The sequence below is a fragment of the Silurus meridionalis genome, chromosome 19, assembly GCF_014805685.1.
Source record: "Silurus meridionalis isolate SWU-2019-XX chromosome 19, ASM1480568v1, whole genome shotgun sequence".
Lineage (NCBI taxonomy): Eukaryota > Metazoa > Chordata > Actinopteri > Siluriformes > Siluridae > Silurus > Silurus meridionalis.
Window position 1 is genome coordinate 1113856 of NC_060902.1, and position 59579 is coordinate 1173434.

The window sequence follows — 59579 nt, forward strand, 5'->3', positions numbered from 1 at the left end:
ATTCTTCACATTGAACTGCAGAAAAGGGCGGAGCCATTCGACAGCAACAAAATATCATCGCCATAACTTATAATATTCCTGTGAATCCACGCGACGTGGTGTACAACACGATATTGAGCTTCTCCGCAAGTAAAGAATAAACAAATTAAGAATTTAATCAGTAAAACAGGATTTCATTCTGAAAACATGGGAAAAGTGACATTGTGTGCAAAATGTTTTCCTTTCGTTCGAAATTAAGTACATTATTTTTAACGCCGTTTTCAGAACATCGCGCCGAGATTCTAATAAACCCGCAGGTGAGGTTACTCATTTACAGCTGTTTCGCACATCTGCAGCTGAATTCCTCGTAAAATCGATCCGTATTTTTTTACCCACCGGTATTTTTCGCTCAGCCTTCGCTGGAACTACTTCTGACAATGATGATGATGATGATGATGATGATTTATGATGCCCCCACCCCCAAAACCCCCCCTTAATAAACATATATTTATGTTTTTCAAAATAGGAATTAATAATACATTCATGTGTTCATTTGCATAATTAGCAACATTTTAGTTTTTCTTTCTGGATTTTCCTTTTATTTCTTTTGAAAATCGTGTATTAAATTTGTAATTTATTATTTAAATTATGCACCGGAACTTTTTTCCTTCAACCGGCTACTGAGAAAAACTACTGAATGATGTAGAAATTATTATTATTATTATTTTTTATTGTTTTATTTGAGCTGAAGCCATAAACACTGCTGGTATTTTTTTTTTTTTTTGTACATAAAATAATTTTTTATCCGTGTTTCCGAGCGGTTTGTGATCTTCTGTAAAATATAATTTGCGAGCAAACAAAAAAAAAAGTTTGTAATTATTATTATGATGATGATCAGATGTTTTAATTCTGTTTGACTGCAAATCTTTTTGGTTTGTTTGTTTTAATTGTGATTAAGAAATGTTTTATATGAAATATAACCGGTGGGACGTTTGGTATAAAAAATAAAGAACTCGTACTGAAGAAGTAGTTTAGGACTCTGCATGTTCTCCAGTGTCGTGATGAAGGTGTTCCACACACCTGCTACATTTCATCATCTTCATCCTGCAACAATAAACACACGGAGCGATGCCACGGCAACATTATTACCCTGAGAAAATTACACCTTTTTTTTGCCTGTTGTTGTATTTTCCATCCCTAAGTGACACTCTGATGATGATGATGATGATGATGATGATGATGATGGTGGTTTTAAATTTTCAAGTCGAATACATTTTTTATAATGAGATTTTTTTTCCCTGCAAAATAAAGAAATGAAAACAGATTTCAGCAGCTTTGTTTGTTTTCTTCTATTTCTAGATTTTAAGCAGCTAAAAAACAGGTGAAATTAAAGAAATTTGGGAAGAGTAAATAATAATAATAATAATAAAAATACACATTTTAGGTTTTTATGAGAAAAAGTAAACTTTTTTTCTGCCTGAAAAATGATTTAATAAAATAATTCAGATTTAAAATTTGATATTACTAAGATACTAGACTTAGTTTTATTGTAGTTTTTATATTTGATATGTATTTGGTTATTAGGGATTCAAGCATAAAATGCTGAAATCTTATTGTAGAAATTGTTATTATTATTAGTTATTTTAATTTTTCCTCCCTAAAACTGATCGTGCAGACTAAACCGAATGGCCTATAGAGGTCAAACTTGGCCAGATAGTAGAACTCAATTTGGGGAGAGGTTGACAAAGTATCAACCCAGTTGGCCAAATGGGGGCGCTACAGTCCAAAAAACGTAATTTCACACATTTTTGGTCATAGCTTGTACAAGATTTATTGTAGATTTAAAACTTTCAGATGCTTGGAATCGTTGGGTCAAAACAAAGAAAATGCCTATTGATGTATTCGCTCTACAAAGTTAGCTTTTTGTAAAATTTACATGTTTAAAACATACTTTTGCTAATAATTATCAAAATGTATGAAGTAGGCTTTTACGAAAACGGTTATAAACTCATGAACGGAATGAGATCTCTTCACGAAACACGGTATATGTTTCTATGTGCGTAACCTTTGTTAAAAGAAAAAAGATTGCGTAGCTTTGCCATTTGGTGGCGCTAAACTAGGGAAAAAAAGGAAAATGGCTATAACTACATAGCTGTACTTCTGATTGACCTGAAACTTGGCATGTTGTGTCTCTGTCCAATCTGGGTTTATGAGGACATTTGCGTATCTCAAAAAGCACGGTCATCATCTGCCAATGACTTTTGAGCACCTGTTAGACGCCGTTACCAGAGGCGTATTACAGTGAAACTCGGTGGACGTCTTCCTGATGTCTTTTTCCTTATGGCCTTAAGGACCTCAGTTTCCTCGAATCCTGCAAATCACAGCTATATTTTATTATTGTTATTGCAGGTGGAACACAAGTAGTTGAGATCACTTTTTGGCAGGGAGTGAAATAAACCTATAAATTAATAAATAAATAAACACACACACACACACACACACACACACACACACACACACACACACACACATATATATAATATATTTGTGTGTATATATATATATATATATATATATATATATATATATATATATATATATATATATTTTAGGGAAATTATATTCATAACAAAAAATATTCTTAGGTTCCTTTACTTTAACGCAACAGTGGAAACGCCACGCTGGAGATTTGCCGAGTACGTGCGCGCTCCCGGCGCTGCTTCACGCACGCACACGCGCAGCACGCACGCACGTACGTTTGTTAAATGCGACGTGCGCGCAACCGCTCCTAAGCGACAAGATGGCGGCGTCCGCCGGATCAGGTAAATCGTTTTTTTCTGGTTTTGTTTCGTTAAAATTCTTACGAGGATTCGTTTTCTTACTTGTATCTCCAGTTCGAATTAATAAACAAGTAACGGATTGCAAACTTTGTGGATGAATCTATATCGCTACTGTTTTTAAAAATAAAATGAATGGACTTCAAGGTTGGCTAGCTTGTTAGCATTTCCGGTTCGTCTTTTTTTTCTCACCGCTATTCCGGGGAACTAAGTCCCGCCTTTTGCACCGGATTAGTCAACAAAGTTAGAGATTGTGTTCTGTGATTGGTCGGCTGTATTAGGGCTGATGCGTTGTGATTGGTTATTAGGATTTCTTGACGATGAATGTATCGCATCTGACTATTTTAACCAAATTAAATGTTTATTTAATTTTATAAAAACAAAGTCTTTTTTATTACACATTTAATGTTCATCCATATTCGAATTATACCCTTATTCTACTACGAGGGTCTAACCAATCATACAGCAGGGGCGGGGTTTTGTCGGAATATGGGTGGGGAGGAACTTGTGCGGTGTATTTATTTATTATAATGTAATTTATTTACACTTCTATTATATTTCTATAATTTTTAGATTCGCGATCAACGATGAAAGTATATTTCTTTGTAGCAATTTAGCATGTTGTGAGCTAAAGGACTCTAAAGGATTAATCTGTAATGCTAAATAATTAGCTCGCTAAGTTAGTTGGTGATTGCAGCGTCATGACACGTGACAGAACCTGCAGAACGAGCTGCATGAGTTCCGGTACACTGCACACGCTGCATTGTGGGAAATAACATAAATTTGCACTGGGAACAAAAGTTTTTGCTGCATCGTGTTCTGGGAGAAATGCTGCACCCCACATGCCTTCTGAGAAACTGCTGCATCTGAGTGTTCATGCACGCAGGAGATGCAGGATCTCATGATCTCAAACTCATGCATTCTGTTCGAACATCTGTCTGCTCTCACACAGTCTTTAAATACTTCATATGCACTTCACACGCATGAGCTCACAACGTTTAAAGTTCACACTCATCCTCTCTGTTCCTCTGTTCCAGGCATCAAAGTTCCTCGTAACTTCCGGCTGTTGGAGGAGCTGGAGGAGGGGCAGAAGGGTGTGGGAGACGGCACTGTCAGCTGGGGTTTAGAGGACGATGATGACATGACGCTTACGCGCTGGAGAGGAATGATCATCGGCCCGCCCCGGGTAGGAATCACCTCCAACATCTCAACATCTCAGTCAGCTTACACATCTCAATCACCTCCTCCCACATCTCTAACTTCATCTCCATCAGCTCCTCACACATCTCTAACATCAGCTCCTCCCACTCCCTATCACCTTCTCCATCAGCTCCTCCCACATCTCTAACATCAGCTCCTCCCACTCCCTATCACCTCCATCAGCTCCTGACACATCTCTAACAGCATCTCCTCGCACAGTATCATCTCTATCAGCTCCTCACACAGCTCCTCACACAGAATCATCTCCATCAGCTCCTCACACAGCTCCTCACACAGAATCATCTCCATCAGCTCCTCACACAGCTCCTCACACAGCATCATCTCTATCAGCTCCTCACACAGCATCATCTCTATCAGCTCCTCATACAGCATCATCTCTATCAGCTCCTCACACAGCTCCTCACGCAGCATCTCACACAGCATCATCTCTATCAGCTCCTCACACAGCTCCTCACGCAGCATCTCGCACAGCAGCATCTCGCACAGCAGCATCTCGCACAGCAGCATCTCGCACAGCAGCATCTCGCACAGCAGCATCTCGCACAGCAGCATCTCACACAGCATCCGCTCCTCACAAAGCTCCTCCCACTGCTCCTCCCACAGCATCCGCTCCTCCACAGCATCCGCTCTCGCACAGCTCCTCACACAGCTCCTCACACAGCATCATCCCTATCAGCTCCTTACACAGCATGAGCTCCTCACACAGCTCCTCACACAGCATCATCGCTATCAGCTCCTCACACAGCATCTCCTCACACAGCATCATCGCTATCAGCTCCTCACACAGCATCTCCTCACAGCATCATCTCTCAGCTCCTCACAGCTCCTCACGCAGCATCTCACACAGCATCATCTCAGCTCCTCACAGCTCCTCACACAGCATCATCCCTATCAGCTCCTCACACAGCATCATCCCTATCAGCTCCTCACACAGCATCATCCCTATCAGCTCCTCACACAGCATCATCCCTGTCAGCTCCTCACACAGCATCATCTCTGTCAGCTCCTCACACAGCATCATCTCTATCAGCTCCTCACACAGCATCATCTCTATCAGCTCCTCACACAGCTCCTCACACAGCATCATCTCTATCAGCTCCTCACACAGCATCATCTCTATCAGCTCCTCATACAGCATCATCTCTATCAGCTCCTCACAGCTCCTCACGCAGCATCTCACACAGCATCATCTCTATCAGCTCCTCACACAGCTCCTCACGCAGCTCCTCACAGCAGCATCTCGCACAGCAGCATCTCACACAGCATCTCCTCACAGCATCATCTCAGCTCCTCACACAGCATCATCTCACACAGCATCATCTCTATCAGCTCCTCCACAGCTCCTCACAGCAGCTCCTCACACAGCATCTCCTCGCACAGTATCATCTCTATCAGCTCCTCACAGCAGCATCTCGCACAGCAGCATCTCGCACAGCAGCATCTCACACAGCATCATCTCAGCTCCTCACAGCTCCTCACAGCATCAGCTCCTCACAGCTCCTCCCACAGCATCCGCTCCTCGCACAGCTCCTCCCACAGCATCATCCTATCAGCTCCTCACAGCTCCTCCCACAGCATCCGCTCCTCGCACAGCTCCTCCCACAGCATCCGCTCCTCGCACAGCTCCTCCCACAGCATCCGCTCCTCGCACAGCTCCTCCCACAGCATCCGCTCCTCCACAGCATCATCCTATCAGCTCCTCACACAGCATCCGCTCCTCACACAGCTCCTCCCACAGCATCCGCTCCTCACAGCTCCTCCCACAGCATCCGCTCCTCACAGCTCCTCACAGCTCCTCCCACAGCATCCGCTCCTCCCACAGCTCCTACCACAGCATCCGCTCCTCACAGCTCCTCACACAGCATCATCTCTCAGCTCCTCACACAGCATCATCCCTATCAGCTCCTCACACAGCATCATCTCTCAGCTCCTCACAGCTCCTCACACAGCATCATCTCTCAGCTCCTCACAGCATCTCCTCACACAGCATCTCCTCACAGCAGCTCCTCACACAGCATCATCTCTCAGCTCCTCACAGCAGCTCCTCACACAGCATCATCTCACACAGCATCTCCTCACACAGCATCATCTCACACAGCTCCTCACACAGCTCCTCACACAGCTCCTCACAGCTCCTCACACAGCATCATCCCTATCAGCTCCTCACAGCATCATCTCTATCAGCTCCTCATACAGCTCCTCACACAGCATCATCCCTATCAGCTCCTCACACAGCATCATCTCTATCAGCTCCTCACACAGCTCCTCACACAGCTCCTCACACAGCTCCTCACACAGCTCCATCCCTATCAGCTCCTCACAGCTCCTCACACAGCTCCATCCCTATCAGCTCCTCACAGCATGAGCTCCTCACACAGCTCCTCACACAGCTCCATCCCTATCAGCTCCTCACACAGCTCCTCACACAGCTCCTCACACAGCTCCTCACACAGCTCCTCACACAGCTCCTCACACAGCTCCTCACACAGCATCATCCCTATCAGCTCCTTACACAGCATCTCCTCACACAGCATCATCGCTATCAGCTCCTCACGCAGCATCTCACACAGCATCATCTCTATCAGCTTCTCACGCAGCTCCTCACACAGCATCATCTCTTTCAGCTCCTCACACAGCTCCTCACACAGCATCATCCCTATCAGCTCCTCACAGCATCATCTCTATCAGCTCCTCATACAGCTCCTCACACAGCATCATCTCTATCAGCTCCTCATACAGCTCCTCACACAGCATCATCTCTATCAGCTCCTCACACAGCTCCTCACACAGCTCCTCACACAGCTCCTCACACAGCTCCTCACACAGCTCCTCACACAGCTCCTCACACAGCTCCTCACACAGCTCCTCACACAGCTCCTCACACAGCTCCTCACACAGCATCATCTCTATCAGCTCCTCACACAGCATCATCTCTATCAGCTCCTCACACAGCATCATCCCTATCAGCTCACCAGATAATAAAAACTACTGCTAATAATAATATTAATGTTGATGAAAAGAAAAATATAAATGTAAAATTATCAATAAAAAGTCATAATGTGCAAGTAAAATAACTACATTACTAAAAATAAATTATCTTAAAATTCATCTTATTTTTGTGTAAAACATTAACAAAAAAACTATTGTTTTTAAAGCCCTATAATTAAAGATATATAAAATAATAATGATTTTAAATATGGCAATTAGAATAAAGAAATGAAAGGATGCATATTATAGAATAGAAAGAAAATCAGTATTTAAAAAATAATCAAATAAATTGAGAATTATTAATAAGTAATAAACATTTATAAATGTACATATATAAATAAATAAGTGCCATTTCAGTGCCAAATATTGTGTATAAATAAAAAAAAAGGAAATAATTAAAATGTAATAGTTATGGGGACATGTGATGTTTCTGAACGTTTGCTCTCATTTTCAGACGATCTATGAGAACAGGATATACAGTCTGAGGGTGGAGTGTGGGCCCCGGTACCCAGAAACGCCGCCGCTCGTCCGATTCGTCACTAAAATCAACCTGAGTGGCGTCCACAACTCCAACGGCATGGTGAGTGCCGGACTTAGACGAGTCCTGCCGCTCTGTATTTGGTTTTTAAATAAAGCTGTTTTGTGACGTGTTCCAGGTGGACATGCGAGCCGTGTCATCCCTGGCCAAGTGGCAGAACTCTTACAGCATCCGTGTGGTTCTGCAGGAGCTTCGCAGGCTCATGATGTGCAAAGAGAACATGAAGCTGCCGCAGCCACCCGAGGGCCAAAGTTACAACGTCTAAACCACACAAAGACACACACACACACACACGCAGACACACACACACACACACACACGCAGACACACACATTTTACATTCCTGCTCCTTTCCAAGACTCTCGTCACTCCCTTCATTCCCTTATTTTATATCATGAGGCCCCACCCCTTCACCAGAGCAGCCAATCAGCAGCTCTCATCAGACGACAGATGCTTGTGAGGACGCATCATGGTTTATTGTTTTTAATCTTTTTTGTTATACATGCAAATTGTAAAATAACATAAATTATCTTATCGAATGTACAAGTGTGTGTGTGTGGGTGTGGTGTTATTTAAATGCTTCCTATTAAAGGATTTTTTTTTTATTTAGTCCAAAAATAAAACTTAAAAGCTGATTCAACTGATAAAACATCCAATTAAAGCGGTAAAGGTATTTTCAAAAATGTCATCATACTTTTTATTTTAGAAAAGCTCATTTCGTTGCATATACACTAGATGTGTAAAAGTATGTGCCCCCCACCTGTTCCTAATGACTGATTTAAAATCAAACAATTATAGGCCAAATTTATATATTTTATCAGTACAATGCTTGTAAGAATATCAAAAATCAAGTGAGGGAAAATAAAATCCTATAAACGCAACTTATCCGACACGGTGCTTTTCTTACGCTCTCTTTCGGGCATTTGACTCACGCATGCGCGTTGCTTTTCTCACGTTCTCTTTCGGGCATTTGACTCGCGCATGCGCAGTACGGTGACCTCCATGGAGTGATGCGCATGCGCAGTGCAGAGCGCCGCTTAGCGCTCTGTGTGCCATAGTATATGACTGAGACAGCAAAAAAGAATATTTTAAAAAATCGTACCTCAGAAAAAAAGATTAAATAAAAATAATAAAATAATTCGTCATCATCGGAAAGATCTCATCCCAGAGGTAAATCTTATTATAAATTAATTTTATATATTTAATAAAAAACTTTAAAACAGGAGCCGGGTGTTGTGGCTATGCTAAGCTAAGCTAAGCGGTAACTAGGAAGCCGGTTAAACTAATCGTCATTAGCTAGCTACCTATTTGCGCGTGTTAGCATGTCAACTGTGCTAATGCTAAATCGGCTAATAAGTTTATATTAAGTCTATTAGGGCGCTAATGCTAACCAATTAATATAATAGGCAAAGATTAGCATAGTTACATAGACTACTGTTTATTATACTGTAACATCAGCATCATCTCTTTAATAATTATTTTTGGTTGTTATTGGTGGATATTTTTATGTTAATGTATAAAAATTGTGTGTATGTATATGTGTGTGTGTGTGTGTGTGTGTGTGTGTGTGTGTGTATATATATATATATATATATATATATATATATATATATATATATATATATAAAAAGGTTTCTTTCTAATTGAATTGTGGTTTGTGTTTTTTATATAAATAAATTACATAATCTAAGAGAAACATAAATTATTTTCTATATCCAGACTTTAGTTCCTGAATCAAAATTCGATCACACAAGTCAAAATCGTGTTTTTCTGTAGAATTTCCCTTTGTTTATGTAATACCCGGCCAGGCCTCGTCCCCACACGCCTCCTGAAATGCCTCAGTTCTGGTTGTTTAATAGTAAACTGTGGGATTGGTGATGGTGTGTTATTTGTAATTTAGGTGTTCAGGGCGTTCCTCACCCCAACACGTTCCTGTCACGTCCCTGTCTCTCTCTGAACTCATCTCCCGCTGTGCCAAACTGTCAGACATGTCGGGTCCAGTGCCAAGCCGAGCGCGGGTTTACGCCGAGGTGAACACACACCGGCCCCGGGAGTACTGGGATTACGAGTCCCATGTGGTGGAGTGGGGGTACGGAACACACACATACACACACACACACACACAATGGTGTAAATCTGTATTTAATTGCATAATGGTGTGCTCCCTATTCTGTCTGTTTTTGTCTCTTTGCATCTCCATCCTGTCTTTCTGTCTGTCTCTGTGCCTTCGTCCTGTCTGTCTGTCTGCTCCTTAGTCCTGTCTGCCTCTCCGTCCTGTCTGTCTGTCTGCCCCTAGTCCTGTCTGCCTCTTGGTCATGTCTGTCTCTCTGCCTCTCAGTCCTGTCTGTCTGCCTCTGAGTCCTGTCTGCCTCTTAGTCCTGTCTGTCTGTCTGTCTATCTCACTGCCTTTCCGTCCTGTCTGCCTCTCAGTCCTGTCTCTGTCTCTCATTCCTGTCTATTTCTCAGTCCTGTCTGTCTCTTGGTCCTGTCTCTCTGTCTCTCGGTCCTGTCTCTCTGCCTCTCGGTCCTGTCTGTCTCTCAGTCCTGTCTGTCTCTCTGATTCTCGGGCCTGCCTGTCTCTCAGTCTTTTCTGCCTTTTAATCCTGTCTGTCTGCCTCTTTGTCCTGTTTGTCTCTCTGATTCTTGGTCCTGTCTGTTTCTCAGTCCTGTCAGTCTTTTCTGTGTTTGTCCTACTGCCTCTTGGTTCTGTTTCCCTGCTTCCTCACCTGTCTGTCCTGGGTCTCTCTGTCCCTTGGTCTCTCTCTGTCCCCACTTTCTCTGTCCCCTGGTCTCAGCATGTTTATGGAGTGAGCTGTGATTTGATGTAAAATGTCTGTTTTTCTCTCAGTAGTTTTGTTATTGATTAACCTCAATCATGTCTCTGATCAAAAGAATGATGTTTTACAGAAATCAGGACGATTTCCAGCTGGTGCGGAAACTCGGACGTGGAAAATACAGCGAAGTGTTTGAGGCAGTGAACATCACCAACAACGAGAAGGTGGTGGTAAAAATCCTGAAGGTAAACACTCAGCATTACTAAACTGTGTGTGTGTGTGTGTGTGTGTGTGTGTGTGTGTGTGTGTGTGTGTGTGCGTGCACATTGAGTGATCAGTGTGAATTATGTCTCTCAGCCTGTGAAGAAGAAGAAAATAAAGCGTGAGATAAAGATTCTGGAGAACCTGCGTGGAGGTCCAAACATCATCTCTCTCGTAGACATCGTCAAAGATCCAGTGGTGAGTGTGAAAAATAATGATTCTTTATTTTTTATTAGTAATTAATATTAGTTCATTTATTAATATTTAGTATTATCAGTATCGTGTGTGTGTGTGTGTGTGTGTGTGTGTGTGTGTGAGTGACACTGGGGTGTGATTGAGTCACTGTTCCCACCTGTAACCTCCTGAAGTATTTTATTCATCATACACCACAGCATCTTCACTTCATCTTCATTTCTTAATTCTATTATAGCAGCTACAAACTACTGATGTTTCCTCACCAGACTCTAGTTTTTTAAGTTCCTATACAAGAAGCGCAGCTTGTTTGGTTCTTGACTTTACACTGAAGACTCTTTCTCCTTCCGTTACACAAAAAAAATTTCACCATGGCAACCAACCGTGCTTCTTCTTCCCAAACCTTTACATTTTCTTATAAAATGAGGAACACATTCGTATCGGACGTCTTTGGATGTGGTAGAATAAAATTTCCCTTCACTTGAATTAGGAAACCCAAAACTGTTCCAGCATGATGATATCCTTTTGCACAAAGCCTGCTCTATGAAGATCTTCTGTACAAGTGTTGAAGTGGAAGATCTACAATAAATGTGAATGTTGACTGCACCCCAGGCCTCCTCACCTCACCTACAACAGTACCTGACTTACTAACACCCTTATAGCTCAATGAATCTCCACAAAATCTAGTGGAACGTCTTTCCAGAAGAGTGGAGATACGGCACACGGAGACTAAATGTGGAATGGGATGTTAAAAAAACACACAGCAATCTCGTGTTAAAAGATTTTTTTTTTACATTTTAAGTGTATTATTAGCACTGTCGCTGTGAAGGAGCGGTCGCTATAGAAACGGTCTGAATAACCGATGTTCTCGTTTTCTTCTTTTACAGTCCCGAACTCCTGCATTGGTGTTTGAACACGTGAACAACACAGACTTTAAGGTAATTAATAAAAAATTAATTAATTAATACATACGCAATCATCGCTTCGTTTTAGCTAACAAATATGTTGCAGAATCCTGTAACTGCTTCATTTACTCTTTCTTTCATTTATTCTTTCTTTCTGGTAACATCCATGATCTATCTTTCTTTATTCCTTCCTTCCTTCATTTTTTTTCTCACTTCATTTGTTTCTTTCATTCTTGCTGATAATCACTGTGCCACATACACTGAAAGATCATGATTCTTTGTTCGTGTGTGCAAACCCGTTACATGCAGCTGTTTGGATGATGTTTAGTACCTATAGGTACCTAAGGAGAATAGAAGAATTTACTTTATTTGTCACACATTATAGCGCAGTGAAATTCTTTCATCACATATTGAAGGCAGCAGGGTCTGGAGCACAGTGGGTTAAGGGCCTTGCTCAAGGGCCCAAGACCGGCAGCTTGGCAATACCGGGGCCTAAACCCCTGACCTTCCTATCAGTATCCCAGTGCCATAAACACTGAACTCTCACCCCCCATGTGTGATGATATCTATATCTAGACCATGGTATAATTATATCCTAAACAAGCAGCTGGCTATTTTTTATTGTTATTGTGTAACGTGTTTACGACGTTCAACCTTTTTTCTCAATACATGTTATTTCTTCTTTTGCAATCCTCAGCAATTATATCAGACGTTAACAGACTACGACATTCGATTCTACATGTACGAAATTCTGAAGGTAAACCACATTCTGCCCAACAAACTCTCTACGATTATTTCTGATTGTATTAAATGTGTGTGTTTCGTTTTGTTTTGTTTTGTTTTGTCAGGCTCTGGATTACTGCCACAGTATGGGGATTATGCACCGAGACGTCAAACCACACAACGTCATGATCGACCACGAACACAGGAAGGTACAGAGTCAACACCAGCTCAAATACGGTCTTACTACATTCTTTATGGCATTAAACAATTGCTTTGTCTTTTTGTTTGTTTTTGTTGTTTTTTCCCCGCCCAGTTGCGTCTTATCGATTGGGGTCTTGCGGAGTTTTACCACCCGGGGCAGGAGTACAACGTCCGAGTCGCCTCACGCTACTTCAAAGGACCAGAGCTTCTTATTGACTTTCAGGTCAAAAACAATTATTTTTATAATAAGTACATTCATTGTTTACATCTTTACACTGACACTGCGCTCCAAAGTGCGAGGCGGAGACTAAACCAAATTGCAGTCCGCTACTTAATACGTGCCGCACGTAGAAAGGATTGGATTCAGTTCACGTGTACTGAAGCGATAGCCTGGTACAGGAAAAGTTATACGTGTACTGTTACACCCCTAGTTACAGCACATTCGTTTAGATCGCCTATTAAACTGACCTGCTGGTTTATCGCTCTGAACTCGCACCTGAAATCCTTCCAGCCAATCACAGTGCAGTATTTACACTGAATAAAGTATAATCTATTATATACAGTTAGATCGTCATGTAGAATTAAATGCATACTATTTTTGGTATGGCATGATCATTTTTATTATTTAATTGAATAATTAATTAATGTGTAAGGGGTTTAACGAGGTCCAGCTCATGTTCTAATTAACATATATAGTCATTTCGTACCTGTTATAGATGTACGATTACAGTCTGGACATGTGGAGTCTTGGCTGCATGTTGGCAAGCATGATCTTCAGGAAGGAGCCTTTCTTCCACGGCCACGACAACTATGACCAGGTAAATAACGACTACGGGCTTTAACACCTGGCAGCCGGATCGTCCGCAGAGACACCGCTTTTCCTCTTGTGAAATGGATGCTCGTGTAATAAGGTGATGGTGTTTCTGATCTGTGTGTAGCTGGTGAGAATAGCCAAAGTGCTCGGAACTGAAGACCTGTACGATTACATCGACAAGTACAACATCGAGCTGGAACCTCGCTTTAACGACATCCTGGGAAGGTGTTTAACTAATACATCACTACTAGATAAAAAAAAATCCTAAAGTTTATTAGCAGAAACGTATGTGTTGGGGAAAAAGATAACTCTCTCTCTCTCTCTCTCTCTCTCTTTCTCTGCAGACATTCACGAAAACGATGGGAGCGCTTCGTACACAGTGAGAATCAGCACCTGGTGAGTCCAGAGGCTTTGGACTTCCTGGATAAACTGCTGCGATACGACCATCAGGCTCGACTGACAGCACGGGAGGCCATGGAGCATCCTTACTTCTGTACAGCCTCTCTCCTCTCTCCACTCATTTATTCTATTCATCTGTTTACATGCTTTATATCTAATCTCTCTCTCTCTCTCTCTCTCTCTCTCTCATTCAGACCCTGTAGTAAAGGATCAGTCTCGCATGGTGGGTTCCTCTAACGTTCCAGTCCTCAACACTGCAGTGAGCACCGCCAGCCTGATCACAGGTAAGAACAGGAAGTGATGTCATGCGTTAAAACCAGACAGGTGATGTTTTCATTTCATCACACACACACTCACACTCATATGACTGGAAAAATCAGTTGTCTCACTACCCTTTCTCTGTTTGTTTATTTCTCTTCTTCCCCCTGAACAGGAATCGCTGCGCTTCCTGCCTCCACAGCTCTGGGTCCTCTGACCGGCTCTCCCGTCCTCTCAGCTGCCACTAACCTCAGCGCTTCCGCCATCGTGCCTGCCACTGCCGGAGCCACTCAGTGATGCCCTCTGACCTCACGCTTCATCCTGCAGGGGACGATGGGAAAAGAGAGTCGCTCCATCCAACCCTGCCCCTTTACCCCTCCCTCCCTTTACCCCCGTCCTACACCACAGTCGTAAAAAACTCCCTCACCTTTACCTGAAAACCACACAGACTAGAGTGTGTGTGTGTGTGTGTGTGTGTGTGTGTGTGTGTGTGTGTGTGTAACATTGTATGATCATGTTAAGCACATTTAGAAAGGTTATAGGTGTGTGTGTGTGTGTGTGTGTGTGTGAGACTCTAAAAACTCGAACACGGCTTATATTATTATAAATCAGATCAAATTTTTTCCACTGACACGGAGACAAAGTTCCTACAAAAGTTTCTCGTAGAGATTCTGTTGAGCGAAGTTAAGAGAAGCTCCTCTCACACACACACACACACACTCACACACACACACACACACACACACACACACACACACACACACACACACTCGGCGTCTTAACATCTTTTGATCCAATTTTTTTTTTATGTAAAGAATAAAGATGTTGATCGAAATAAATATAATTAGGGTGAAGTAAACGCACACATTTAACTAATAAATTCTTCTTATTTTTTATTCGTTTCTTGTACATTTTCTTTTTCTCCTCCGCTCCTCACTGGCTCAGCGTCAGAAACGTGTAAATGCGTAACGAGATCGTAAATGGATTCTTTAAAGTCTCCTCTTTCCTCCACAATAAACAGCGATTATGCAAAAATCTCCTCCGTGTCGGTGTAAAAACTTTCCTCAACTCCACTCCTCCTTTATCTCCTCCTTACTCTCTCACCCCATTCCTCCTCCTCTTCTTCTCTTCTCCTGTTGCTGCTTCTCGCTTTCCTCCTTCATCTTTCTTCTCCTTTTTTTTCACCCCAATTACTTTCTTCTTCACTCCTTTTTTTATTTTTATTCTCCTTTTCTTTTAATTGTGCTTCCCTTTTCCTCTTACTCCTCTTTTTCCTCCATCTCTTTCTTCTTCATTTCTTTCTCCGCCCATTCTTTCTCGTTCTTCTCCTCTTTCTTCTTCTCGTTCTTCCTTCTCCTGGTTTCTAAGTGGAGTTCTGATTGTATTGGTGCTGTTCCGACTCTCTTCTCGTCCTGGTGCGTAACCCCACCATGTTCTAAACCCCGGTTTACATCCCGCCCAAAACCAGCAGGGGAACTGAATCAGCATGGAGTGTTTACTGTGTACACTTCACACAGCAATATCACTTTTTTATGCTCCAGAACTTGCTGCTATCCTCCTCACATCAGCCCTCACTCCATCCAGACCTTCACTTCCTTTTTTTATAAAAAAACAAAACAACACTCAACCCAACAGTTTTCCTTTCATTAACCTGCTTTTACACTCGTCTCAGGCAGGAAAGAACCGCTTCACTCTGATTGGTCGACAGACTACACTGGAGAACCAATCAGAGTTTCAATACGAGTTGAAAATCCAAACAGGAAAAATTGGTGAAATATTGTCATTAATTACAGTAAAAAAAAACTGCAGAAGGTCACGTACGACAAATTGTGACGATCGAATCACTCGGGCCGTTCAGAGACGTTCACACGGATCACGTCTAAATTATTACTGTTTTGTGTTTTATGGGATTTTTGAGTGCAGAGTTCTGGGTTTTTTGGTTTGACTTTTTTTATTGTTTCATTTGGGTTTTTTTCTTCTTCCCTTTCAGCAATTTCTTTTTTAGCTTTTCTATACAATAAAATCCAATACACACACACACACACACGCTTGTACAGAGCGTCTCTGTCCTCATGCAGAGCAGTAATGTTTCAGGATATTTGTGTAAATAAACAAGTTTTATTTAGCGCACGTGTGCAGTTTCTATTCAACGTCTTTTCATTTCTTTATTATTTATTTATTCTCGGCTCAAAAATCTGTTTTTTCCTTCACTTTTTCACCTCTGATTTTACAGTTCGGTTTTATTTATGTTTGTTTTATTAAGTTGTTTTTAATTGTAACATTTCGTTTTGAAGGACAAAATATTTCAACATTTTATCTAAAAATATGAATCAAATTTTTAAAGGATGTTTCATTTTAGCATAATTTGCTTTTTATATATTTATATTTGTGATAAATTGTTTAAATTTGTTTTTACTTTTGAAGCATCTTTAATTTTTTATTTTAATCTCAAAGCCTGTTAAATGTTAAAAATGTTTCATTTCGTTTTCAAATGTTTTAATTTTTACATTAAATTTTTATTGATTATTGATTTATATAGTATATTAGGGTTTTAATATCGAAGCAGGTTTAATTGTAATCAAACATGTTTAATTTTAAAATTAAAAACTACTTTACATTTCAGATAAAACAAGATTTTAAAGAAAATGTATAAAAATCAAAGGTTTAAAAAAAAAAAGCAGCCTAAAAATGTTCACTTCGTTTTTATTTATTCATCAGTAAATAATTTAACAAAAAAGGAGAAGAAGAACTGAAACCCAAAGACAATAAACTGCACTGCTGGTGAACTTTATAACACCGAACTGGTCCAGGAGACTCTCTGATATCGAGGTGAAAACTGTCTTCTCTGGAAAACACTGCAGAATTCTTCTCTCGGAGGAAATCTGTACGGAAAAAGTGTTAACTACAAAGTGTGTCCAAAATCTGCTTCCATGGGTTGGATTTGGTGGAAGATCTCCTGATATGATCCCTATTGAACGTGGATGAATGTAAACACTGACTGCACCTCAGGCCTCCTCACCTTCTCACCTACATCAGTACCTGACTTCATTTACACCCTTGTAGCTGAATGAGTCTTCATAAATTTCTACAACATTTGGTGGAACATCTTCCCAGAAGAGTGGAGGTTACTATAAGAGCAAATGAGGACTAAATGTGGAATGAGATGTTCAAACAGATTCACATCTTCAAGTCGGATATCCGCAAATGTTTGGCCCGATAGAGTATTTGTGTAGCTTCACAAATTTTACTTAAAAAATTTAATCTTGTCGTATTTATAAAAAAAATTACATCATCGCTATCAGATCTCTAAATAAAAAAAATCATGAAAGGTAGCGTCAGGGAAGCTAATTGATAAGCTAGTTTAATGTTTTGCTAAGTGTGCTAACGTACAATCCTCCAAGCTAACAAGTTAAATGCAGGTTTGTTGTGATGTCATGTGACCCTGCTATAATTGGTTGAAGAAGTTATTTGTTTTCCTGTTATGAAACAGCATTCTGAGATCTGAGATAATTGGTACCAAAAATGATGAAACAATTAAATAGTTAGCATGTTAGCATGATCTGACCGTCTCTCGCGCAGCTCCCTGTCGATGTCCTGCAGCGCTTTGCCTTTTGTCTCCGGTAGAAGGAGGTACATAAACACGACGGATGTGATCGAGATCACGGCGTACGCTAAGAAAGTTCCGGTAACACCAATCACATCTGAGAGGAAGGGAAAGAGAAGCATTAGCATAAAAGTGGAGCTGGATTAGCACCAGGCGTGTTTGTGTTAACGCCAGACGCATGTACGCACCGATGACGTTGAGGAAAGAGAAGGTGACAATCAGGTTGGCCGTCCAGTTAAAGCAGCTGCTGAATGCAAACGCTCGTCCTCGCACATCTGGCGGGAAAATTTCACTCAGCACCACCCACGTCACTGGAACAAGAAAAAAAGGTTTATTCCTCTGAAAAATAAAACTCAATTGAAAGTCAGAAACCTTCAAACCTTCAAAAAAACGGAACACCTGTCCATTAAAATGTATCAAATATTCAATTCTTCCCCGAAAGCAATATCATAATATGCCGTCGTTCATATGGTAACAACGCGTTCACAAGGACCTGAACGTCAAACGTTTCACTAACAATAATCAGATAAAAAAAAAACATTTTGGAACAAAGCGAACAATTTCAGAAGGAGTTTCTGAGGTCAGCGCTTTGTCACAGTAATGCTGTAACCTTTTCATGTTTTCATAATGTGATCATTTTGTTTTATTTTGGAGAGAATGAACAGAGGTCGGTGAGGGTACAATCATTATTAGCTGCTGTAACGTAAGTGAAAACAGGAACTAACTCGTTTCACTACAAACTAGCTCGTTAAACCATTATTCTCAGATGTTAGCTAGCTACCTCTATTGTTTCATAGCTACAGTGCTCTCACAACCATTTCATACCGAGTACTGGACTTTTTATATTGATGACAGCATAACAGAAACGTTAACCTACTGTAGGACAACTATTCTTTTTTTGAAAGATAAATTACGATGTAAATGTTTATTTTACCAGAGGCAGAATTCTACATACTTGGACCGAAGCTCATGGAGAAGGCGGCGACGACAACCATCATGCAGAACAAAATAATCCAGTTCAAATTTCCTGTGTGATCCACAAGCGTGGTCACATTTAAACCTAAAGCGCTGGTGGTGGTGTTTGGGATCTCTGGTAACACGGAGTCGTTGCCGCAGCGTCTCACAGCTTCAAACTCCAAATGTCTGCTTAGGAATCCGATCGTCATCAAACCCAACGCCATGACGGAGCATCCGCCAATCAGAAGCGGCCGCCGCCCGAATTTATCCGCACACATCATGGCAGCTAGCGTCGCGATAACTTTAACGGTCCCGAGGCCAAGCGAAGCCGACATGGCAGATGCATCGCTCTCGAAACCTACAGACTGGAAGACCGTGGAGGCATAGAGGAGAAGGTTTGGTTGACCTGTCAATTGCTGGAAGACGACCAGCCCGAGTCCGATCACGGTCCTGGTGCGCATGTTATCCTGGCGCTGAAACAGATTTGTGATTGTGTACACCTTCTTGTTTGTTTGTGTCTCATTTCCTTCTCCCTCGTTCAGGAGCTGGACGAATGGCGTCTGCTGAGATGGTAGAACCCAAATAGAAACTAATTGTGCAAGCGAGGGTGCAACGGCCAACCCGAACATGTACCTCCATCCATCCTGAGCTCCTGATAAGACGTAGTTCACAGCGTACGCAAGCAAAATCCCACCCGTGACGCCAACTTCATACAGAGTGACCATCAGACCTCTGCGTTCGGGAGAAACCATCTCAGACACGAAGATGCAGCAGGACATGGAGGATACACACATACCAAAGCCCACCATGACCCGGCCGGAGATCAGCATCAGAAACGAGATGCTAACGCTCAGGATGAGGCTCCCGCCAATGATCAAAAGGTTGCTGAGGAAGATAGAGGCCCTCCTGCCATGACGGTCGATCAGACAGCCACCGATCACAGATGCCAGAATGGCTCCGACAAGGAGGGAGCTGACCACAGCCTCCTGCTGGACACAGCTCAGCTGGAACTGGACCTGGAGCTGCAGCAGCGCACCAGAGATGATTCCGAGTTCGTAGCCAAACACCAGACCGCCGAGAGTTGCTACGGCAGTGGCGACGATGACGACAGAGCAGCCTGAGGAAAAAAAAGATGGTTTAAACATCTGTATTCGATTTCATCAATGATCAATGATGATTTCTACAGCAGGCTCCACCCCAGTAGTTTCTCGAGTAATTTTCTTAACGTGACTGAAGAAATGTGAAAAAAGTTGCTAAGATCTTGAAAAGGTTCTTTGGGTGGTAATGTGCCTAAATTTTATGAGTTCCTCTTGTGAAAACCTACTGAAAACTCCTGAAACATCTTGCAGTGGATGACCACCTACAGTGCCTGCTGTCAAAATCGGCTTGAAGGGCTACCAGTGTTCTTTTGTGGTGGAAAATTTTCATTAGTTGTTAATTAGAGTTCCTAAAACTGTTCCTCAGTTGGAAGTATAGTTAAAGTTCCTGAGGAAGTTCCTTAGCTTCCTAGTTTCTAGTAAAGTTACTTGTTTGGTAGGGTGCCATAAGTTCTGTAGTTCTCTAAAGTTTTTTAAAGAGTCTCTGCAGTGGAAAAATTGTCTAAAGATTTACAAGTTGAAGAGCATTCTTGGAGTGGAAAAAATTAGCTGAAAAATATGCTGCTGAGGAAATGCTCATCCAGACACCTGAGTTTCTGATAGTTCCACCTGGTTCCTCAGCTCTAAGCTGATTTGTGTTGTGTCATTTTCATTTTGATGATAGTGTAAACACCACATTTCCCACTGGAGGAACTCTGAACATACTGAACTTCCCATGCACTTCACAGGAGGGTTTATCATCACATCACTTGCAGATGCAATGAAAAGCCTCACAATTTCACGACATGAAACCCTCTCCCACACGCCCACCAGTTTCATCCACCAGTTTAACAAACCCAGGCTGAACCTACACCCACAACAATAACGTTTACAGAAACAGACGTGTCTAATGGATTAGATCTGATCAGACGCTCACTCACCCATGGTTGTTTGTTGGTTGATTTCTATTTTCAGATCCTTCAAAGCTTCATGGTTCCGTTTAAACCAGCAGCAGGGTTTCATTCAGAAGAAAATCAGACCTACAAAGTGAGAACCTGAGCATTAATCCAACAACAGATTGAATTTCTCTGATCTGCTTTGAACTCTCCCATCAGCTGTAACCATGGTGACCCTTTTGTTGATGCTCCTGCTTTAATCCCACCTCACTAATTAATTAGCATGAAAAGCAACACTCAGGCTAATTTTAGCTCCTGATTAACAAAACCTTTTGGTTTTGGCACGTTTTAAAGACATAAACACGCATTTCCACGAAACACAAAATCTGAAACTCTGAAACAGCTGAAACTAATGTTGATTGTTACAAAGTAAATTGAAAATAACTGTAACTTATTATATATTTATTTTATATATATATATATATATATATATATATATATATATATATATATATGGATTATATTTATTTTAGTTAAAAACTGATTTAAATGGGTAAAAAGAGTCTGTTTAAAGAAAAAATTGTATTCAATATAAAATAAATTAAAAATAAATATATAATTAAAAATAAAAAGACAAAAAATATATGAATAAAATAAAAATACAGTACTGTTACAGTACATCAGTTACTGTTCAGCAGTTACAGTACAGATGTTACAGTACAGCAGTTACAGTACAGCTGTTACAGTACAGCTGTTACTGTACAGCAGTTACAGTACAGTTGTTACAGTACAGATGTTACTGTTCAGCAGTTACAGTACAAATGTAACAGTACAGATGTTACAGTACAGTTGTTACAGTACAGTTGTTACAGTATAGCAGTTACAGTACAGATGTTACAGTACAGATGTTACTGTTCAGCAGTTACAGTACAGCAGTTACAGCAAACACTAAAACTGTTTGTTTGATTTAAAAAAGTTGTATTTCTACCTCAATCCAATATTAATAGTTAATTAAATTCCGCGCTGATCCTCATCTTCATCACTTCTGCAGCAGCTGGAGATAAAAACACCACTTCTTTCTGTTTATTTTAGTGAATAAATCAAAGATGGATCTGTTTTATTCTGTAGAAACCTACTCCTCTCCTCTCCTCCTGCACTTGTGTTTCATCACAAAAGCGAGTAGATTCAGTGCTTAGAATAAACTAAAACTTCCTTTTTTAATAGTTTGTACTACTTCATTCCTCCACACGCGCAGGGGCTGTGTAATGGAGATGGACATGTTGCCAGATTGGACAACTTCACCCTGTGTTTTAAACGCAATGGGGATAGAATGGCAGGAACCAGATGATAATCTTGTTTATTTATTATAATATGTTTTGGTTTGGTAAAGTGAGGGGTTAGTCTCCACGGGAACGCGCATTCTGCCTTGTGGACCTCTCAGGGTTTACATTATTCCAGTAATGAAGCTGGAAGTTTAGTTCTACACTGTTTTTTAAATCATGTCTATCAATTCTGGAAAATTAAAAGATTATTAAATTACACTGTAAGTTTTATTGTAAAGCTGTAAAATAAACTCTGTGTGTGGATGTGTGGGATTTTTTAAAAGTAGGATGAAGTGTTTAAAATCTTCAATCTGGCAACCCGAGTTACGTGGCACAACACTACAGCTCCAATTACACTGATTTCTCGCGCTCCTTTTCCAACACACACACACACACACACACACACACACAGTTATTTTTTGTTGTTTTAATTTTTTAATTAATTCTCCAATTAAATATATATTGATATATTTATGATATAAAAATAAATAAATACATTTGCTACAATGAATACATTAATAAATACTAAATAATAATAATAATTTAAAAGATCCTTTTACATATAATTTATATAATAATAAACCTTTGTATATTGTAAATACAATAATTGTATATATATATATATATATATATTTTTTTTTTTTTTTTTTTTTACAAAAAATTATACTATTAATACGTATTTTTTTTTAAATTATTGCCACTTAAACATACAGAAAGCAGGTGTAGAGCTACATAAAAAATAAATGTGAAGAAAAAAGCGTTTTGATTTTTTTTTTTTCGATTTTTACGAATTTATTTACCAGGATTAAAATTACATTTGGCAAATATTAACAATAATATCATCCAAATAATATAATAATAATAATAATAATAATAATAATAATAATAATAATAATAATAATAATAATAATTACTTTTATTTTCGGCAGATTTTAAAGTTTTTTTGAAGAAAGACGCGGAAGTACCCGAAAGACCCGGAAGTAAAAAGAGAGGTGTCATGGCGGAGGCGGACGGTGTGAGTGTGCGGTCAGTGCTGCCATGTCTGCGGGAAGCTGAGTTGATTAAACAGGGCGCGGAGGCCCGAGTGTACCGGGTTCGGTTCTTAGGGAGGAGCGCCATAGTGAAGGAGCGGTTCCCCAAACGGTACCGACACCCGGCTCTGGATGAGAAACTGACCCGCCGCCGCGTCGCTCAGGAAGTGCGGTCCATCCTGCGCTGTCGGAAAGCAGGTCGGTACTGTCGCAAAAAGTCCATCACGATTACAACGGTGCACGTTGAGCGTTTAAATAAACCATTAGTTTTTATTTTATTATTAAACATGAAAACATAAACAACAACAATGCCAGATGTTTATTCTGATTAAACTGAATGTTGTGTGTTCGGTCAGAAGGTGGTGATTAGTTCGCAGCAATTAACCAACAGTTCCAATGTGATTTATATAAAATATAACTTAATTTTCAAATCAAATGGCTTCCTGTTGTCACTTACATTACAGCAGCTACTGAGAAATTACAGACTCGCCTGTACTGAAGATGCCCGAGATCTTCCAGCTTCACCTCTAACTGTGAGGAAGAGCTGAAACTGGAGACTCCTTCATTAAATATTAAACGCACACACACCTTACAATAAACATCAGTGATTAAACACATTTATATGTGGCGCATGCGTGCTACACGTCCCAGCTGTTGCTATGGAAACCATAACGAGTTGCTGTTCTAGAGAACTAATCAACATCATCTGACTAGTGCAGAATTCATCAGGTTGGTGAAAATGCCAGAATTGTGCTCCTCAGTCCAGTAATGTTTAAAGGTATCTCTGTAGGCATCGCAGCTCCAGTCGTCTACTTCGTCGATCTCAGCTCCAACTGTATTTTCCTGGAGGAGATCACCGAGTCGATCACCACACGTGAGCACATCGCAGCCGCTCGGGCTTCCGGACGCTCCGTCGAGTCTCTACACGACCTCGCGGAGAACATGGGCCGGATCCTGGCTAAGATGCACGATGAGGACGTGATCCACGGAGACCTCACCACCTCCAACATGCTTCTGAAGACGGAGAGCTCCGGAGAACTCACACTGATGCTCATCGACTTTGGCCTGAGCTTCGTCTCTGCTCTGCCCGAGGACAAAGGTGTGGACCTGTATGTGCTGGAGAAGGCCTTCCTCAGCACGCACCCCAACACTGAGACTCTCTTCCAGAAGCTTCTACACAGTTACACCGGGGCGTCCAAAAAAGCTCCGGCTGTAATAAAAAAACTGGACGAAGTCAGACTCCGGGGGAGAAAGCGCTCCATGGTGGGGTGAAAGAAAGAAAAAAACACAACGAGCCACTCTGCTGTGGTCATGTGACTTTTTGTAAATAAAAATAAATAAATATATAATTATTTTTTTTGACCGAATGTTGTTTTGTATTTTTTCTTTCTTTTTTTTTTTTCCCCCTCGAGTGTTAAAAACATGAAATTAGCTTCTTAATGCCAGATCTGAAAACAAATGAATATTAATGAGCGCTAAAATCTCTGGTTAATGAATATTAATGAACTGCTTGTAAACTCCACCCACTTTTTTGTCTCTGTATAGATGTTTTGGCTCGTTTTAAGTCTGTGGTTTCATTGTTGAGGTGTGGACACAGGTGGGTGGTATTTCAGGGTGGATCAGTCAGGGTGACGTTACAGGTTCCTGTCGGTTCATGTCGAGAGGAAGACGTGTGGCGGAAAATATTACCTTCTGAAACTGAACTCGGTTCACCCGAGAGCTTCGTGTTCATACAGTGAGAGAAAAGGTGCTTCTTCCACAAAGTTCAAGTCATGCAGTTGTGTTGGACGTTTCTGGATGCAGGAGCATGAAATTTTCCCTTCACTTAAACTTCAAAACCAAACAAGCTCCATGAAGATACGCTTTACATGGGTTGGATGTGGTGGAAGATCTTGAGACCTGCTATAATAAAAAAAAAAAAAAAAGTCACTTTATGTAAAGCCTGATTTTTCTTTTTCTTTTTTTTTTTTTTTTCTGAAAAAAAGCATAGCAAAAATATAACTTTTATTTTGTAAATTTTTTTATTTGAAAATCATTTCTGAAACATTAACACTAGAAAAAGAAATGACAAATGTCAGGGTTTTATGAAAAGAAAAAAAAAAAAACCCTAAGGAAAAAATAAATTTACATAGTTTTTTTACAATTTGAAAAATCTTTGAGAGAAATGCGACAATATTTCTAGAAATGGTAATAAATCTTATACACACTTTTCTATGTAATATTTCTCAAAAGTTACATAAAGCCTGTTTATTAAAAATCAAGAAAATAATTTCACAATATTTTGTCCAACTAAACTTTTTCAATGTAAGAGCTCAAAAAAAAAAAGGTCATATTTCTCAGAATCTCTGAAAATGTTTTTCCCAAAAAATGTCAGTTATACATACAAAAAAAGGACAAAAATTGAACTTCATATAAAATCCCTGTTAAAAAAAAAAACCTGAAAATGTCAAAAAAATGTTGTATAGCAATATGACAATCACTAAAATGTAAAAAGAAAATCTTATAAGTAGAAAAAGAAGAAAAGAAAAAAAGAAGAAAATTTGAGATAAAAACTCGGGAAAAATTAGATTTTTTAAATTAATGAACAACATGAGAAAAAAACAAATACTGCGACTATAAAAAAACTTGTTCAAAAAACTGTCGGTTTATGAACAATATGCATAAAGTTATTTCAAAATGTTTTTCTAAAAATATGCAAATAAAAAAGTTTACAAAAATCTAATTTTTTTTACCTAAAATCTTATAAAAGAAATCCAATGCTGTATAAAATTGTAACAGAAATGCAATAAAATGTCAAAAATCATTTGTAAAATATCTGTGCGTCAGTTTAAGTGGTTATGAAAGTCTCTGTCTTTGCAGATGATGGGGTTGATGAGGGTCATGACGTAGAGGACGAGACACGTCCAGCTGGACGCGATTTTCACCCAGACCGCTCCTCGCTTGTGTGCAATGTTACTGTAGTCAACGTCGGGTCTGTTCCAGAAAAACACAAATATTCACTTTTACTGTAAATAATAAATAAAAAATACATTATGTCCAGAAACAAAAAAACACAAAGGATTCTTGATCACTTCCTGTTTCCTGTTTCCCTCTGCTCCTGTTCCTGCTTCAGCTTCCTGCTGATAAGATTTTACTTGTGTCTCGTTAGACATCGTTCCTCTGTTCCTGAGTGTAAATTTAGGTTTATATATCGAGACTCTTCTCTGTTCTGCTACCGAGGAACTTCAACTGATGTCCTGGATATCTTTTAAACCCTGGGTGAACACCTCCATGTTCCTCAAACACTTCAACTAGCGATTATTTTTCCCTGTTTGTTTTATGTTTATTATTGATTCCTCACAACAGAGTTTTATGCTGATGGTTTCTTTCTTCTGCAACCCAGTGAACCAGTGTTGATTTACTCACTGCTCTGAATAAATTAAGAACTTATCTTAGCAGTGACTGTGGAAGTGTAAATGTTACATTTATAGTGCAACCAACTAATAAACTTTTAATTTTATTTTAAGTTTTAATTATTAAAGTTTTAGTTCTGATCTCAACCCTATTGAACAGCTTTGGGATGAATGTGAACTCTGACTGCACCCCAGGAACCTCCTCACCTTTTCACCTACATCACTACCTGACTTTACTAACACACTGGTGTCTGAATGAATCTCTACAACATCTGGAATCAGATCCATCATCCTTCCCAAATGCGATATCATTTCCATAGCAACGCCTCTTTTGTGGGGACTCCTGCTTTTTCTTCTTCTTCAAGTTGGAGATCTTTATAAAAAAGATACGAACAGTAATAAAGTAAATGTAACTCGTATCTGAACTTTACTGAAGTGTTTCCATGTGGTGAGATTTTTACTGAAACTTCACTCCATTTAAAAGTCAAATTTCTTTTACTCAACTGCATTTAGTGAAATCAGTCGTGTATTTTTATTAATGAGGATAAAAACGTAACTGGTGAAACACGCAGCGAGTCTCCAATCAGGATCGAGCGCACGCTCTGTTTTACACGTGTTCTGATCGGCGCTTAGTGTCGCTACTGATCACCAACATACAGTTCAGCATCAGTTCAACATCAAGCAGAACATTTAGAGAGGAATAAATGATGAAGAAACTCCAGACTCGAACTCGACACACACACGTGTGATTATTTTACTGAAGAAGGTTTTGGGCTCGTGATAATTTTAAGATATTTTAAATATTCAAGTCTTTTTACATAAACTGAGGTGATCGTGATCAAAATGATAATAGGAACATTATATCCAGAATAAATCACTTTGGATTCTTCAGTTCATTTGAAGGTAAAAACGTTTGTATTTTTACTCAAGTGAAAGTTTAAAGGGACACTTTTACTGCAGTAATATTTTGTCTCTACTTTCACTGAACTTCACACTTTGTGTACTTCATCCACCACTATTTATCTGCCTTCCTATAAAGTTCCTGTTCAGGCTCCATCAGTTACACCATTTCATTTCATTTCTTAAAAATGTTATGAAGCTCCGCCCCCTTTTACACACCTCTCTGTAATTTGTGTTTGTGTCCGAATCAAATAAAACCAGACCATAATGTGACATTAGAGTAGAAGAGTATTAGAGCTGTCTTCAGCAGATTATGAGATGATTATGAGTGAAATGGAGTTGGATGAAGCTGTAACTCACATGTACCAGTTTGTGAGTGTCATCATGATGTAGAAAGAAGCGAGACACAGCTGGAGGTGAAAGCAGCAGTAGCTGTACTGGACGCATTCCCCCTCGTTATCTATGATCCGTCTGGGACCGTCCGAGTCGCCGAAACTACCTGTGGAACAGTCCTCCATCTGCACGGCGTCTGAAGGAGTCAGGAAGAGTTTGTTCACCTGGCTGGTGCTGGACGAGCGAATGCTGTGGAGATCAGGGAGTCAAATAATGACAAACCAAACCAACATGATAAACCAGTATGAGAAGTTTAATGGATGTAGTTTGTAGATTTTCTGAACTGTGAAACGTCTCATGCCCGTGTTTACGTGGGTTACAGTGGAAGATCTTCTACTATAGAGATTTGACCTCGACCCTACTGGGATGGTGTTGACACTGATCACACATCCTTGTGTCTGAATGAACATGAACATTTTATATCTGCGGGATGAATATCGGATGATGTATTACTCATACCTCGAGAATAAAATACACAAGACGAAAATAGTCAATCCCACGATGCTTTGCGTGTCCTCCCACAGGAAATGAGGATGCGCGATGGGCGGGTCCACCAGGGTTTGGTTTGTGGAAGAGATGTTGGAGATGGGGAACGGTTGGAAGAAGCTCAGCAGGCTGGGATTGCACACTTTCTCTGCAGAAAACATAAAAAAAAGAGATTCCTCTCATTTGTTTTCATGGAATCTGGCAAAGCTCTTGGTAAAGATATCTCCAAGACGTCTGGACTCCAAAACAGAATGTTCTCTGCTGGATCCCTCACCGTACTTCTGTCTAAGTAAAAATCACCTGCGTTACTTTTAGCATGACAGGTTTCGCTTTCGCATTTATCCTAGAAAATGTATATATAAAATTGCAATTTATTATCTTAATTTAAACACTTGCTAGTAGCTAGCTGGACAGCTAATGCACAATTCATCTAAAGCAGACTCCGTGTTCCTACGACACGGTAAGGTTTTACAGAACATTACAGCAAAATTCAAAAAAGAGCAAAAAGATTGTTTAAAAAAATGTATAATGAATGAAGGTAACTGGGTTGAATTTGTTTCCTGATCATTTCTGTATTTAATAAAATCTCGCTTTCAAACTAACTCAGCTATTGGCGAAAATCCATCCAGGTCAACTCGAGAGCGACCTCTATAGGCGGATCACTGACACCACGTGCTGTTTTTGCTGTTTTTACACGTGAGACTGCGTGCTGCACGGAGAGCGCTATATTTATAATTTATCAATTATATAATTATATTTATTAATGAATATATTCATATTTTTCATTTAGCACATTTTCATGAGTCAGCACTTTTTTACATGGAGTATGTTTTTAATCCACTTTTAAAAATCACTTAAATCAGTTAATTAATCGGTTGTTGGTGAGTACGATCTGACCGAGCTTTCGGTATCGGTAAAATCCACTATCGGTCGACCTCTAGTTATTGACGTAGCCTAATTATTTGTTAGCTTCACCCACCAACCACAAGCATAAGTAAATACATGTTTTGATTTTAATAGCAATGAATATGAAAAAAATGGCACTATGACATAACGCTTTTGAGTAGGCGATACATCTCTTAAAAAAAAGTAACACTCATTTGTGTGTATTTAATATCCTAATAAAATCTCCACAATAACACTGGTAGTCACTCTGTCCAGACAGATATTACGTGGCCCTCACAGAAAAAAGTTTAGGGACCCCTGGTTTAGAGAAACATGCTCCAGGGTTGTTGTAGACAGTGAAACAATTCTTGCCATAATTTCCACACTGGGGACATGGAGTTAAGTGGCATTTCCTATTTCTATTGAATATTCTTGGACGGGGAAAAGATCATGGTACCTGGTTCGTTTGTGACGGCCGACCAGGTGAGGTACATGGTGTACAGAGTGATGAAGGACGACTGCATTAGTCCAGAAGCAGGAAGATGTTTCTGTAAATAAAAAAAAGTGATATAAAATGATCAAACCTGAGAAAAAAGAATAAATAAAATAATAAGAGTTTGAGATTTAAAAGCAACAGCAACACTGAAATTCCATCATTGTGTGGTTTATTTCTGGTTTATTTTTGGAATCACCTATAAGCCACGCCCCCTGCGTGTCTCCTCTAAAAACACAGTGGTGGAATTTTTGAGTGAATATTTTATGAATGACGCACATGTACTTTTATTCTCGCTGGTTCCTGAAACCTCGGACCCCCTGGAACTATTCGTGGAATCGGTTTATAAGGAATATATCACTTACTTGGACTTTCTTCAGAACAGAGATGACTGAAGCGATGATGCACAGGATGAGGTTGAAGAAGATGAAGAACCTGTTGAGAGCACACTTTTCGGGCTGAGCGTAAAATATGTACATGAGCGTGACGGCAGTGATGGACAGAGAGTAGTTCAGTGACGTTACACTAGACAGGGCTGGAGAAAGAGAACGAGAGAAAATAAACCAAACCCTGAAATCCAAATAAAGAACAACCCAACTGCCCCATGTGTTATATCTCGGTGTGAAAACATGATCCTTAATGAGCTGTTATGAATTTACACTCACGCACCACAACCCCAGAGCTTCTTGTTCTCGTTCTCCATCTTGTCAATCCACGACTCGCTCCATGAGTGCACAAAGTCCATGAGGAGGATGAGCTGGATGAGGATGAAGGCGAACGCTCCAACGGCACCTACAATAAACCAAACTGAGCAAAAAAGATTAATAAACATCTACATACTGTATATGTTTATTACATCCATCACACTAAGTCATTATAAGTTGTATCCAAAATTTTCAAGACTAGTTTTGTAACATGCCAGCAGATGGCAGCACAAGGCTGCACACACAGTCACACGGAGCACCGACCTACATAAGTCAGTGTGCCAAAGACATCGTCCTGTGTCCATCAGGAGCAGTGCGACTGGTGCTGTTTTATTCTAGTCACAATTTCATCATGGACAGCAAGAAAAACTGGATGCTCCACGATGACAATGCACCCTGTTACCCAGCTCTCCTCACATTTGAGTTTCTCGACAGAAAAGACATGATCTTTCTTCCACACCCGTGCTACTCGCCAGATTTTACTCCTGCAAACTTCACCCTCTTCCCGAAGATACAGTTTAAAGATCTCTGTTTTGACACCGTTGCACAGAATCACAGATGATGATTGACCACAATTCGAAAAGAAGACTTCCAGGAGAATTCAAAAAGAACTCTGTGAGAGCTGTATTGCTGTGCAAGGGGACTATTGTATAGGTGATTGTCAGAAGACGTAGATAAATAAAGTACTTTCTTTTGATACCAAAGCTTTTTGATACCACTCTTATGTCGATTCTATGGTTGAGTGCAGGAGTCAGAGTCTGCACAAAACAAATCGAAGATATTTGCTCTTTACAACAATAAACAAACGTGATAATATGATCAGTTTGTGTAATATTTTATATTGTTCAGATTTGGAGTCGGATGATGAAACAAAAATTATAATATATATAAGACCAAAAAATCAAGAGCTACTTAATGAATTAATGTTGTGATCATGTGATACATTCACATTATATGATATAACTCTATACTATATAGAGCTGATGGATAGTGTAATTCTTTATCAGCTGATTATTGGTGATCATCATGATTTTGTCTCGATCCCAGACTGCTCCACATCCAGGTTGTGAATATTTATATTATGATAAATGCACTGTATTTATATTTTTTGCCGAGGCTGCTGGTGTATGTTTCTGCTTTTCTTATTTCAGGAAAGGTACAGAAATCAATGGGGGGGTGTAAACTTTTGCACTCACTGGCAATAAAAATAATATGAAGAAAATGTATGCATAATGATTTGGTTGTGAACAATAAACACTTTTGTAAATGTGTAAAAAAAAAATACAGTTCCCCGAGTTACGATGGTTTGATTTACGATTGTAATAAAATAACGTAGCAGCGTATGTATGTGTTACGATACGTTGGGACGCTGACAGGATGTTCGCATCCCTCTGTGAGACGCTTCACTCTCGCCAGCGGTCGAGTTCGGTTCTCTCGGTGTTAAAGCGTGTATTTTTTCTGTTTTTGGTGTTTCGATGCCTGTTTGTAGCTCTCGTCTCTCTGCTTTTTATCGCATCACCGGACACTGAAAAGAGACACTGATGAGTCTCATCATATACAGAAGTGATTCTTACTGCTGCTTTTATCTGACTCCGCCCTTCACACGTGAACCGCCGCTCGCCGCCCCACACCGGCTACATCATATATACTGTAGAGTATATACAGTACAATACTGTAAATTGCTCTGTTTTACTCAATTATGTACTGTAATGTGTTAAATTTATAACAAATCACAGTGTACCACCCCATAATGATCACCATTCTTTAAGACTCCTGGGTCGGCGAGGTCATGTCTCAACTTGCGATATTTTCATGGTCATCGGAACTCGGGGACGACCTGCATGTGGTGCATTTATATAAAGTGTGTGTCTCTTACTGTAGGAGAATCCTCCCTGTGGGATGTAAAAGGCGGCGACAGTGAGCCCGATAATGAGTGCAATCTTGAAAAACCAGAATCTAAAAAAAAGAAAGAAAGAAAGAAAGAAAGAAAGAAAGAAAGAAAGAAAGAAAGAAAGAAATCTCTGAGAGAAACACAGAACATAACATTCACAACATCTAGCAAACATTAGAAAAAGAAATTGTACTGCAGGCCGGTGTGAGGGTTAATTAGCCCTCGTCAGTGCGTTAGCTTTTTCCTTTTACCCGTTGTGAATTGCAGCTCGAGGGTCTCTGGTGTTCTTAATTTTGATGGTAAGAAGAAAAAACACCAGAAAGCTTGTGCTTATGCCAAAGCAAAGACGATACACGGCTCTGTAGCCCACGAACGTCTCACACTGAAACATTCCTGCGGCGGTGGACGTCATATTGTTTTCACACAATCCGGGGATCTGGATAAGTGAATCAGAAAATATACTCTCCTCATTTTCATTACAGGTGATTTATTCCTCCACTCACATTCTACTGTACGCATTCGTACACGCCATGATCTCAAAACATCACATTATAACCTCAAATGCATTATTTATCATCTCAATCATTCACTCATTCAACTGCAAATGAAACTCATCAGACTGAAGATGAAACCGCAAGACCCTTAACCCCAGAGCTGCTCAGCTGTAGGAATCAGATCAATGTAAATGAGTAGTTAAGGGTTAAGGGCCTTGCCCAGGGGCCCAGCAGTGGCAGCTTGGTGGTGATTTGAGCTACAGTACCACTTCCAATCATAAATGTTTTCTTGAATAACTGGGAGAATGGTGTGTGTGTGTGTGTGTGTGTGTGTGTGTGTGTGTGTGTGTGTGTGTGTGTGTGTTACCTGTCTCATTCGTTGCTCAACGCTGGGTGACAGCATGATGAAGGCGATGATGGTGTCCAGGAACAGGATCAAGGTGTAAATGATTCGAGTCACTATTGAGTTCTTACATTTCGAGAAAAATCGACACGCCAGACACGTCGCTGGTCCGCACAGACACTGAGCCTTAAACACACACACACACACACACACACACACACACACACACACACACACACACACATCAAACACATTACATTCAAAATACACCCTCAAATACCACTTAAATACCCCTTAAACACCACTGAAACACCCAGTAGACACCAATTCAACCAGTATTTATTAAATACAGTAAATAAATAAATAAATTCAACATAGTTTTACTGAATTTAATAAGTTGAACTGAGATGAAAAATCTTAAATCAGTTCACATGCAGGAAATGACTTTATTATAAGCAGAAATATGAAGTAATAATTAATTTTTATTTACACTGCAGTGATTTTCTTGACTGTCAGAATGACTCTCATCACGCTCATATTATATCATATCACTTTCAGGAAACCGATGTTCAGTGTCTGATTCAGATGTTTAAATCATCACAGGTCTTTAACTCGACAATGGAAGGTTTAATAACCGCAAAAACATATTGAAAAAATGAATACTGCATGATGTGACCTCAGGAAACACCTCAAGCTGGAACAGTGCCGTCTGTGTGTGTAAATGGACCTGGAGAGTGTGTTCATAAGTGCTGAGTGTGTGTGTGTGTGTGTGTGTGTGTGTGTGTGTGTGTGTGTGTGTGTGTGTATCTTCTGACCTTGACATATTTTTGCTTTGCTTTCCAGATAAAACAGGACCCGTTCTTCCGATACAGTGCAGCATTTCCTCATTACGCTTTTCACTGCAAAAACTTTTCTTAGTTTCCCAAAACACGGCGTAATTTATCTTATAAGGTAGAAAAACTTTAAACCTTTTGAATATCTCTAAAAAAATTCAGCACCCCTCAAATACACCTTAAAACGCACCTGGAATACCATTTAAATACCGTGCAGATTCAGTCCTATCAGTACTTTTATACAGCTTTAACCCTGAAGTGAAAATCTTAAAAAAAAAAACAGTGTTTGTGTGTGTGTGTGTGTGTGTGTGTGTGTGTGTGTGTGTGTGTGTGTGTGTCCTTGTCTGACATGAACAAAGCAAACTAGACAAAACAGAAATCATTCTTCAGATACAGTGAAGGAACGTATTCTTTCCACTGCACTAATTATTGTTTCCAATATGTAAATAAGATGTAAACCCCTCTTTAAATATGCAAATTAATGCCCCCTTAAATACCCCATAATTATCATTTTACACACAGTTCAATTCATTTCTATAATCAAGGTTTTTCAATTTATTAAATAAACATGTTTAGATTGTATCGACCTCAATGCTGCCTGATCTTTCCACCAATCAGAAGGTCTAATTCGTGTGCAGTATTGGCCAGAAGAATGTCCAGATCTTTTCCAGCAGGGAGTTGAGATCATTCTACACTCTACATGAGCATTAGTCAGATCAGACACTGATGCTGGAGAAGGTAAATCTCCAGTCTTCAGTCTCCAGTTCATCCCAAAGATGTTCAGTGGGGAAGTGCAGGACACTCAAGTTCTTCTGCTTCTATATGAGGTCACATGAGGTCACGTGCTCGTTAACTACTGAAATATGAGAAATTGCTAAACTCCTTTCACATTTACTGACTGATTTCACATCTTCAAGCACCACTCAGATTTTTTTTTAAAAAAATGTAAATTAAAGTTTTTAGTATTAATTTTATAATTATTTAGAAACAAAACATTAATTCAACAACTCAGATTTAAATCTAAAGCTCATTAAACACACGGCACATTTCTGATTCTTGTTAAAGGTCAACAACACAATTGCAGATCTGAGATTTTGCTAAATAATGGACACTGTGAGCTAAAGCTAAACATCTGGTTTGTCAGGTTCACACCCAAATCTGCTGAAGAATAACAAATCATACACTCTTTATTTCTGGGAAGTGAAAGTGAAACCATCTGCAGTGTGGATCTCACTATAAAGATCACATCTACTATTATTATTGTTGTTGTTGTTGTTGTTGTTGTTGTTATGTTCCTCTTGTTATTTGTCTTGTTATTATAGAAAAACGCAGTAGAGCAGAGCTCTGCATCACACACAGGAGAATGTAGGTGATCACTAAAGTCATCACTAAAGCAAGAAACCCAATGAACACAATTCAACACGTCTCCTTTCACTGTAGCCACAACTGCACCTCCCTCATACATCATCTCCAGATGCGGTTTGTGAGCTCTGACTAGTGACGCTCTCTGAACATCCAATCACAGGACGTGAAAATGGCGACGTGTTTGGACGCCAGCTAGAAGGCCTCGGAGAACGCAATCTGATTGGTTCAATCGTCAATTTTAAGGCAACATGGAGTTCATCGTAAAAACAAAAAACCCTGCTGTGCTTACAATAGTGACCGTACGGCAATACGTGAAGTGATGACTGAAATCTGATTGGATAGAAAGTCTAATGTAAAATGACACTCTGTGGCACCGCACAGAACGTGAACTGAAAAGTCAAAGAATGAGTGATTCTGGTTGAGTTTAGGAGAGCAGAGAAGATCTTGCTGGCCCTAATGGCCACCACTGTTGAATATGTGGATGAATCATCATACCAGGGTGGAAGGTACATACTAAAGGTATAAACAAGTCTGTTGTCTGACAAATGTCATTATGCTTCTTCTTCTCCTTCCTCTTCTTCTTCTACTTCTTTTACTTCTCTGTCTCCTGTGTCTCATGAACCTTCCAAGATCTAAGATCTAATCTCTAGTTTAGGAAAGTACCTCAAGATTCATTCTTTCTGAAACACCAACGCCTCCACGTCTCATTTCACTTCCTGACACACCTGAAACCTGCAATTTAAACATCTGGAACACATCTGGCTCTAAGGGTGTGGTGGTTGGGGGGTGTTATATCCTGTGTGCTGGGTGTGTAACCGCACTGGACTGTGATGTCTAATCCGGTTAGGAGGATTAAATGAAGGCAACACGTTCAATCCCGTCTGATCAGAGAGAGGAACCGGGGGCGCGCGCAAAACCGCTAAAAACAGGGATTAAAGCGCGCGCTCGCGTGCATATGATTTTATAGTGTATTAGATTAGAAAGCTCTCTCTCTCTCTCTCTCTCTCTCCTTCTCTCTCTAGTTAATTCATTAAGAGATAAATCAGGATATGAAGTTCCGTACCCAGGGCAGGAGGCTGAAGCTCCCCAAAGTCGCTCCCATTATCCTCCTCCAGAGCGCACGGGCGGTCGCAAAAACACGCGTGGAAAGGCGTGATCAAATCAGATCTCCCAGCGGCTGCACGAGCTCAGAAAACCTCCGTTATAGTCGATCAAATTTTCTAAACCTGGATCCTGATTGGTCAGAGCGCGCTTTCGGTTTACTTTCGGTACCTCTGTACTGTACAACGTGGATCACGTGACCTGTCCAACAAGCCCCGCCCTAATTGTGAAAAAAAAGGTTACCTTTTTTTTTAAGATAAAGATGATAGATAGATAGATAGATAGATAGATAGATAGATAGATAGATAGATAGATAGATAGATAGATAGATAGATAGATAGATAGATAGATAGATAGATCAAACTTGGCTTCAGGTCAGTGAACAAAATCACAAATCACATATAAAAACTAAAAAACAAATGTACATTGTGCACTCCTTGGATTTGTCTGTATCGAGCTTCCTAAAGATGACGTGAAGAATCTTAAATGTTAGCGCTGAAGGAGACGTGAGAACGTGTGTAGAAGATGTCTACATAAACACTGGTTCCTCTCCACAAAACGATCAGCATGTTTAACAAAGGTTAACCCTCGACTTCTCGCTTCTTTTGTCTAATAAACCTTGATGTTTGAAGCACATTTAAAAAGCACACAGTGGTGGATCCAGGAGATTTGGATTTTTACTCCAATGTATATTTTTCTCCTTAAGACTTTTTCAAAAATCAGGATTTATGTTACGTGATAAAGATTGTGACTTTTTTTGCTTATAGCAGGTCACTCAAGATCTTCCACTCCATCCTCTCGGATCTTCATGGAGCTGGTTTTGTGCACAGCAGCATTGTGATGCTGGAACAGGTTTGGGTCTTCTAGTTCAATCCTACACAATTGTGTGGCTTGAAGTTTTGTATTTATTTCTTTTATTTATTTATTTATTTATTTATTTATTAGGGACAGTACTCATTGATCAACAGTAAGATACTGTAAATAATCCACAGTTTGCCCAAATGGCTCAGTTTCATCTGTTGCCTCTTGCCAGATTTAAAAAAGGCAACCTAAAAATCAAAAACACAATAAGCTATCCAACATGAACATACAATAACATATACAATTACATACAATAACACTACTAAGGATAATAATGGCAGTATCCAAAAAAAATACACACGATTACAAATATGATTTGCTTTAAACCATTTCTTAAATGCCGAATAATTTGCACTACTCCTTAATTAAAGAAGTGAGTTTCGGTGCCAATAGTGTAAAATTATTATCAGATATTCCCGTCGAAATATTAGATGTTTTCATTGTTTGTAAACATCTAATTTATTTGTGTCTGTAAATACAGTAGTCACTCTTGTTGGACCTTTCAATAGTTGGATTAGATGGAATTTATTTACAATTTCTTTAATTTTTTATTATCCCAATTTATATTAAAATCACCAATAACTATTATAAAAATGTTCACAAAAACTATTATCAGCTGATGGTGGTTTATACCAACAAATGATATTAAATGGCATTTCTGATGATTCTCTCAACACAATACATTCCAGTTCTGTTTCATGCCACAATTTGAAAGGACAACATTTGAGTGACTCTGTAACGTAGACCAGCAGATCTCCACCTCTAGATTTATTTCTATTTCTGAACACATTATATACAGAAATATTTAATGCAGCCGTTAGGGAAGATTTTGTTAACAATGTTTCAGAGATTCCTAGAAAGTCCCAGTTTAAATGAATGTCAATAAGTGTTCCAAATGTTGTTGTTTTTTTAAACACTGTGGACATTTGAACGCCCACGTATCATTCCCTTCGGTTTAGAGAGTAGATCCCATATCATTTATGCATGAGTAAGAGTTTTAAAAAGTTCATTCTTGATCACTGGAACTTTGTGGTATGATTTTGGGGAAGAAGGACATATGGCTGGAAAAGTCAGGTGTCCTAATAGTTTTGGCCTTACAGTGTATTTTATATAGTGTGATACAAATACGTCTAGAATTCCTGTAGATTTCTTACTAAGAGTTTTTATGCACACTATCCAAACGTCTGATGAGAATTTGATCACAGTGTGTTTTGTACCTGTAACAGATAAACGTTAAAACCTACATCACACTCTTTTCACACTTTTCACACAGTTATTTCTCCAGGCTCCGGGAAACACGTGCTCTACAGAGCCAGAAGAAAAAGAAGCATCAAAAAATTGTCCTGGCTGCAGCTAAAACTCTTCTTGACCCACGTCAAACTTCTATATGCACTTTCTGGCCGTGACATCAGAGCCACGAGGGTATAAATGAAAGGCTCCTGGGAGAGCCGTTTGCTAACACGGGCCCTTTAATGGAATTCGGGACATCTCTGAGGAGAAACGTTCAGTCTGCAGGATGGAGAGGGAAACCAGAGGAGCTGTGTTGGCCTTCTTTGTCCTTCTCTGCGTCTTTGTACAGGTCAGGAATCTCTACAGTCTATACACAATCTCTCTGTGAAGTTTCAGGATCAGGTTTGTATCATTTTGAGCTGTTTTCAATAAGACATGTATAAAGGTGTAATTTTTCTCCTTTTAGATAAAAAACAAAAGTGTGATATAAAGAGACTTAAAAGTTTTTATTTACAAATTATTCTTAATGCATTTTATTTCAGCTTAAAATATTCAATATCCAAGGAAAAAAAAAGCAATAAAATTGGTCTTAGATGTCTAAGAACTCTTGTAGGGTTGCCAAGTTTGCATAACATGCACTTTCATTCTCCTTAACTCCTTAAGTTAAATCTTTGCCTTTTTGCTCAGGTTAAATGTTTTTTTGTTTTTACATCTAAATATTTGACACTGCATTGGCTTTATTAATGCACTTTCTGTAAAATCTATTTTAGATGTGTTTAAATATTGCACTAAAGCAAAGTGAATATTTCTGTATTTATTAATAATTTCAGAGTGTTTTATTAGATCTGGCAACCCAACCTCTGAGTGAGTTATGTATGTTTAACAGCAGTACATGTGGGACATTTCCAGGGGTGAATTCTTATTCCCAACATTGTATGTTATTGAAATATGTGAATTATTTTGCCTGTGTTTAAATTATTTAACCATTTCAAAGCCACAGAGGGGAAAAAAACATTTAATAACAAATTGGGAAATAAAACTGATTCCGTTAGTCAGATAGAAAGAAAGAATAATGGGTTCTGCATGATGTTTCTCCTTCAGAATGCTCCTGGGTCATTATTAACTGCACAAAACAATCAGTCTCTGTTTTGCAGGTCACATGCCGGCTGTGTTCAGGTCTATGCCAGTGTCCTTCATCCCCCCCATCATGTCCCCTCGGGGTTCCTCTGGTCCCAGATGGGTGTCGCTGCTGTCAGATCTGTGCAGGACAAGAAGGTGAAGCTTGCTCTGAAAAAGACGTGTGTGACACTCAGCGTGGTTTGGAGTGTGACTACAGCGCCAGTTTTCCAGATGGACCTGGAGAGTGTGTTCGTAAGTGCTGAGTGTGTGTGTGCAGGGGCGCAATTAACAGTTTTATGGGGGGTATGCAGGACAGAATTTTGGGCCCCATATATATATATATATATCTTCGGCTTCTCCCGTTAGGGGTCGCCACAGCGGATCCTCCGCATGTTTGATTTGGCACATGTTTTACGCTGGATGCCCTTCCTAACGCAACCCCTTCCCAATTTATCCGGGCTTGGGACCGCACTGTATCCTAACCACTAGACCACCAGGGGATACAATGTTATATTATTAATAATAAAGTTAATATAGTTGAATTTTATTGACAGGGAATTTATTTTATTTCACCACAGTGTTATTATTTAAAATATATGTGTGTATGTACGATAAAAAATAAGTTCAATCAAATATTACACACACAGTACTTCTGAACTGTTTCTCACCTTAAACAACAATAACAATGGAGTGTGTAACAGTGTGTAACAAAGTTGAGTGTAAAATAGAGTGTAACAGAATGGAGTGGGTAACAAACTGTAACAGAGGGTAACAGAGTGAAGTGTAAAACAGAGTGATGTGTAAAAAAGTGAAGTGTGTAACAAAGTGGTGTGTGTAACAGTGTAACAGAATAAAGTGTGTAACGGAGTGGTGGGTGTAAAAGTGTAACAGAGTAAAGTGGACTTTTTTTATAATAAAGTGTAACAGTGTATAAAAGAGTGGAGTGTGCAACAAAGTGTAACAGAGCGTAATCGAGTGGAGTATGTAACAGAGGGTAACAGAGTGAATTGTGTAACAGAGTAAATTGTGTAGCAAAGTGGAAAAAAGTGGAGTGTGTAACAAAGTTGTAACAAAGTAAAGTGTGTAACAGAGTAAAATGTGTAAATGGGTTTGTTTATAAAACATTTCTTTAATATTTTAGGGAGAAACACACTCGGCTGCGAGTACCTGGGCGTGAGCTACGAGGAAGGTCAATCATTTATTCCCTCCTGCAGGCAGCTGTGCCGCTGTGTGGGTGGCGGCGTTACGTGTGTCCCCCTGTGCACCGAGGACCTGAACACAGCGAGCTGCCAGCACCCGAGGCTGGTCCACGTCCCAGGCCGCTGCTGCCGTGAGTGGGTGTGTGAAGGCACCGAGAACAACATTGAGCTGGAAAACGCTGCAGGTATTTACAAACACCAGGTCCATCGTGCATTTAATCATTTCTGCAGCGTCTCTCTGTGGTCGAACAGAACAGAGCTGGAATATAAAAAAAAAAGAAGGATTGTTATGTTTAGATTGAAGTCTCATAATATATGTAAAGTCCATGTCCACCACATTTGTTGGGGTTTGTAAGGGGAAAAGCAGCTTTTCAACATAATGGTGTGCAGTCAAAAAAAAAAGAAAAGTGTGTTTTATAGACTAGTGAGTGTAAAGTTTTCTGTGAGGAGAACTGTGTGTTGTTGATATGGATGGGAGGAGTCTCCAGTGTTCTGTTACATTACAAGCTGCAGGGTTTTTTTCTTGTGTTATTGAATTCAAGAGAAAGAAAACCGATTGAGGAAAGAGCGTTTGCAGCTGCTATAACGTAAGTGAGAACAGGAACTAACTGGAACTATAAATGGATAGAAAGTATAATGTAGCACTTTGTAATAAATAGGAAATTATAATTCTCTGCATTTTCAAACGTGTTTTTTTTTTATATAAATAAAATTGTTCCATTTTTAGTCCCAAGAATGTTAAACAGCACGAAACACTTTACGGATGTTTACGTCTTTTCTGTCATGGCAGTTGATCGAGGCGTGAGGTCCTGGCAGGACACACCGGTGCATCGCGGGGTCTCCTGCTGCAACTGCATCGAGCAGAGCACCGAGTGGAGTGTGTGTTCACGCAGCTGTGGTCCAGGTGTGTCCACACGCGTCTCAAATAGAAACTTGGCCTGCCAACCACAAACATACACACGCCTGTGTGTGGTCAGGCCATGTGACCGGGGACCAACAGCCAGAGCACAACCGGTGAGTCAGAGCTGTTAATAATACATCATTAATACCACAATTAGCATCAAAGGAACTTATAACCTCTGAAACAGAAACATGTAAATAAAAAAATTAAAAAATTAAAATAATAATAATAATAATAATAATAATATTTAACTGTAATTTGTTTTTTGTTTTTTTATTAGAACTCTTAAGAATATAGTCATGTTTCTAGCCTGTAATACTTTTTAATGTAGAACTCTGGGACTCTAGGACTTTTAATGTAGATTTTTTTTCCTAATGTAGAAATCTGAGAATGTGGGACGTTGGTAAAATAAAACTCTATATCTATATTAAATGTTAGGAATATAAAACTCGAAGAATGTATAAATAATATAAAATTTTATTTTATATAGTGCCTTTAAAAGTTGCATCTCAAAGCTCTTTCCACGCATAAAAAGTAAAGAATAAAAATAAAATAAACATCATATATACTTCACAAAAATCACCATAAAGTTATACTGGAAAAATCAGTTTTAAGAGCAGATTTAAAAACACTGAAAATGTCAACCTGAATAAACCCAGTCTGGGGAAATTCCAAAGTTTTGGTGCACAAGAAGAAAAGTGACTCTGTGAATAAAGATCTCAGGGGTTTTAAAACTCTGGAAATAAAGGAATTTGGAAATATATAGGAATATAGACTGCTAGGAATATATAACTGAATATAGAAGATAATATAAATAAATCAATTTTTATATTGAACTCCAGGAATACAGGAATCTGGACATGTATGTATATAAATTGAGATTAGGGAATATAAAACTCGGGGAAAATAGGACCATAATAACCAGGAACAATGGGGGATAAAGGGCCTTAAAAATGACAGGACATTTCAGGAGTGGTAGACCAGTGGTTAAGTCTCTGGTTTACTGATCAGAAGGTCAGGAGTTCAAGTCCTGGCACCACCAAGCTGCCCGTGTTGAGCTCCTGAATGAGGCTCTGAACCCCTGAATGAGGCTCTGAACCCCCTCTGCTCCCAGGGGTGCCACATCATGGCTTACTGATACTGGTGTATACGTGACAAGTGATTGCCTCTCTTGATATCTTTTATTATGTTTGGTAGGATTAGCATTTTACGCTAGTGGGCTCATGAAATATAAAAACTGTTGTGTTGTGTGTTTTAAGCGTCAGTTCCAAAAGCTGGGTGTGTGTGTGAGCAGTTACCGCTCGACTACTCCAGACCACTTTAAGCACCAGGGCTGCTACAGCTATCGCTCCTACAAGCCGCTGTTCTGTGGAACTTGTTCTGACAGACGCTGCTGCAGCCCCGAGTACACCAGGACCGCGCTCGTGACCTTCGTGTGCCCTTGGGGACGAATCACCCAGCATGCCGTTATGATGATCGAGTCGTGCGTCTGCCATTACACCTGCCCTCATAACAACATCTCCAGAAGAACACGATCATGGCTGTAGACTGTCTGTGCTGAAAATGTTTTTCTTTTAAAGCTTTATTGATAATTCCCTCCACATGCGCTGTTTAAGTGATGTGTATTAGAGGTTGTATTATTTAACTTATACTACAGCAACATGTCCATTAGTTTACAGTCACATTATATGTTGTTGCTTTTGCCTACATTATAGCAGCTATAAAACAACGTTCCCTCTGTTTTCTCTCTGCACGCGACCACTGTACACTCCCTGTAAATGAGCTGATTGCAATAGAAACGATTAAAATTCATTCAAATTAGTTAATAAAATAAAAATATATATTATATTTATATTATAATTTATTACATCTTTCTTTCTTTGCCCTCCTCCACCCCCTCTGTCCAATATGAGAACTGCTGCTTTAAAAGCTTTTATCATTTATTTTCATTTTGTAATGCTTGCCTTTGAGTGTGTGTTTTATATTATTATTATTCATGTTCATATTAACAAATAAGTGTGGGATCACATTAATGGATTCATAGAGAGTAGAATTCCAGATCGTGCTTTTTTAAATTACATTATGGAAAGAAAGTTTGTTTCTTGGGTCAGTCTCAGTTTTATCTGTCACTGATGTCATTTGTAAAAAAAAATTAAAATTAAATTGGAATTTCATTCGGTTGCAGAGGAGAATCCAGATTAAGTGACAATAAAGTCAGCTGTGGACTCCAGTACCAGCAACCTGCAACAAACATGTACATACACACACACACACACACACACACACACACACACACAAACATGTACACACACACACACACACACACACACACACACACACACACACACACACACATATATACACACACACATATATACACACACACACACACACACAAACATATATACACACACACACACACACACACACAAACATATATACACACACACACACACACACACACACACACAAACATATACACACACACACACACACACACACAAACATGTACATACACACACACACACACACACAAACATATACATATACACACATACACACAAACCCATACACACACACACACACACAATCATACACACACACACACACACACACACCCATACATATACGCACACACACACACGCACACACACACACTTATACACACACAAACACACACACACACACACACACAAGAAAATATACATGTTGAATAAAAAATAAATATGCCATTGTATTGTAGATTCACTGAACTGTTCACTCCTGGGTTTGACTTTTTGTTTTCGCTCCGTCATCACCTTTCACTGTTTCACAATTTTGTCTGTTGTGATTTTTAATTTATATTTCACTCTGATTGAAGTGATCTTTTATATTTCACTCTTTTATATGACTGAGTTCTGCAGTAATGCTGTGATGTTACAGTTAGCCTATTGCTTGCACACTAAATCTGAATGCTTAGACCAAAGCTTCAATACCTAAACTTCTTGTAGCATATGCTTAAACACAGTGTAACCATAGCTTAAACACATTGTCAACTTTGCACTTTGTTAGCAATTCTGTAGCACACTTATTGCGAAACACTACACATGTTTTCTTACATTAGACACATTTTTCAAAAAAGAAATCACCTGTTATCATTGGGAAAACACTCTGTTCAAAATGCAAAACTCATCTGGCAATTATAGGCACTCACATACACACCTGAAAACACTTGTACAGAAAACAGAACACCAATCGGTCTGAGCCTTAGCACTACAAATAGGCCTCAGGTAAGACATTCTGAGAACTTTGCAAGCATGGAGGCAATGCGAGTAAGAGTAAGAGGAGGACAAAGAGAGAGGGGAGTTGGACGTGGAAGAGGACAAAGACGAGGACCAGTGCGGAGACGTGTATCGGATGACATCAGGGCTACTCTGGTGGACCATGTCATAAATCATGGCTTATCCATGAGGGAGGCTGGGCAAAGAGTCCACCCTAACCTCAGTCGCTACACAGTAGCATCGATAATAAGAACATTCCGACTGGAGAACAGGTATATCTTTAAGTTTCTGCTCCAGACTGTACCTGCTGTATGTGTCACATGATTCTGTATCATATTACAGTATTACTGTAAAGTACGATTCAAAGATGAGTAGTGCTGTGAAGTATATGTAAAGGAGTATCATTGATGTTACAGTACTGTGTACAGTTTGAAAGTACAGTATGTGAAAAGAACCTAACCAATGACATCTTGTGGTGGCATTTTTTACAGAATGGTTGGGCTACCTCCTCGAGGTGGAAGGGAACGTCTCTTTACTCAAGAACAAGAGCTTGCCATCGTTCAAATGGTGCAAGAAAATAACGCATTCCGACTTCGTGAGTTGCAACAGCGCATAATTGCAGATAGAATGATATTCAACAATATCAACAGGGTCAGCATTTCTACACTAAGTCGCATCCTACAGAAACATAACTTCAGAATGAGGCAGCTGTACAGGGTGCCATTTGAGAGGAACAGTGTCAGGGTCAAGGATCTGCGCCATGATTATGTGCAGGTATGTGTCACTTTACTTTACATACTATATATTGTGATGTGGGAATGAGGGTTTATGCTGCCACCTGCTCTGTCTGTATCTTGTAGTTTTTGTCTATACTAACCCAACCCAGCCCCTACTTGTGTAAAAATGTAGACATTGTAGTTACTGTAGTATGTGTTTTCAGTAACACTATTCAATATTTTCTGTTACAGACAGTTTTGGATTTTGATGCCACGGAACAGCCACATGAGTTCATCTATGTGGATGAGGCAGGCTTTAATCTGGCCAAAACCAGGCGTCGAGGCCGTAACATAGTTGGACAAACGGCTGTTGTAAATGTCCCTGGGCAACGTGGGGGAAATATCACCTTGTGTGCTGCAATTAGTGTCCAAGGAGTCCTGCATCATCATGCCACTCTAGGTCCCTACAATACAGGACAGATCATTGTATTTCTAGATGCACTACATGCAGTTGTGCAGGACAAACCACAGCAGCCCAGGTTTGTTGTCATCTGGGATAATGTTAGTTTCCACCGGGCTGCTCTGGTCCAAGATTGGTTCACCAACCATAACAATTTTACACTTTTATACCTGCCCCCTTACAGCCCCTTTCTAAATGCAATCGAGGAATTATTTTCAGCATGGCGGTGGAAAGTCTATGATCGGCAACCACACGCCCGCATGCCTCTTCTGCAAGCAATGGAAGAGGCATGTGGAGACATTGAGGTGGGATCCATCCAAGGGTGAATTAGGCACACAAGACGATATTTTCCCCGATGCCTAGCCCGCGAGGACATCGCCTGTGATGTCGACGAGGTCTTGTGGCCAGATCCGAACAGAAGGCGGGATCCATAAGACCCCCCCAGGCCCCCACCACACACATACATGTGCACACACACAAAACAAGTGTGTTTTTTTCCCACAATAGCAGTTTATCCAGTATTTGTTTTGGTTTTTACTTTTGTTTTGTTGCTAAATGTAATGACTTGTGATTCAATTTTTCTTTATTTTTTTAAGAATGTTTTTTTTTTGTAAAAACTCTTGTTTGATTACTGAATACATTTAAATAAATCTACTTTTGAGTTTTACAAAAAGACTTAGTCTAAGAAAATTACAATATAAATAAAAACACAAAGACTGCAGTGTTTTATATAAAGCGCATCAGTGTGTTGCTGGTGATATGAAAGAGTAATTCAAATGGTGCTTGTGTGTATGGTTTTGTTACAAGAATTTCATTTTTAGAAAGGATTGTTAAGTTTTGGCATAGATGTGAGTTGTTAATCTCCATGTGCTGTGTCTGAGTGGCTTGTGTGTAGAGTTTTGACATAATGAGCCAAATTCTGCAAAAAGTGTGTAAGCAATAGGCAAAAACTGTAATGAAGAAGTGTGATTGTGTTTATTGAATAAGAACATGGTCACGTCTGGACAAAAACACAGGATGAGTTTTGGAGGAATTGTGTGAAAACCTGTGAATTGTGTTTATGGTTTTAGAAATAAGTCATTTTTCTAATAACTGAATGTACAGTTTTAATGAAGAGGTTTTGTGTGTGTTAGTGTGTGTTACAGTGTGTTATTGTCTGTAAGTGTGTTAGTGTGCATTGGTGTGTGTTATTGTGAGTTATTGTGTGTTATTGTGTGTGTTAGTGTGAGTGTAAGCTATTGTGTGTTGGTGTGTGTTAGTGTGAGTTTGTGTGTGTAGGTGTGTTATTGTGTGTTGGTGTGTGTTAGTGTGTGTGTGTGTGTTTGTGTGAGTTGGTGTGTGTTAATGTGTGTTATTGTCTGTGTGTTTGTATGTGTTTGAGTGTGTTAGTGTGTGTCATTTTGTGTTAGTGTGTGTTATTGTGTGAAAGTGTGTGTGTGTGTGTGTGTGTGTGTGTGTGTGTGTGTGCGTGTGATAGAAGTGTAATAAAGTGTTATAATGGCAGTTTCTGTAGATCTCCGGGATGTAGGTCTGAGAAGATGAGACTGAAACCTGCAGCATATAGATCTTTAATACTTATTCCTTCACACTGATGTTTGGTGAGGTGGTTGTGAGGACGATGGTGTCGCTCCAGTCTTCATGTACCAGTGTGTTGATCTCCCGTCTCTTCACGCTGAACTGATAGCTATGTTCTTGCCTCAGGTTGCTGAATGTAACGAAGTACCCTGAGCAGATCAGGGAGCCGAACTCTCGAGATTCTACTTCGTTCGTGGGATTGGTGAGCTTGTGAAAGATCTCGAATACCTCATCTGGTTTTTGCTGCTCCTGTTCCTCGACTTGCCAGTGAAGAACCACCGAGTCGCAAAAGGCTTGGGTCTGCTCTCTAATAAACACCACCGGGTTCTCCACCTCCATCACAATGCTAAATTTCGGCAAGTTTTTGCTTTCCAGATCGGGGATCAGGCTGTTTTTGGGTTCGAGTTCCCTGAAAACTGTCTCTGTTTCGAAGTCCTCGGTGGTCTTGTAGAGCTCACGGATCTTTTTCTGAATCGCATCCTCCCCAAACGCCAGGCAATCTCCACGTTGATCCAAGATACTGTTCAGTTCCTCCTTACCGATGACTAGCTCTTTGTACAGCCTCTCCAGCAGCTTCAGCTGTAGCTTCACATGGACCTTGCAGTCTCTCATAAAATCCTGGAACCTCATAACGTCGAAGAAGTGAATGAAGGTGGAGGTGGACATTTGGTTCTCTTCATCGTCCAGCTGCATCACCTTGATATAGTAGGAAGACCTCTTGAGCATTTCCAGTTTGTGGGATTTGGCTTGGAGTTCATTGAGTGTTAACGTCATGGAGAGAATGTCCATGATATTGTTCTTAATTTTAAGATCCTGGCTCATGGACATCTCTGAATCGCTACTCATCTTTCTTTTTTTTTCTGTAAAGTTTAAAAGGGGAAAAATGGGGTAAATTTCTACGATGCACACGGTTCTGCTGAGTTCTGTTATCTGATTGGTCAGAAGGTGTTTACGCTCAAACGGCGGGAAAAAACTGAACTTCCGTAAATGTGCTGCGATGTTACAAGTAACGAGCAACAGACTGAAATGAAACGTCATATTGGAGAAAGTTTCGAATAACTTTGCCGATGTGTCACCGAGTGGACTGCATGCAGGAACCGGGAAATGAAAACTGCAATCTCATGAAACTGTGTATTTTTGGAAGAAAGTGCAAATCAGTTCTTCTGCCCTGAGCGAGGGATCGGAAAAAACCCCAAAAAAACATGCTGTGCTTTGCAGATTTATGACCACGTGAACAAGATGCCAAGCGATCTTTACTCTTTACCGTGTTGCTTTTCTATAATGACGAGTAAATAAATGCAGCCTCGACGCTCCGATATACAAAAGTCCAAAGAGGCCATGCATTAAAATATTCTCTTTCTTGTTTCGTTTTTATAAATCAATTCTTTTGTGATCTCAAAATAACAGATGGTGTTTTTGTAAAAACCCGTTTTCTCATGACGCAGTTGTTTCGCGAGAAAATCTCACGCTTTAAATGTTTCTGGTGAACATCGTTGGTGTCTGAAACTCAGCAGAGGATGAAGGAAACAAACCATGAAGTTAGAGATTCACTCAGTAAAATATTACTGCAGTAAAAGTGTCCCTTTAAACTTCCACTTGAGTAAAAGAACAAACGTTTTTACCTTCAAATGTATTTAAGTATCCAAACTGCTATGATTTATTATAACTCTAATGTTCCTGTCATCATTTTTATCAAAGACTCTTTACTTAATCACCTCAGTTTCTGTGTAAAGACTCGAATGTGACTCAGCACACTGATCTATTAATAGAATGATATTAATGACTCAAACACTGATTTCTATTATAATATTTATCATGAACTCGAAACATTCTTTTCATCTACTTTAATAAAAACGTGTAAATGAGGTCACGTGTGTTGTGGTGAGTTCGAATCTGGAGTTTCTTCATCATTTATTCCTCTCTAAATGTTCTGCTTGATGTTGAACTGATGCTGAACTGTATGTTGGTGATCAGTAGATGCACCGAGCGCCGATCAGAACACGTGTAAAACAGAGCGTGCGCTCGATCCTGATTGGAGACTCGCTGCGTGTTTCACCAGTTACGTTTTTATCCTCGTAAATAAAAATACACGACTGATTTCACTAAATGCAGTTGAGTAAAAAGAAATCTGACTTTTAAATGGAGTGAAGTTTCAGTAAAAATCTCACCACATGGAAACACTTCAGTAAAGTTCAGATACGTGAAAAAAACAATGTTTTTTAAGTTTAAAACAAAAATAAATGTGCTTTAATGGAATGAAAAATTGTTGTTCATAAACACTACACATGGTTTCACTTCCACACACACACACACACACACACACACACACGCCTCATAGTTTGTTTGTTTGTTTGTTTGTTTTTCTGGATGACTGAATACTAAAAGCGTAATAATAAAATACTTAAGCCACGCCCATAAACTTAAACCACTTCCGTTCACTAACTGCATTTTTACTTCTACAATACAGAAATTGTAAAGAAAAGAAAAAAGTTGTGAATAAGAACTCAGTGATGATCGTACCTGGTGCTTCCCTGTGCGTCTCTTGGTTTCTTTTCATGTTCCGCCCTGTCTGTCACCATGGAGACGCATCATCGCCTATTTAAATCTGCAACGTAAATTCGGCGAGGTGAGGTCACGTGACACCGTTCTTCCAGTATTTAGTAATTAATGTATGAATATGAATTGTTCTGTAAATTCAGCCTGATTGTGTAAATATTTTCTTTTCTCTTGTTTGTGCTTTTTAATTATATTAGCGGTCAATGAGTGCGTTGATATGATATAAACACTAGAGGGCAGCAGAAAACAACAATTATACTGAAATATTCACGCGAAAAGAGGAAGTGCAAATCAAATCAAATCATATTTTAGTGTCTTTCAATAAAAAAATCAATTTAAATTCAAAAGGATAAGTTTTTTTTTATAATGGATCAATCAATTTATTTATTAAATTATGCGGTTGTGATTAACCACTGGGCCACTATTGGCTGGTTTAGAGGCGGTCACGTGATTTCTCCCGCGTCTCTTTAATTAAACACGTGACCAGTTGACGGTTGAAACAGCTGGAAGGTGACGAGGTCTAAACCACAACAACTCCTCCGGGCACATGTGTGTTGAGGTAAGTGTAAGAAAAAAGAGGAAAAGTCAAGAAAACGCAAGTGTTTTCCTCCTGAAAAGTTGCACTTCTCTCACTGTTAGTAAAGTTTTTCTGATTTTATACTAAGATCTATTATATCTCTAACACCTGTAACAACACCTGTAACTCCTGTAATATGTGTAACACCAGTTATATATGTAACACCATTAACAGCAGTAACACCTGTAATATCTGTAACACGTGTTATAACAGTAACGCCTGGTAAATCTATAACACCTGCAATACCCAACACCTGTAACTCCAGTAATACCAGTAACATCTGTAATATCTAGAACACCTACAATAACCAACACCAGTAAGTAGTGAGACCAGTAACACATGTAATATCTGAAACAGCATTAGCACCTGTAACTCCAGTAACACCATTAACTTCAGCTTTATCAGTCACCTGTTATACATGTAAAACCATAAACACCAGTAACTTCAGTAAACTAGTTAAAACGAAGAGGAATAAGACCCCCATAGCATGTTAATAGCCGTAAGCAAGTAATGAGAGAGAGCAAACACACACACACACACACACACTTTTTGAAACTGAGATCTACTTCTTGGGTAACAATTAATGTGAAGGGCTTTCAGTTTGATAAACTAAAATAACAAATTTGCTCAATTTACATTTAATTATATGTTATTATTAATAATTAATGATATTCATCTGAAGTGAAGTGAAGACACTGATCATTTTAATGATTTCTCATAATAATTATCAACAATGATTTAACGAGGAAACAGAGATGCAGCTCACTGGTAAGTGGTGCTATGGTGAGCTATTTTTAGAAATATTTTTAGAAGATTCATGTGGTCCTTGCGGTGACCTGGTGCCCGTGGACACCATGTTGGTGACCCCCCTGCTTTAAAAGGTGTCTTAGTCTGGTTCAGGCTCCACAATCATGGGGGCAGACTGCTGACTCAACAGTTTTCCAGAAGATGATCATTGACACCCTGCACATGGAGGGTGAGACCCAAAAGGTCATCGCTGAAGAAGCTGCTGTTCACAGACTGCTGGATCCAAGCACATTAATGAAAAGTTGAATGGAAGAAAAACATGTGGTAGACAAAGCAGAAACGAAGCTCATTCAAGAATTTGTGGAGATTCACAAAGAGTGGACTGCAGCTGGAGTCAGTGCTTCGAGAGCCTCCACACACAGACGTCTTCATGGGCTACAACTGATTCATTCCTCGTGTTGAACAGCTCCTGACCCAGAGACAATGTCAGAGGTGTCTCACCTGGACAAAGACAAAGAGGACTGGACTGTTGCTCAGTGGGACAAAGTCGTCTTTTCAGATGAAAGTAAAGAAAATGTAGCATTTCATTTGAAAAACAAGGTTTTAGCACCTGTTTGTGTATATAAATATATATAAAGCCATGCTCCTGGCAACACCGTACACTTCTGCAAAATCCCTCTCTGCTTTTCCAAGTCATGGAGAAGTGAAACATCAGCAGCACTACGTGCTAATCCAAGGATCTCAATGCGCACACACACACACACACACACACACACACACACACACACACACACACTCCCTCACTGGTAAGTGGCTTTATTGATTTCATGTGATGGAGACTATTTCTGTCTGCTGGCTAATGGATGTGGAATACTGGAAAAACACACTTCTGTCCTCAGGCCTGTCTTCCAGACCACAGAGATAAAACATGAGGCTTGGAGGAACATGGTGCACCATCTTTTTTGGATGGTTCTAATGGAACCCTTGGGTGTAGTCGAAATGTGGGGACACAGGGAGGGGGGAGGAGGGTGTACAGTGTTCTGTAACAGTATAAATATAAAGTAATATATAATTTGATTAATTGAGCACAGATAGATAGATAGATAGATAGATAGATAGATAGATAGATAGATAGATAGATAGACAGATAGTTTACTCATTAAAGCACTGATTAAATAAAATCCTGTTCCTAAAAAACACATAAGTCCAGCTCATTACTTAGAAGTAGAAAAAAAATAATGGCACCCTACCCCCTAACAAAAAAAGCTTCCGATCTACCCGGATCCCAGATTGTCACCTTTGAGTTGTCATTTTGCTCTTCTTTGCCTTTTATGGAGTTTTGTGGGCGTGGTTAAACCTTAAATGCAAATCCGCTGCTCGGCCGTTCACTCCGGAGCGTCATTTAATCAGAAATGTTTTATTAGTTTTGTCCTGTGGGCACTTTTACACGCATATTTACTGATACTATAAACTGCTTATTTTAGTTTTATTTGTACTAAAGAAAAAACTCACACAATGAGCTGATGCTAATCTGATTTTAAACGCTACCGAGTCTGCTGATCTGATTCGATGCTAACTCCCGGGTGAATTATTTCATAATATAGCAACACTGGCATTTATTCTCCTGCTAGCGCTGTTTGCTAACGTCGCTCTACGTTTATTGCTATCAATATATAGGGCACATTTGGAGAATAGAGATTCTGTATTATAAAATTGTAACTGGCTTTTCAGCCGTATAAATTTTGGGTTACATGTTTATTTATTATTCCCTCCCTTGTATTTTTGATCAAATTCATACTGGCAGTCAGGGAGAGAAACACGAGCTAGCAAGTTACATGTTCTCTCTGTCCGACACTCGGGTAGAGTAACAAACTATAAAATACTTTCTTAAACTTCAGGCCTATAAAAAGAAAATCTAGGATCTTTAAAAGGTTTATTTGTGCCAGGTTTCACCCTGCGTACGATTCTTTCTTGCTTCTTCTTAAGCTGAATCTAAGACGTTTTTTTGACAGGGGGTTTGGAGCTGGTGAGAAAAGCCTCCGGGACGTACGCCAAAGCTAGCCTGGCTGATTGCTGAAACATGATCTGTCCCTTCACCAGTCTTAAAAATGTCCCGCTCTCATATTCTCTGTCTGGACAGGAGGGAAGTTTCCAATACAGACCATGCTTGTGTGAGTGTGTGGGTGTGTGGATCCCAATGAACCTAGCGTCTTTTCTAGCAGCACGGCTTAGCGCATGAAGCCATAACGGCACCAGGAAAGTTTATTTTATACTAATTTTACGAGTTTTGTTTTAGATGCCCAGCATTCACACTTCACTCTCTCGGCCTGGTCTCCTGCAAGTGTGAGGAAGCGGATAGGCAATTTAATGTACAGTGCAGCGGTGGGTCAGGCAGCTGGTGAAGGTGTGTGCCAACTCATTTATCAAGCAATCTGTCAGAGCGACGCTCAGGTTACAGAGGTTTCCAGGCCGTGACAATAGCCAGGGCTAAAAATATCCCTCCGGACAAAGGCTTTTCCACTCTCCTCTTCTGGCTCGTTCGCCGCGGCCCGAGCGATCTAGCACACGAGTCTGCATGCCAGCATGCACGTATGAACGTAATGTCAAGGATGATACGCGACCCGTGAAGTTACACTGCGTATAATAAACACGCCGATGTGCATACTTGTGTCACGCACACACATCAAACACGACTGGTTCTGCTGTACGTGACGTGCTTTTAGGAGCGCAGGTGTTACATACGGTCCTGCTTTAGATTAAACAATTATGGGGTTCCAGGGGCAGTAATTGTGTCCTGGTGTCGAGCAGCGGAGGATGGACTAGGGGCGTGGCACTGAGATCTGTGTCCATAACCAGGTAACACATGCCAGGAGCTCAGGCCGACATGTGAGCCTCAATTTGTTTTGCAGGATGTACAGTGTTTATCCTCTCGTTTTCTCAGATGAAGCATTTCACAAACCAAAAAAATGAAACTGATGTGCCACTGGAAAAATAAAATCTGCAGGTTGACCAGGAGGAAAAAAAAACTGTAAAAATGTGAGGTGGAACACAAAAGTGTGTCAGATTTGCTGCGATTGCAGTGTGAACATTTCATTTGACATTTAGCTTAGCCACTGTTGCTGCTCTTGTTGTAGCAGAAGAATGCTAACTAGCGAATTCTGCTTCTGGCAACATAAAAAAAGATGAATGTTTACAAAGAAAGAAGTTCATTTATCTATGAAAGTATACTTTATCAAGGCTTTTCAGCTCCACTTTTTTAAAATGTTCACACTGGAAAGGCGAGAGGTTTCTCATCCTAGGAGTTTATTTAATCTTCTCAACACCAGGATCTAGGGATTGTTTTTCTGCATCTGCACTTTGCTTTCTCATGACCCAGTCAGGTGAACATCCTCATCTATGTATCTGCTACCAATCCTGTTTAAAACTTCGTCTTGGTTATTGGTCAGGAGTGTCTGTGATTAAAGGATGCATTATTTGCCTTGAGAAGATCTTTATCTTCCATGTTTGGCCTTGTGTACTACTTTTTAAATCAGGTCATGTGACTACATTAGCAACTAGCAAGTCTTTTAATTTGCTTGTATTTTGTAGATTTTGTTCCGTTTGGTGTCCTGATGATTTAAATAATTTAAAACACCAGAATTGCTTTAAAACATTTACAAGAATAAAACTGGATGTTCAACATGGACCCAATGGTGAAGACTTTCTATAGACTATAAGAAGGTCAGTTAGGGCTTGAACCCCACCATATGATCAGTAACCAAGAGCCTCATCACCATACCATCACCTCTGTTCTAAAATCAAGATATGAGCAGGAAACATTGACCACAAATGCTATTGGACTGGTCTGAGAACAATTCAAGCAAATAGTTGAGCAAATTTGCATAAAAAATGAGAACATTTCATGGTAAATGTTGCTGCTTCCATGGCACCATGTTGTGCAGGTGTATATTTGGAAAATGTAGTAGGAACACCTGGGTTTATTTGTCCTGCAGGTTGAATGGAATAGTCAAATAACCTTGAGTTTGAAAGGAAGATTGGATTAGCCATTTCAACGCTGTCCAAATATAGATTCTATACACGGCTTTACGTTTATTTTCCAAATAATGTACGACTAAAAGCTAAAAGTCACCCTTCGAGGATTTTATCACCTGTACAACCCGTGTCCTTCTAACTAAAAGTGTCTGTGTGTAGCACTGAAACTGAAACTAATCACCTGGATCTTGTTTCACATTGATTTGCACCAATATTTAAGTTCTGCTTTGCGTGTACTTCATTTTCATGCTGCTGTTGATGCTGCCGTGTTCTTACTCAAGTTCACATGTGCCTCACACCCTGCACAATAAAACTCTGAGATTCAAAGATACAAAAGTATACTCCTGATCCTGCCGGTCCTGGAACAAGCATTAGTAACTTCTAAGACCAGTTTGATTGACACTGAGAGTGAACAAACTAATCTACCTTTCAAACCCTGAATTGAATCAGACTTGACCTGAACTCCATCCAAACCTGACCATCTTAGATTCACATAATCATGATCATATTTCCACAAAGTTCCTTTTTCACCACTTCACAATGTTTTTAAATCCCTCCAATGTCTATATAATATCCATTCACTTCTGTTGGGTTCTTGGTGGAATTATGACCAGACCATTAACTCCATTACACAAAACCCCATCTGGCTCCATCATCATCATCATCATCATCATCATCAAGTGGCTGATTAAGCCACCTGTTGCATAGCAGCCACCTTTCTGAACCAAGTCCATTATTAGTAGCAAGATCTGGACTTAAACTTGTAATGGGTTTAGAATTGAGCAGATCTGAGAAACTATAATACAGTTAGAGGTTCAGGGTTAGGGTTCAAGAATACGGGTTTAGAGTTAGTTTATGGTTGTGGTTATGTTTAGGGATTAGGGCTAGTTTTAGGGTTAGGTTTCAGAGATAGAGGTTTAGGTTAGTTTGAGGATTGGGGTTAGGGTGATTGTTTAGGAATTAGGGTTCTGGGTTTAGGTTTGGGTTAGGTTTTTAAACACAGATTTGCACCAGTTGCACAGCTCCCAGTGTACACAGGACGATGTCGTTTGGCACACTGACTCATGAAGGTCGGTGCTCCTTGTGACTGTGCGTGCAGCATTGTGCTGCCATCTGTTTCTGCCATCTTGTTGTACAAATCTAATCTCAAAATACAGTCTCGTAAATGATGGTACCTTTTAGTGGCTATCACTAAGTGAGAACAGGAACTGGATGGCCAGAAATGTTAAATGCAACTATAAATGCATACAAATAGAAACAATCGTATGTCATTTGTGTGTATAAAGTGGCATAAAAACAATTGAGAGGCTTCTCTTCTTTGATCTCAGGAAGCGAAACTCTCTGGTTTAATCTCAATCCTGTAACTAAATGCACATCGATTTTTACATGACATTTACACGCCTTCATTTGAAATGCTGCAAGTCTGAAACTTTACTATCCATCTCGACTTCAGAAAACCCCCCCCAACACTAAATTAACACCTGTCGACTGATTGAACTGTTAATTTTGTGTCCAGCAGCATGAATATAAACACTGCAGGTGTTAATGGAAACTCGCTCTGATGTATAGATACAGCAGGCCTTGCTGAGAGTCTCTGCGATTAAGCCACACTCAGCATAGCGCATTGCCAGAGCTGCTTCAGCTATTCAGGAGCTGATATTCAATATTATATCGGTGTGTTCTTCCAAGTTTACAGCCTCAGCTGTGTATATGAGCAAGGGGATCGGTTGCCTTCCAGCTCACACATGCTCGGATGACTCCGGCTCCTCCTGCCCCCCCCGGAACCCCTGCTCTTGTGTTTTTTTTCCATTGTGCCTGCCAAAAGATCAAAAAAGACACAAATGTCTCCAGCGTGTTCTGACTGGCACTGTGGGTTTGATCAGGTTTCCTGTGGGCACTGCGAGTTACTGACCTCATTCGCATTCAGAATCCTACTGTAACGAAGACGTGGGAGGAGGGACGTAGAAAAAGGCTTTATTTGGGGGAAATTGGGAGCCATGAGCCATAACTGCTATAAATGTTTATCATTGAACTTCTGTATGTACATATGTGTATCATGTTATATGAGCACATCATCTTCAGATGTCTCCTCTGCACAATCTCTGCATAGTATATTACTATATATAACAGATCTTATTACCAACTGTATCTTCTGTACATTAGACACTCTCTGCCCCGTACATATAAACCTATACCCTCATTTAACATTCTAACATATAAACATACATATTTATTGTAAATAGGCAACTTGTGCACTTCTGGTTAGATGCTAAGTGCATTTAGTTGACTTTGTACATGTACTTTTCACAATGACAATCAAATGTATCAAATCTAATCTAAAATGAGTTGACACACTGTCAAAAATAATATTAAAAGTTTTGAATCGAACGAAACAAATCAACAGGATTTTTTTTCCGTTTAATAGAAAACTAAACTGACATGAAAGAGGTGCACACAAACAGGTAGAAATACAAAATAAAGGGTACAAGACCAGAACTGAAACTTAAGTAAGTGTTTTTTAGTTTGGCTCAGTGGATAAGATGTTGGACTTCTGGTCAGAAGGTCATGGGTTAAAATCCTGCCACCACCAAGCTGCCATTAGCTGGACCCTTGAACAATACCCTCAACCCTCAGTTTTTCAGCTGTATACCTGAGATCAATGTAAATCGCTCTGGAGGGTATCTGCCAAAAGCCATAAATGTAAATGTTTTAAATAAATTCAGAAATGCCAGAGTCTTAGATTTTTTGGGAAGATGTTTGAGCCATTTCTCTGACACAGTTAACAGCAATGATTACCATCCTGGTCTTTCTGGTCTTTCATTGGAAAGTCTGTTTAAGCTCAATTAAGTGAAGATTTATTGTAAAAAAAAAAAAAAAAGTTGCCATAAAAGTTATTTTGATGTTTCCAGCATAAAAAGATTCTGGATGTTCTACGTAGGACAACCTCGTGTTCAGGTTCCTCCATACGTTCAAACCAAAGAGCACTTAGAACATTACATTTGGTGCTATTTTGTAAACAATATGTACAACAGGTTGGTTCTAACCGTCTCATGGTCTTCTAGATGATATCTGCAAAGAACCTACAGTATAAGGTTTGTCTCAATGGCCAAAGTTGAGAATCCTTAAAGGAGCCGATTGTGTGAGGGCATGTTTATGGTGGGTTCTGGGTTTCTAAAGAGGAGTTATCTTGCAGCTGTATGTAAAAACAGAACGCCTTTGTTCTGGGTGCTGGAGAGAACCCATATCTGTTTCATGGTTAGTTTCATGTTTCTCATTATTTAAATGATCAAAATTTCACAATAATTTTAATGTATGTTACTATAAAACCATGTTCTTCTCATTTCTAAACATATATAATATTTTATTTCATTTTTCAATCATATTTCATCTATATTTTTTCTTGTACTTTTCTGTCTCTGGAAAACGAATTTCCTTCGGGATTAGATAAGATACGATAGAACTTTATTAAAGAGGTTCTATTTGAAATCTTGTGAAAAGAAACCCCTGTGTTTAGTTCTTTGCACTGAGAGAAGAAACTTTCCATCTGCCAGTTTGAACCTTTTTGTTAAGTGTATATTTTTTTAAGAGAGTTTTTTCTTCAAACCCCTTCATAGGGTTCTGCTCAGAACTTAATTGCTCCACTGGTAGTCAGAAAGAAAGAAGTAATAAAGTATACACAGAGAAAACTCTTAAAATGTCTGCAAATAATATATATATTAAGAAAATCAGTCCATGAAGCTCATACTAAAGAAGTTTTCGCATGAAAACGCTGGAGCTCCAGCTCCACCATAGAGCCGATATGGATGTAAGAATTGGAACACTTGACATTCCCAGCCAAATGTTCTTCTTCCCAAAACTGTTGAAGGCACACATTTGTATTGGATGCCTTTGAAATTTGGTAGAATGAAATTTTCCCTTTACTTGAATTAGGAGAACCTGTTCCAGCATGACAATTGTGCACATCTCCATTAAGATCTGCTTTAAATGGGTTGGTGTTGGTGGAAGATCTCCTGCTATATAGCGCCAACCCTATTGAACACCTTTGGGATGAATGTGAACACTGATTGCACCTCAGATCTCCTCAACTTCT

At 39.6% G+C, this 59579-nt stretch overlaps 7 protein-coding genes and 1 long non-coding RNA gene across 10 annotated transcripts; 5 read left to right on the plus strand and 3 right to left on the minus strand.

The window, feature by feature from the left end:
- Positions 1-2668: 2668 nt before the first annotated feature.
- On the plus strand, positions 2669-8106 carry ube2v1 (ubiquitin-conjugating enzyme E2 variant 1). Its single transcript, XM_046875257.1, has 4 exons — positions 2669-2801; positions 3854-4002; positions 7480-7605; positions 7682-8106. Exons 1-4 carry the CDS (start codon positions 2780-2782, stop codon positions 7826-7828), a joined length of 444 nt encoding a protein of 147 aa, XP_046731213.1. The 5' UTR covers positions 2669-2779; the 3' UTR covers positions 7829-8106.
- Positions 8107-8246: 140 nt separating this feature from the next.
- Positions 8247-14485, plus strand: csnk2a4 (casein kinase 2, alpha 4 polypeptide). Of its 2 annotated transcripts, none has more exons than XM_046875255.1 (14): positions 8247-8733; positions 9464-9652; positions 10456-10582; positions 10695-10796; positions 11678-11728; positions 12393-12452; positions 12544-12627; positions 12732-12842; positions 13336-13437; positions 13558-13658; positions 13778-13926; positions 14027-14116; positions 14266-14402; positions 14439-14485. In XM_046875255.1, the coding sequence occupies exons 2-13, from the start codon at positions 9552-9554 to the stop codon at positions 14385-14387; spliced, it is 1200 nt and encodes a 399-aa protein (XP_046731211.1). In that variant the 5' UTR covers positions 8247-8733; positions 9464-9551; the 3' UTR covers positions 14388-14402; positions 14439-14485. The 2 variants fall into 2 exon arrangements, with proteins under 2 accessions (XP_046731211.1, XP_046731212.1); XM_046875256.1 differs by having other exon boundaries at positions 10471-10582; positions 14266-14406; positions 14443-14484.
- Positions 14486-14509: 24 nt separating this feature from the next.
- LOC124402313 lies at positions 14510-16220 on the plus strand. The gene is made up of 2 exons (XR_006928695.1): positions 14510-14556; positions 14633-16220. It is a non-coding gene; the product is annotated as an uncharacterized LOC124402313 (long non-coding RNA).
- Positions 16221-16776: 556 nt separating this feature from the next.
- Positions 16777-22976, minus strand: slc2a10 (solute carrier family 2 member 10). Of its 2 annotated transcripts, none has more exons than XM_046875267.1 (6): positions 22860-22976; positions 20669-20767; positions 18650-19768; positions 17883-18005; positions 17656-17791; positions 16777-16972 (listed from the first exon to the last, which is right to left on the minus strand). In XM_046875267.1, the coding sequence occupies exons 2-6, from the start codon at positions 20748-20750 to the stop codon at positions 16879-16881; spliced, it is 1554 nt and encodes a 517-aa protein (XP_046731223.1). In that variant the 5' UTR covers positions 20751-20767; positions 22860-22976; the 3' UTR covers positions 16777-16878. The 2 variants fall into 2 exon arrangements, with proteins under 2 accessions (XP_046731223.1, XP_046731222.1); XM_046875266.1 differs by lacking the exon at positions 22860-22976 and adding an exon at positions 21612-21986.
- On the plus strand, positions 22899-24338 carry tp53rk (TP53 regulating kinase). The gene is made up of 2 exons (XM_046875269.1): positions 22899-23174; positions 23767-24338. Exons 1-2 carry the CDS (start codon positions 22943-22945, stop codon positions 24246-24248), a joined length of 714 nt encoding a protein of 237 aa, XP_046731225.1. The 5' UTR covers positions 22899-22942; the 3' UTR covers positions 24249-24338.
- A 1183-nt stretch (positions 24339-25521) lies between these two features.
- Positions 25522-36430, minus strand: si:ch73-267c23.10 (serine incorporator 3). The gene is made up of 10 exons (XM_046875268.1): positions 36219-36430; positions 32982-33143; positions 32372-32556; positions 32106-32185; positions 30195-30332; positions 29891-30060; positions 29490-29580; positions 28121-28295; positions 27629-27850; positions 25522-25949 (listed from the first exon to the last, which is right to left on the minus strand). The coding sequence occupies exons 1-10, from the start codon at positions 36255-36257 to the stop codon at positions 25799-25801; spliced, it is 1413 nt and encodes a 470-aa protein (XP_046731224.1). The 5' UTR covers positions 36258-36430; the 3' UTR covers positions 25522-25798.
- A 2139-nt stretch (positions 36431-38569) lies between these two features.
- LOC124402362 (CCN family member 3-like) lies at positions 38570-43340 on the plus strand. The gene is made up of 5 exons (XM_046875345.1): positions 38570-38696; positions 39502-39718; positions 40608-40850; positions 41456-41679; positions 42826-43340. Exons 1-5 carry the CDS (start codon positions 38634-38636, stop codon positions 43111-43113), a joined length of 1035 nt encoding a protein of 344 aa, XP_046731301.1. The 5' UTR covers positions 38570-38633; the 3' UTR covers positions 43114-43340.
- A 4214-nt stretch (positions 43341-47554) lies between these two features.
- Positions 47555-50318, minus strand: LOC124402363 (fibronectin type III domain-containing protein 11-like). The gene is made up of 2 exons (XM_046875346.1): positions 50098-50318; positions 47555-48437 (listed from the first exon to the last, which is right to left on the minus strand). Exons 1-2 carry the CDS (start codon positions 50132-50134, stop codon positions 47578-47580), a joined length of 897 nt encoding a protein of 298 aa, XP_046731302.1. The 5' UTR covers positions 50135-50318; the 3' UTR covers positions 47555-47577.
- Between the last annotated feature and the right edge of the window lie 9261 nt (positions 50319-59579).

What these genes read in the sequence shown, in the direction of transcription:
- LOC124402363 (XM_046875346.1), bottom strand. Translation starts at nt 50,134, where the DNA reads ATGAAAAGAAACCAAGAGACGCACAGGGAAGCACCAG. An exon ending in GACGCACAGGGAAGCACCAG is followed by an intron (nt 48,438 to 50,097) that starts GTACGATCATCA and finishes TAAACTTTACAG; the next exon opens with AAAAAAAAAGAAAGATGAGT.
- ube2v1 (XM_046875257.1), top strand. Translation starts at nt 2,780, where the DNA reads ATGGCGGCGTCCGCCGGATCAG. An exon ending in GGCGGCGTCCGCCGGATCAG is followed by an intron (nt 2,802 to 3,853) that starts GTAAATCGTTTT and finishes CCTCTGTTCCAG; the next exon opens with GCATCAAAGTTCCTCGTAAC. An exon ending in TCCACAACTCCAACGGCATG is followed by an intron (nt 7,606 to 7,681) that starts GTGAGTGCCGGA and finishes GACGTGTTCCAG; the next exon opens with GTGGACATGCGAGCCGTGTC.
- csnk2a4 (XM_046875255.1), top strand. Translation starts at nt 9,552, where the DNA reads ATGTCGGGTCCAGTGCCAAGCCGAGCGCGGGTTTACGCCGAGGTGAAC. An exon ending in TCGACCACGAACACAGGAAG is followed by an intron (nt 12,628 to 12,731) that starts GTACAGAGTCAA and finishes TTCCCCGCCCAG; the next exon opens with TTGCGTCTTATCGATTGGGG. An exon ending in CATGGAGCATCCTTACTTCT is followed by an intron (nt 13,927 to 14,026) that starts GTACAGCCTCTC and finishes TCTCTCATTCAG; the next exon opens with ACCCTGTAGTAAAGGATCAG.
- LOC124402362 (XM_046875345.1), top strand. Translation starts at nt 38,634, where the DNA reads ATGGAGAGGGAAACCAGAGGAGCTGTGTTGGCCTTCTTTGTCCTTCTC. An exon ending in TTCTCTGCGTCTTTGTACAG is followed by an intron (nt 38,697 to 39,501) that starts GTCAGGAATCTC and finishes TCTGTTTTGCAG; the next exon opens with GTCACATGCCGGCTGTGTTC. An exon ending in CAACAGCCAGAGCACAACCG is followed by an intron (nt 41,680 to 42,825) that starts GTGAGTCAGAGC and finishes GTGTGTTTTAAG; the next exon opens with CGTCAGTTCCAAAAGCTGGG.
- si:ch73-267c23.10 (XM_046875268.1), bottom strand. Translation starts at nt 36,257, where the DNA reads ATGGGAGCGACTTTGGGGAGCTTCAGCCTCCTGCCCTGG. An exon ending in ACAGGGAGGATTCTCCTACA is followed by an intron (nt 30,333 to 32,105) that starts GTAAGAGACACA and finishes TTTTTTGCTCAG; the next exon opens with TTTGGTTTATTGTAGGTGCC. An exon ending in CTGTTCTGAAGAAAGTCCAA is followed by an intron (nt 29,581 to 29,890) that starts GTAAGTGATATA and finishes TTTTATTTACAG; the next exon opens with AAACATCTTCCTGCTTCTGG.
- tp53rk (XM_046875269.1), top strand. Translation starts at nt 22,943, where the DNA reads ATGGCGGAGGCGGACGGTGTGAGTGTGCGGTCAGTGCTGCCATGTCTG. An exon ending in CCTGCGCTGTCGGAAAGCAG is followed by an intron (nt 23,175 to 23,766) that starts GTCGGTACTGTC and finishes GTATCTCTGTAG; the next exon opens with GCATCGCAGCTCCAGTCGTC.
- slc2a10 (XM_046875267.1), bottom strand. Translation starts at nt 20,750, where the DNA reads ATGAAACCCTGCTGCTGGTTTAAACGGAACCATGAAGCTTTGAAGGAT. An exon ending in CAACCAACAAACAACCATGG is followed by an intron (nt 19,769 to 20,668) that starts GTGAGTGAGCGT and finishes TTTTTTCCTCAG; the next exon opens with GCTGCTCTGTCGTCATCGTC. An exon ending in CTCTTTCCTCAACGTCATCG is followed by an intron (nt 17,792 to 17,882) that starts GTGCGTACATGC and finishes CCTTCCTCTCAG; the next exon opens with ATGTGATTGGTGTTACCGGA.